Consider the following 72,089-nt stretch of genomic DNA (forward strand, 5'->3'; position numbering starts at 1 on the left):
ACCGACGAAAAAAAAAGCACCATAGGACTCGCGCACATTTGCGCTTCCCGAGCGGCATAGAATAAGTCCGCACCGAGAAAGAGGGGGGAGACCTCACAAGCACAAGATAGACTCGCTAGACCTTAAGTAATAAAAACATCCCGGAAAAAATTGTAAAAACAAATAGTGTAAAAGGTTAGTGAGTAATTGTCGGAAAATAAGCTGCCAGACGACGAAACAAGTTATTGTTAGTATTAAGTATGTAAATGAGGGGAGTGATTGCATTCAGAATTGTGACGTCACCTCACACTATAAATCCCGAGTCTCAAGTGAAGACGGAGAGGTGAATTCTGGATAGCAACGAGCTTGGTGAGCTTCGTAGCAGTAAACGAGAGAGGTGTCCGATAGGATCTCGAATAGTTCCAAGGTGATTTTGAAGTGATTCGAATTGTGGATCGACAGTCAGAGAAAGTCTTGAGAGTTTGAGGAAATAGGTTCCGAGTATATTGAGGTGACGATTAGGATCTCTAGTTTATAAGAATTATTGTTATAAGTTAAACTTTTGGTTTTGTCGGATTCCCAAGGTGAATAGAGTTAAGTTAGACATAGATTTGAATTGAGTATTGTCGAGTTGATTTTGTTGCATTTCATTGAATAAATTATTGTTTGGTTTTTACTAAATATTGTATATAGTTATTACTAGACGAATAATTAAATCTTTACTTTTGTTGTTGACAAATCTTGTCATTATTTAATTCGGTGCACGCTTAAAGTCCAGGCCTGGCACGCTAACGCGAATCCGAGTAAAGTACCCGGTAGGTTAACGGTTGTTTCCAGCACACGATAGAGTCGATAATAGTCGAACATTAAAATAGTACTTTACAGTTGTAGACATTGTTTCTTATCAAAGCATGCTGTTGTATGCTTCCAATTTGTTTATTCATGCTTTAATTAATCTGGAGATAAACATATTATCGTCGTGCTCTGTATTAAGAGATTGAAAAATGTACAAAAACATTAATGAACACATTATTGCACAAAATCAATTTTTAAAATGATTCATGTGCATATTACATGTATTTTCTAGATGTGAACTGTATACATATTCAAAAAACCTACACGTTTTCAGATTACAAGAAATTTGTTCTTAGGTGCACTGTCCTCGCATTAGTCTGTGGGAAAGAGAATGCATCAGACACACACATTACTGGAAACAAAATGTGTGCTAATTCTAACGAACCAATGTTCATTCAGCATAATACAATGTAGACTATAGTTTCTCAAATTAACATGGTATAGGAGTTTTAGGTCATAACTATTCTCGAGATGGCAGATCATCATCATCAGACAATTCTAAATTATTGGCTATTTTTCAGAATGCCAGATTAATAAAATTCTACCATATAATAATTCTGCTGTTCTACACAAAAGAAATCATTTAAGATTTTCAATTTTTCGTTTCCTAAATGATTACTTTCTGCAGTCCTAGAGGTACGTGTTCTGAAGAATTCAGTATCTATAAACTGGGAAGAAGCAAAGATCATCAGACCTTTGAGAAGAAGATACGAGCCATTCGCAAGCCAAATCAATTAACTCCACATTTCGAATTTTTTAAAATTTTAGTGTCACAGCTCTCGATATACTCGTAACTTTTTATATTAATAAGTTTACCTAATAATAAGGATTAATACCACTTAATGACAAAATTTTATTGGCCACCGAAAAAATTATTTATTTCAGAAGTCAATCTTAACTAACTACACACTGTAACATAAATCCACTGGCACACACTGCAGTATTGTGATTGCAGTGTGTACTGACCAGTGCCTTGTAGATAATGGTAAATTATTTAATGTTATCTCATCCAATGAGCGGCCCAATTTTGATGCAACTGACAACTCTGTCAAGTGACAAGAAATTATTGAATGTTTCATATTAAGAGTGGGATATTTTGTTGACAAATTTGGTTTACAGCAAAATATAGTGCCAGAAAGTTAGAATACTGAAATGCATAGTTCTTGAGAAAGATGATCATCTTTTGCCAGAACAATTTGAGTACTTCTTGCTAAATTTAAAATATCATGGTGATTTGACCAGTGAAAGGTTAATCCATAAATCATATAACATCTTTAAATTATCCTTTAGCTGTTTCATTTGAAAGGACTTCATTTCATTAATACCGTATTTACTCGCATATAAGAAAAGGTTTTTATTCATTTATCACAGCTTCAAATTCCTAGGTTGTCCTATATGCGCAAGCAAAAGATTCTTTGCGTTTTTGCAAATAATTTTTGTGAACTGCGTGTACTCGCATTTTCTACCGAATGCTTACCTTCTGTATTTAAAAACATAAGTATTTTATCTGGGTCATTTGAATCGTTCTTATATATTGTCAGGAGTAGAGATGAATAGCAATAGAAATAGCAAAGCTTTTGAATTGAATTCCAGATTAAAATTTCAAAATCACGTGGGAACTCAATATAAGTTTTAATCCATTCCCATGTGAAAATAGATGATTATTCGGAATTCGGAGAAACTCATAAGTGTAATTGACAGAGGGAATTTGATTCGACTGTTAAGAATTGGCAAAAAAGGTTCCCGATTGTCCGGCTTTACACGAACAAATTGTTGTTGATTTTACAAGATTTTTCCTTAAAGTTTAAAATGCCAGTAATTTTTGCAGGACAACATGTGCATTTACGTTTATTTGATATTTTACTTGTGATTAAATGAAAAAGAAAATTAGATTTATTAATACAATTCTAATTTTATATTTTAATCTTTAAAGTCACACCTCGTCCTATATGCGAGGTCGTCTTATATGCAAGTAAATACGATATTTTTATAACATTGTGAGAGTCAAATTAGAATTCTTCAAATATTTAAATTCGTAGAGATATATCACACTGTTATTCAGAACATCATGTCAAAGTGTCATCGTGATGATGACACTTTGATGTTTAATAAGCAACTATTATTACCAGTATGCATTTCAGTCACAAAGATCCTCTTCAGCCATACATGAATATAATAGTAACTACAAATATAAACATTTAATTGAAATTTAATAACCTAAACAATTCATAAACTTAATCACCAAAATAAAACACTCCTTACAATTGCAACAGATCTATACATTAAATAGCATAATTTTTATAGTTATTGTGTTATAAGGTATGGTTATAAGTTCTCTTTGATTATAGTTAACACATGTAGAGTCAAATGGATCAATTAATACAAATGACAGAATTGCATTGCTTTGTATGACCTTTCTGGATTTGCTATTTTGAAGAACTATCAGTTAAGAATTGTTGAAGAATCCCAAATTATCAGTTTAAAAGACAACTTAAAGTAAATAAAAAATTATATATCAATTATTAATTCCATTTTTTTTATTCTTAGAAATAAAGGTAATAAATAGGAAACTTAATAAAGCAAAAGCTATATCATCACTTGTATATCAATAAGGAAAAATTATTTCTATTACTCTCAAAGATGTGGTATTAACTACATTCATTAATATTCAATTTTTCTTGAACGTATTGGCATTTTTATCTGATTTGTATGTAATAAGTCATTTGAATAAAATTGCAAAATATTCATAAGAGAATTTAACAAAAAAAAGAGAGAGAAAATATTAAAAATTTATATATATTATTTGAAAATATTATTTAAAATCAATTTAACTTACTTGTTAATGATTTTTTAATGCTCATTGTAACAATTAAAAATAATAATGCATTTCTAACTATGATTGTAGATTAAAATAATGTACTAATTTTTATTATTTTCACAAAACTTATTTTACAATGATTTAATATATAATAAGAATATTATAGCATTTTTGTTTTGTATTTTTTTTTTTAAATTAACACTCAAAAATTATCATGTAAATGAAATTTTTAAGTACAAAATTTTGTGGTTTTTAAAAAAAATCATTATGAAATTTGAATAATTTATAACAAAAAGTAATGTGATATAAAATTTTAAATCTGAAAAATTTTGTAAAATTCATTTACATTGAAAATTTAAATATTAAAAATCAACAAATAACCATCTAAAATTCCTTTACTTATTTTATTAGTTCAATATCAAACATCCATCACTTATTTTTTTTTTTTTTTTACACTAAGATGCTGCCTGAAATTTTTTGATGCCCATAAATTAATATTTATATACATATATATATTTTACTTTTGAGTATCTTGAACTTACATTGATTCAAATTTACATAGCGTAAAATATATATATGTATACATTATTAGTTTTAATAACACATCTAATTGATACTTTTCTGTCTGTTTTGGAAAAGAATTTTAATACTGAAATTTTTATAAAAATATTGACAATTATAATCAATATAATCCTACACAGTTTTTTAAAATGATGATATCTTCTATGAAACAGTGCAATGTTGACATTACTGAGCACAACGGAAATTAAAGATGCAGCATATGTTAGAAGGAATTTGAAACCACTTGAATTAAGTCTACGTGTGGTTATCATCCCAGTACGAAAATTTACAGGCTTATCTAATTTTTTAAGCTGAAATGTTGTAGTAACATACAAAATGAATACTTGTACCTGATAGAACTGCATGACTAGGACAATGATACATTTATCATCATCAAAATGATGCTTGATTGCAAAGAATTATGAAATATTTAAGAGTTCACTTTTACATAAATTATGCTCCTTCATAAATTTTTTCTTCGAATGAAATTATTTGATATTGACACAAAAAATAAAATTTTAGGCATGATAGTCCATTCAGATGTGAGCTTTTTCTTTTTCTTTCTTTTTTTATCTGCTTGTGAATTACCTGTGATGGGCGATAAATCAGCAGCATACATGTAGTCTTGGTCGATGGGAAAATAGCACATTATTTCATAGAGGCAGTTATCTAAAAATACACATATTAAAAAAATTAGTATATCTGTATCGAGTAAAAAACAATGAAATAAATATAAATTTAAATATGTTTTGAAGTCAAATGAATGCCAGATTAAATTGGACTATATTACCATTACTATTAATAGTATGGTAATATAACAATATAAAATCTTTATCAATCATTTTTACACTATTTGACTGTATAATTCAATAAGACTTTACATTATCTCTATCAATCAAGCTATAATAAAAACACTTAATTTTTTGTATGTTTAATTCTGTTGTTCTTGTTTGGAAATGTTTATATATATATATATATATATATATATATAGTCCATTCATCTGAGCCACTGGAGAAAAATTTCTGGTCTAAAGACAAGCAAGATATTTTGTCCTGCTTGTCTCATTAATAAACCAAATAGCTTCTTACTTTCAGTAAGAATCAGGTTTGTTTTCTGTTTGTTAGCTTAGATTTGTGATTCATATAAACACTTGTGCTGACTATTATGTTGTTTTTGTGACTGCACTGAGAAAACACTTTGTACATAAAATTATAAACATGCATTATTATGTTCTTATAAATTTAACCACCAAGTTTTGAAAGAAAATTTAAGTAATACTTGTATTTCTTAAGTACTCGTATGTTTTTAGTAATACTTGTATTTCTTTAAAGAAATACAACTTCTAAAGTGATTATGCTGTGAATATTTGTTAGATCACAATTTATCAGATATAATTTATTGGTAAATTATTAAATTGTAAAACAAGGACAAAAATATATATATATGTTTAGCAGTTTGCACACTTCTATTTGTCTCATGATTAATGAATACCAAATATCTAAAAGACAGAGTTCTTTAGGCTTTGTAGATTTGAGGATGGCCATAATTATGTATTAATGAGGACAGTAAAAAATTATTTAACTGAACTTAAAAAATACATTAAACAACAGCTAAAACACTGTTCATAATATTCCAAACATGATTAATTTTAAATAATTAATATTTTAATATATTTACTCATGCAAGTAAAAATTGCATTATATATGAATTGTAATCTGAATAAAATATTAAAATGATTAGTATATAAATTTTACATTTCAGTAAATTTACATAATTATATTGTTTAAAAATTGTATTATTAATTATTTTTCTACAAAAAAAAGGACATTAAACATACACTGTAATGAAAATAAAATTTTTCCTTAATATTAAATAAAAATATATATTTTAATTTAAAGTTATGAAAAAAGTTTATAATTACAGTTAGTTATTATGAATTTCAAAATTCAGTTAATTTAAATGACTTACTTTATAAAGACAAATTCTATGTATTTGTGACACAAGATAATGTTAAAATATATTTAACTTCACAATCTGTTATTATAAAGATAATAGTCAAACACAAATACTTACGTTATGATCTGTATTAGGATTTTTATTCATGTTTATGTTCACTCATCTGAAAATAAATCAATGCAATTATTTAATACTATTATAAAATTTAAAAAGTCATTTCTAATATAAATTAAAAATAATGAATTTTCAATATTAAATTGAATGGAATGTTAGATAATTTTACTATTTCTTTCAGTGATAAAAATCTATACATTAACTAGTTGTAAACAATTTAAGTATTTGAAGAAAAATGTCAAAATAATTATTGAATAAGATCTTTTATTAATTTGATATAAATATTATCTGTACCAGAAAACAATCCATTTTGATAAATTTTACCAGCAATTTTAAGTTATTTTCTTTATTAACAGCCAAAACCATATTTTTAAGTAAATACTTTAAGTAAGAATAGAGTGATGCTTAATGGAAGGACAACAGTAAAAAAAAAAACTGCTTTTACAATCCCATACTTATATAGCAAAACAACAGTCAAGAAATTCAAATATGCAAGAACCTTCACTTCAGATTTTCACATTTCATTACCTGGTGCAATTGTATTTATCTATGATATTTCTATTGCAACAATGAAAATTAATTTGCTGAACATAAATTCAAATACACACGTGACACCACTGCAGAATCTTTTAAAGGTTAGTAAGAAAGGGATCACGATTAACTTTAAAGATTCTGTCACATGCTTAGAGAGCATTATTCGATGTTTTATAGTTTTGTTTATCACCAATTTACTATATTTATATTTTTACTCACAATATTTGTATATATTGCTGTATTAATTTAATTATTTTATTTTGTATTTAATATTTTTCTTGTTATTTATTTATTCCTATTTTCTTTATTTTATTTAATATGTTTATGCTCCTGTGCCCGTGACACTATGTAAATTTGTAATTTTTGAATGTTTTTAATTTCAAATGTACTTCTTTTTCTATTTATTGTATTTCATTCTAGAACCTAAGATGGCTATTGTACATGGTTGAAAATGTTCATTCTGTTAATAAACATTCTATGTTTACTGGATTTAAGGTTTTTTGGTATTAATTTTAGTAAAAACATCCAGTTTTTGGAGTTTTTGGAGTTTTTCATTTGATATGGTATCGCATGATGCAATCTTGATAGTGCTATTAGAGCAGCAACAATGCAAAAACGGCAATCAGAAGTAATCCACACACTGTTAACAATAACCATTAAAACAAATAATTTCAACTTTGTGCTTGTATTTTGAATCTGTAAGGAAACATCAACGTCAATCTTGAATCATAAACACACATTATAATCAAAATCTTTTCAAGAAGACTGAATCAATGCAATAAATGGAATCAATAAGATGTAATTATCATTTATTAATAATGTATTTTACTTGGTTGTCTAAATCAGAAAAAATGAAATATTTAAACAATTACATAATAATATTAAAATCAAGATAAAAACAGAAATTAAAACAAAACCAAACTTCATCTACGATAATAGACAAATGAATGGAAATAGATAAATGAAAATCTTATCCTATATTCTGCTGTTGATTAATTAGTTTCCTTCTAAATTTAAACATTTAAAAAACTGAAAATATAGAAATAATAAAGCAATATAAATTCATATGAAAGAACATAAATAAGTTATTGCAAGAGGAAGAAATGATGTAAGGTGCTAACAAAAAGTTAACAGTCAGACAAAATGAAATGAACTACAGATGACTTGTCCAGAAATATGATTAAATCTGAAATATATATTTTGTATATATTTCAGATTTACAGAGTTTGCCATTTTCAGATTTTCTAACTTGCCTACAATAATAGCTTCAAAGTTTTAATTGCATTTATTTCTATTCTATTCATTTATTTTTTTAATAATTAATGAAAATTTTGTTAATTTTATATTTTAATTTTAATTTTATAAAATCTATGGGGTGGTCATTGTTTTAATTTAGAGTAAAAAATTTTAATATACCAGTTTGATTCTCAAAGATAACCAAATTACAGAGAAAAATCTTCATTTCGAATCAGTTCACTATTTATTAGTTTAGAAACATATTTAGTTAACAAAAATGAAAAATTAAATTTACAAGTGTTGTTCAAAGTGATTGCTTTCACTAGATATACAAGCTTTACACCCATAGATAATAGAAATATACACAACATTGTTCAACATAATTTGTTTTCTTGTTTTTAGTGCTAAACTAAACTTAAAACTGTGAATGATTTGACAAAGATTTTTTTTCATCAATTATTTTTGAGAATTGGATAGAGGGTGTATTAACATTTTTTACTGTAAACTGAATCATTGATCATGTCATTAAGTTTTATCTACCACTTTTGAATCATTCTGCATATCAGAATTTCTTTCAAATATTTTTTAAATATAAAATTACGTAATTTTTAGCATTATTATATTGTACTGTATTTTGAAAATTTGTATTTTTTTTCCTTAATACATCCTAAAATAAAAAATTAAATCATAAAAAAAAATACCAACATTAAAACTGATAATGCAAAAGCACCACATCTTGAAGTTAAATTTCAAGTAAAATAAAATATAATACTTTAAGCACAAAAAATAGAAAATATTTGATTGTTATATTTTTTAACATGATAATATAGGCAAACATCTGAACATCTATTATTTAAATTAGTATCTTCAATGGATTAAGTATCATACCTTTTCCTTCAGATTCTTTTCTCCGCCTTTCTTCATATTGTTTCTCATCTCTAGGTCGAGCACCTCCAAAGATACTCACTCTATCAGATGTCTCTGCTACATCATTAACTGGAGCAGAAACAGTTCTGGGTAAAAGTTTCAGTCTTGGCCTGTGTCCACCATCATCTGCTGATGTGTGTAAGAATAAAATTTACATCAAAGAATTTCCAATTAATTTAAAAAATTTCTTCTTTCACAAATTGAAATCAAACTGTTTTTAGTAATATGCTTTTATTTAAACATGAATTTCTTATTTTGCAAATTAAAAAATAAATTATTAAATAATTAAGATTATATCCTAAAATTATAAATTACATAATTTTAATCATAACATATCATTGTTCTTGTTCCAGTAAATTTTTTAAAAATATATTTTTATTATTATTTGAATATTAAATTTATTTATAATATTAGTTGCAAATTTTACAAATTTGTTTAAAATAAAATGTCATGAATTCTTTGAAGTATCATTTTGCAACTTTTGTTTCAAACAATTTTTCTAATAATAATAATAATTCCTGAATACAGACACACACACTAATACACTTCTTTAATTTTTGTTTTGGTTACTATGCTTGACTTTGGTCCGGCACAGTACACAGCCACCAGTGTTAACCGAGTATATCTCACATAACCCAACACAATAATAATAATAATAAAACACACAACTGAGATCCTAATCATTAGAGTAAAAAAAAGTTTACACTGTGCATAGTGACACTTTTCCATCAACAATGACAATACAACACTCACACAAAGAATATATTCTCACAAGAAGATCCAACTAATTGTCACCTGCTTGACCCATTCAGGCAGTTGAATGAACATGCACTGGTCATCCAAGTGATTAGATAGACCAAAATTAAAACTTCAGTATTTCAAAGTCCTGAAGGTAGTTTGGTGATCTTTACAAATGTATTAGGACAGCGAGTTTGTGGACTGGAGTACACAAGCAAAGTTTGGGAGTCACTAGCAAGATTTACAAACCAAGAACAAACAGTAATTCCCAGAGATAGACAACAAAGGAGGAGAAATCAACAACTCATTTACCTGCTGACAACTTTAAGCAATTATAATAGTGTGTAAATCTCTCTCTCTCTCTCTGTCTTCATGACATGGTAAAAAAAAAGCATGTATAAAACAATACAAAACTTTTAATAAATACAGTTTTTCTTGCTAACCAGTTGAACGTTGTCTCTTCCATCCAGGATCTATATGTCACTGCAACACTTTTCGAAGAAGGCATACAAAAACAAAACATTAACATGAGGCTCACTATTCTAGCCAAAGGTTGTCACGAGACAAACCAACATAAAAGACACAGTGGCATGAAACCTTACAGATGTTAAAATCTACAAATTTAAAATTATAATAGTTTCACATGGGATTGATATATGTGGATTTGTTGTCACAGATGGCAAATGATTACTTTGGATGCACAGGGACAGTTCTAACTATTAATGCACACAATGGATACTTTTTATTAACAAAACCAACATCATAACAAAAGGTGGCTTTTTCAAACACCCTCCTATAGTTGCTTTAGTTGTGTAGTGTCAAAAGTTTTAGTTTCACTTTTACACAATTCACATACTGTACACACACAACTTTTTCAGCTTTCTCCTCTATAACTTCTAAATTTCTCAATTCAAATATTACATAAATAATGTTTTTTTTTTTAATTGTAGGCTGTTCAAAAAGTACTGATAATTCATTTATCACCATCAATTTGGTGAAAATGATGGAAAAACAAACAACGTTGCTTTATCTGACAATCAGTTACAAGACACTTCAGTATACCTATATAAATCAAACCACAATTAATCTGACAGTTAATTTGATTTGGTAAAGCATTTCAGTGATTTCAGGATAATGCTTATCTTCAAGAAAAAGAAGGAAAGAGCTTATCTTTCAAATTTTGTTCTTGAAAATGAGCTTTAGTCTGAAAGCACTTGAAAGTATTTGATCTTAGATGTAACTATGTTCTCTAAACAAAACAACTTTAATTTTATTAATTTGAAATTGTTTTGAAATAAAATTTTGTAAGTAAAAAACTTTACTACAAATTACATAGTATAATTCAATATATAATATGAATATTTTGAAAATCATTCAAAATTCAAAATTGATTACCTATTTGATAATGCATATGATGCTGGCACTTGAGTATGTATTTGTGTATACGTTCATATATAGTATATATAATTTTCAGTCTTAAAATCTAATGACAAATTTTTAAATCAAATTGTCAGATTCATATATGAGAAACCCTGATGTTAACACATACCTGGTGCAATATCTTTGAACTCCTCCACTGCATAAGGTTTTCTTGCAGGTGGCCCTGACCTGCCTGAAAAAGCACCTCCTCGTTGCCCTCTGTCAAAATCTCTTTCTGGAAAGCTTCCTCTTTCGCGTTCACTAAATCCACCACGAAATCCTCCTCCTCCTCCTCCACCTCCTCCACGACGTGTTTCACCAAAACGTTTATTGCCAAATCCTAATATATAATAAAGTAATAAGATTTTTTTTTTTGAAATTATTACAAAAACAAATGATTTAATTATATTTAATAATGTTTCTGAAAATGTTTTACCAATTTGAGATAAGAACTTGAATTCTCACAACTTAGTCAATGCTTTATCAATTAAATAAAAATTCTGAATTTATGTTTGAAATGTAAATAAATGTCATAACAGTGTCATTATTATAACCAATATTAGAACAGGATCAATTATTATAACCATTTAGATAAATTAAGTTTGCCTGTTTTCAAAGTATAATTTGCTACAGTATTGTTATCTCTTAACCCTTTCCTGGCCAGGGTACCGATCTATCGTTACCCTATTCGTTTAGCAAAACGGCCAGGGTACCGATTGATCGTTACCCTGTTAACAATCGATTTTTATAAAATTTATCGACAACAGATGTCAGCACTTGACGGCATCGTCTTGTTTATCGTTCATTCTACATATTTTTGTCCAGGTGGTGTTTTGTCGACTTAAAAAATTTTAATTATCGGTTATTTTTTCTTAATTTTTCATTTTCTGATAATTTTTTATTTTATTTTTAGCATATTCATGCAATAATATTGCTATAATAAGTTGATTTATGCTATAATAAGTTTATTCAGATATAATATGTTAATATATCGTAAATATTTAAGTTATGACCTTCAGTTCTGATATTTTATATATTTTTTTTAATTTTTAATTTTTAATTTTTTTTAAATCTAAAATATTAGCAAATGTTACATCTATTGCTATTGGTAATCGTATGTTTATTACAAAAATATATAGTCTTGTTTGATATGAAATGAATAAAGTATATTAGTTAATTATGTTAGATGAAAGCAGAATAAAGTTCAGATTTCAAACAAATGTTTGATATAATGTGCGATAATTTCACAACGAATAAACGTACGTGCATAAATGTAATATCAAACTGTACAGAACAATATTCTACGTCATTCTGGCTCAGTGACAATAAGAATAAAGTAACCAGACAATGTTAATTTTGACAAAAAGTAACAAATTTTCAAGTTTGAATGTCAATTATCATATATTATTTTTTTTTCTCATAAATTTTTCAAACAAACTTTATTGAAAAATGTCGTATTTAAAACTAACTATATTGATAAATATATGTGATTTTTTTCATATGAATCAAATAATAATTTAATTTTTGGTGAATTTTTAAAATAATATTGCCTGATTTACCTATTTTGACCTTGGCCGTTTTACAAAATAAGGGGGCGTGGCAGACGGCAGGGAAAGGGTTAACTTCCATTTTTTATTATGACCCAAACCACTTGTAACTTTGTGGTCAATAGGTGTCTTAGTGCACATGCCTTCTTCTGCATGGATAATAAATATGATCCTGAAGTACTGTTTTAAATTACATAAAACAAGTATTGCAATTATTCTTCTTTAAAATTATCATGAAATGATAAAAATGTTTATCTTAACTGTCAAATTTGTTAATTAATTTCTAATCAACTAAAAAATAGCATAGCAATAAAAATTGGGTAGTCACACTTTGTCCTTCAAGAATTTCCAGAGAAATTCTTGAAGGACAAAGTGTATTTAGCTTCTTACAACTATCACTGATAAAAATAGATTTTATCTCAACAAATGTAAGTCATAGTTACATGCTGAAATTTGTCATTTCAAGAAGTTCCTAGCCATTTCTTGAAGCACTAGCACATTCTGTAATAAACATTTGTTTCAGAATATTTTCTGGTCACTTCTAAAATGTGTAATGCATTATTTTTCAGTTCTTTTATATAGAGAATATATATATATATATATATATTTTATTTCGAACATAAATTTCAGAAATATCTCATATTCTCATAACCAAAATATCCATAATCAACCAGATATTAATGAATCAAACTTTGTGCAAATATTTCAATTTCAATTTGTGCAAATAGATAATCTTTCAATCAGAAGAATGCTTAATTCTGTTTGTTTTTTAAAATATTTAATTGTTTTAGGTTACAAAATATAAATTTCATATACTATTCATCATTTTTATTAATGATTTAAAAACAAAATCAGCTTTTCTCATTAGACTGATTATCAAGAAAATTATTTTGTATATTGATGATGAAGGTTGAAGTAATAATTGCTATTGTATTTGTGGAAAGGAAAAACTGAATTTTATATACCCAAAGAAAGAATTTTCTGTTAACAGCTGTAATCTGTGACAACATAAACAGTTTTTTTTTTTAAAGTTTTGTCAATAGAAAAAAAATTCTATTAATTACAATGAAAATATTAAATATCATTTTAAAGTATGTTAAACTACAGAACTTTCTTAACTGAAAACTTTACAAATTTCAAATACCAAACTCCACATTATGCTAATTCCTGGTTCAAAATACAATCATATTAATTTATGAAATAATCTGCAGATATTTTTTACGATTTGGAATTTCTGAACATAGCATGCACATAGGAAGTATGCAATGCCATAACGTTGGAAATGCCATTTTTCTCTAAATACATTTTATTGAAGAATTGAATTCTAAAAGTAATGTTTTCTGCCACAAAAGAATATTGTGGCAATATTGCCACTGTAAGTGGCTGTATTTTGAAGATGAATTTATATTAAGATATAATGTTTAAAGTGCCAGAGTGCAAGTCACGTGACTTTTGGCACTTAAAATGTTATAGTTTATATTTACATCATTTTGATATTCCAGAGAATTTGTAACCTAGTGTGTTTTTTATTATTTTATTGTAAAATTGAAATGAATTCATTCATTAGAAAAAGCATTTTTTACCTCTCCTGAAAAGTTTCTTTTTTGGCATTTACAACATTATGGCATGCACACTTCATATACTTCAATAAAATTGCAGAAAAAAGAAAATTACAGTTTATTAACTATAAAAATTAAGACAATAATATTTAATTAATACTAGTCACATTTTATGATTAGATAAAGTGTAAATATAAGCAATACAAAAAATGTTTATGAATATTTGTAAGACAGACTAATCTGCAATGAAATAAAATTTGTTCTGAATTGAAATGTAAGCATTTTGTCTCAGATATTTTTTAATTTGCAAATATTTTTTAAAAATAATATTCTATTATTGTTTATTACAAGTTCAGTTGAAAGCAATTAACTTTTTTTGTGAAAGTTTAGTAGTATATAAAAAGGAAAGAACTATAAAATCTAAACTACAGTATATATATATATATATAAAATCAAAAACATATTGTAGGTAGACAGTAATTACTTAAAAATTTTTAAAAATAAATTTAAAAAATTATTACTCAAATTGCACTAAATTATCGTATATTTCCGCAGATAAGATGATAGTTGAATCATAAAAGAAGGCTCCTAAAATCTGGGGTCATCTTATAGGACAGATACAGAAAAAGTAGATTGAAATTTATATACAAGATGTGTCTGAAAAGTTCAGTGAATGGTCTCATAAAATAAAGGAAACAAGAGATACAAACAAAATACTTTTACTGGCATTCAAAGTAATCGCCATTAGCGACAACACACATTTGACATCGGTTGTACAGCTGCTGGAAGCTGTGAGCAAACACTTCTTTCAGTATTGCACGAAGCACCGTTGTCATATGTTGTTGGATCTGTGCAATGTCAGAAAAGTGTAGGCTTTTCAGGTAGGGAACAAGAAGAAATCTGCAGGTGCCAAATCTGGAGAATGTGGAGAGTGTTGAAGAACTGTCACCTGGCGTGTAGCGAGGAAGTGCTGTAATGTTCATACGTTGCTCCATTTTGTAGTGACACTCCTTCTCACACTGACTGCGTTGCATTGTTTGCTGCACGCACTTCTGTTTAACTGTCGTGATTTCGACACTAGGGAGCACTAGTTGGCAAGTCTCTCACTACATCCGCGTGAGCGCAACATCCTATCCAGCACGGTTATTCAACTATGGGACCATTCACTGAATTTTTCAGATGCACCTTGTAAATTAAAACAATTATAAAAAAATGGACAAACCGTAATTATTTACTAGTAGAGAGTAGGGCATGTCCACAAAATAGAATAACCCATACAACGTTTTTGTGAATAGTCAAGGTCATTACCCGAATGCCCGAATCAGTGTGAACGTTTGCAACAATTGCAAGGCAGAAAATAAAATTTGTTCATTCGAAAAATTACAAATAGGACATAATCCCATATATGTTACACAGTATTATTATCCAGATGATGATCGCTGATCTAAACTAAATTCATAGGCCATTGATAGTTTAGGGGTCATCTTACAGCACAGATGTATGCTAAAACTAAAACTTTGAGGAAAATTTATATCTTGTCTTATCTGCAGAAATATATGGTATATCTAATTTTTACGTTTTCATTAGAAAATATTCTTGAAAATTGTTTTTATAAATTTGTAAATTATACATATAATTCTATAACTGAATAAAATATGAAAATGAGTACATATTGTATCTAAGTATTGTGTTGTAAGCTATAACATCTGTCTAATGAACTTGTTAACACTTTAAACAAATTATATTGGTCATTTTTTAAGAATATATCTGAAATATTTTGTACTTCAATGTTTTTAGATGTTGTATTCCATGTCTGAATGTAAATTCTCTTCATATAAATTCTCTTTTTCCATTCATAAAAAGAATTTGCTTCTGAAAACATAATTTTGAAACAACTTGAACATTTTACATAACTTTTAAAATATATTTATTTCATTTTGTTCCTTATAATAAATATATGATTATTCAATAGTTAATGCTATTAATCGCTGAAAGAAGCAATACAATACTATTTTAATTCCCACTGTTTACTTTCATAATTATTTCTAATAAATCTTATCATCATATTAAGCAAAATCATATAAATAAATTTAGAATAAGATAATATTACATTATTTATTTGTTTAAATACACTACAAAATTGAGCCTTTGAATAATGGTGAAAAATTATAACTGGTAAGATAATTGTTCTAATATTTTTGTAATTCTTAAAATGCAAATCTTAAAGAATCGTCAATTAACAATACTGATTTAAATAAAAATTCAAAGAAATTTTAAAAATAAAATGAATTCTAAGAGATAATGAAAATAACTGATACTAAGCTTTATGTAACAGTATTAATCAGCTAAAATTTGTTTATTTACAAATTTTAGCTAATTAATACTGTTTTAAATTTAACAGAATAAGTTTGGCGACAAATTTTTTAATATAGCTGAAAGTTTTATCTTACCACAAGGAAATTCATCATTCTGTGGATTTCAGGCTTCCACGATATTATAAATCTAGCTTACCTTCTCTTCCTCGATTTGAAAATCCTCCTTTTTCTCGCTTGCCTTCTGCAACATCTACGCGAAGACTCCTTTCACCAAATTGCTATTATTATAATAAAATATAAATTATTAAACATAAATTTGTAATACTTATAATTTAAATGAAGCAGTATTAAGATGTTTAAAAATATTTTAATTGTAAAGCCATAAATTACACCATTTTACAAGACTAAATGCCAGAATGCCAAATATTCCATACTCTTGTCTACAGAAATCAAAATGATATATGAATGTAATAGCTTTTAAATAATTGAAAGAAAGTTTTTAAATAAGAAAATTACATTTTGATGAGAACTAAAAAATGAATTCATTTCTAGAATTTTTTTCTAAAATAAAGTTTTATGATTTTAGAATGAAATTAGAGAAAATTTTAAAGTAAAGAAAAATGTGATGAGATTATTAATAAGAGCAGATTACATTCTTACATAAATTAGATAACGTTGCAATCAAATTTAAATATTGGTATGAGTATCATATTCAAGAAATCAATAAACTATCCTTAATACTTTTTTATGTAAGAGCATTTCACTCAACAATATATTTTGAATAAATAAGAAAAAAAAAAAAATGTTAAAGCATACAATTATTTGAAGAGCAATATTTTTATTTATATTCAAACAATTTATGTCCAATAAATGAATGTCCAATTTATGATGAAATGTAACAAAAATTTGAATAAAAACACACAAAAATTATTAATTTTTTTTTAATTATAAAAAATAGTCATGTAGTTTCAATTTGTAATTATAAAAGGTTTAGCTCCATTTTCCAACAACACATGTAAATTAAATATAGAAAAATTAACATGTAGAAAATTTAATATCATTTTTTAACACAACACTTTGTATAATTTAATAAGACTACATATATAATATATATAAACTTTGGTATACAAGAAAAATTTTTAAAAACAAAAATATAATATAAAAAATTTCTTTTTCTAGTTAAAATACTCAGGCACAACCAACTTTGAGGACCAAAATACTATGATAGCTAAAAATTCACAAATGCCAATGAGAAATAGTTGATGTAATTCTACTGATGAGGCAAAATGCACATGGGAAAAGTTTTGAAGGTTAAATAAAACTGATTTATTTGTGAATTTTTAGCTGTTGTAATTTCTTGCTCCTCAAAGTTTGTTGTGTCCGAGTATTTTAACTCAAAATAAAATTTTTTTTTATTTTATATTTTTAAAACCTTTTCTTTTATTTTATATAAAAAATAACCAATTCCATTCAAATTGCTAATTGTTATATATATATATAAGTAAAACAATTGAAAAATTAATGAATTATTTATGTATTTAAAATTAGGTTAACTTAATCTTAACTAGGGACACAGCATGATTGTCATATCATGAGAGAACTGAAGTAGAGCATTGCACTTTTGTAATTAAAAATTTTTAAATTAGTATTTATACTAATTTAATACTAATTTTTACTAATATAATTAATACTAATTTATAACTAATATACTATAGTATATACTAGGAGCCCGGTTCGCCCCCTAGTGGGCGTTCATTACAAATTTCATGATAATTAAAAATCATTATTTAGTGTTATTAAACATTCTATAAATACTTTAAAATAGTTTAATTTGTTTATTTACCTTCGCTGGTAACATTCGCTAGGGCGCCCCTAGTGGGTGTTAATTTAAATAATAATTTATATTGTTAATTTAAATGCTTGAAATATGATACACGATAGGGGCGCCTCTAGTGCCCGTTTTTGGCATACCGTTACGCGGACGGACGGTCGGACAGGCACACGTTCAATGGGTTATATATATAGATATTAAAATATTAGCTTAACTATTTCACTTATCGTTTTATCGTAGCGGTTCAAATCTATCCGGTTTTTCGTTATTCGCCCCCTAGTGAACATTACAGGCATTCCGTGACAGTAATAAATTCCTATTACAAATATACTGAATTATTTATATTGTTATATTGACCAAATAATGATGTATTGGCCAAATGAATAATAATAATTTATATTGTTAATTTAAATAATAATTAAAATTGTTAATTTAATTTGAATGTTTGAAATATGACACACGATAGGGGCGCCTCTAGTGTCGGTTATCAAACGGTTACGGGACGGACGGACACCTGTTGAATGGGTTATATATATAGATACTAAGATAATTTATACTAATATAAATTATCTTTAACTCCCTTTAACCTGAGCACTGACACTTGTTTGAATGTGTATATAAGAGTGTGCATGTATGCAAGTAAGTGAGTGAGCTTGCATTTGCTGGACTACAGAAGTGGTGATCCTTACACTTGTTGGGTACAGACAGGAAATATTTACATTGCTCAGCACTGACTGCTTTGTTCTTCTGTTTTGTTTGTGCACCAATTTTCCATTAGGCATGCACAATGCTATTTTTTTCCACACCCTAAATTCCATTAGGTGCACTTAATTGTATTAGTGAGCATGACCATTGTAATTTGCTAATCAGAAACTACACCAGTACAATAAGTCTCATTAACAAAGTCCAAGTAGACAGTATATACACAGAAACATACAAGAATGTAGAGGTAAAAAGAATAAACATTATTACTTTGACCCCATTGTATCTCAAAAATGAAGTCATGCACTCCCATTTTTATTATTACATTTTTGGATTTCTCATCACAATTAATGGAAAATCGCAAAGTTTAATCAAAATTGATTGATCAAATTTTGAAAACAAACACAATTCTGTAATAGAAGAAACTTCACTAAGACTGCCTCAAACATACAAGCTGCAATATGTATATGACCATGTAGGATCATCTCTCCATGTCAGCAAGTGCAAGATTTGACTGTCTACAACCACCAAGTGCAAAGATCACCTCTTCTGTAGTGATAAGTGGAAGGATTGCATTTTTCTTTCCTGCTCTGCCTCAATTCTATCACAATATTGCAAAATTTTCCCAGTTTTAAAATAAAGTAGCAAAATGGTCTGTATTGTTAAAATAGTCAAATTATAATGCTACTTTTATTTCAATTTTTTTTCTTTTCTTGTACCCAACTGAAAAGGGACAAATTTATTCATCCAAAATGTATATTGGAGTCAATAAAAATGAAATGATAAAAGTCATTTGTGGTCATTATGATAAGTTTGGATTTTGAGGCATATTAACCTGTCCCATGTTATTCCCGACATATCTCAGGTTGCGACCTGCTAACCTTGACCGGTGGACCAAAGATACCTTGTTTCTGCTCAGGAATGTTTTTTTAACATCAGATGTTGCTACTTGTACAGAATTCCAAAATTAATGGCTCATATCAAAAGAATCGTTGTTATCTAGTTTTCACACAGCAGTTTATTACAATAGTAGGAGATGTTCAGAAGAAATAACAAAGAAAAGTAGACCATTAGACTCTGTTTTAACATGGCAACAGCTGGGAGAAATAGCACTCTGAATAAATCAGAAATGATCAAGTATTTGTTTAATTTAGGTTCCAATGAGTCTGAATTATCAGACAGTAATGAATGATTTTCTACAAAGTGAGAATGTGAGTGATAGTAGTAGTGATATTGATCATGAAATACCAACTACAAGTGGAAATAGAGGCTGATCAAGCAATTGTACTCATGGAAACAGTAGTGCAAAACGTCTGCATTTTAGTAATGATGATGGTTGGATCTGTACATACTTTACAAGCCCTCAAGTGAACAGTTTCATAGGACAAGCAGTGTACAACAAATCCAGAAATTAGAGAATTTTTAGGCCTTGTTATGATTACAAGTATTGTCAGAAAACCTCTCCTATGTATGTATTTTACAAATAAAGATGTTTTTTCTACACCCATTTTTTTCGAGTGCAATGTTCAAGCAACCGATTTCTGCTTTTATTGTCATGTCTACATTATTTTCGCCACATATTCAAATATACTTATATCCCAGACAAAAATATGTATGTAGATGAAAATCTTATGTTATGGAAAGGTAGACTGGGATTTAGGCAGTATATACCTAGCAAGCGTGCTCATTTTGGGATAAAAAGCTTTGAAATTTGAGTCACAAACAGGATATGTTTGGGATTTTTTAGTTTACATGGGAGCTACAACAGAATATGGCAATTTTGAAGGTGGGCAAGGTGAGAAAGTTGTTCTTACATTATTAGAACTGTTGCTTGGTAAAAATTACAAGGTTTTTTTTAGAACCTGTTTTTCACCTCACCGACATTAGCAAAAACACTTCTAGATAAACAAATATATGTATGTGGAACTGTGAACAAAAATCAAATTGGAATGCCATGTAATTTTCCTGATTGTAAATTGAAGGAAAATGAATTTATGACGTGTCAGAAAGATGGTTTGTCTGTATTTTGTTGGCAAGATAAGAGGGATGTGTCGATTCTAAGTACAATGAGTAATAATGAATTCTCAGATTCTGGTAAATGTAACAGATCAGGAGAAATAATTATGAAACCGAATTGTATTTTAGACTATAATCATAATATGGGTGGAATTGACCTGTGTGATGGAGTGATACACGATTATCCATGCATGAGAAAAACTGAAATGGTATTAAAACAGTGTTTTTTCATATGCTGGATATTGCACTGTACAATGCATCAACAACTAACGAAAAAACAGATGTCATTTCTTGACTTTTGTATGGTTGTTATTAGAGAAGTCATGGAAAAGTTTCACACAAGCAGACATGTAACCCGCTGCAGTCAACCGTCACATGAAAATCCATTGAGTTTATCTGAACGGCAGTTTCCTAGCCATATACCATCAACAGGAAAAAAATCCATCCAATCAGAGTTTGTAAAGGCTATTCAGCAAACAAAAAGCGAGTAGAATCACATTACCAGTGTGAACAATGTTCCGTTCCACTATGCATTGTTCCTTGTTTTGAGATTTATCACACTAAAACTAACTTCTAAAATAAAATTTTTTGTTTTTACATTTCTTAATAGGCTATGTCTATTTTGTGTGTAAAATATAAAGTAATTTAGAAACAATACAATAGCCACAATTATTTTTTTTCCAGAACGTGTGATCATGTTAGGCTTAACATCGAAAAAAATTCAACGTGATGTGACATGCAATGGAGAAAATATTCAACATGCAACAGGTTAATGGCCAATAGAAAATTAACATAGTTTTCCAAACAAGAAGCAAATTATACTACTTTTATTTCATTTACTATAATATTTCAGATATAATCAGAAAGCTGATTTTATTTTAAACTAGCAAATGAGCCTAGCATTGCTCGGGGAAATGATTTGGATGATTTAGTAAATAGTGTACATTTGAAAATTAAGTTATTAACATCAAAAACAAAAAATTGCATCTAAAATAGTACAGTAGAAGCTGTTCTTCAGGTTAAGCTTTAATCCTTTCCCTCTCCCCATGAGGGAATTTCAAAAAATCTCTTCTTAGTGTGCATTTTTATGGCGTACCCTGTGTACCAAATTTCACCTCTTTAGGTTCAGTGGTTTGCTCTGGGCAATGATGAATCAGTCAGTCAGGACATGTATAGATTATACATATATACTCTATATATATAGATTATGAAAAGAATATAAAAACTGTGCAACTTGAACACTAACTACATAGTGTATTTACTCGGACACATGGCAAATTTCATCACTAATTTTCATTCAGTTGATACGTGTATTAAGTGTTTGTACACGTTTCGGGCTGTTGACGCCCCTCTTCAGCCAACAAAAATACAAGTATACGGTTACAAATTGAAATATATAAAAAATAAAAGGTTATGCTGTATAAAACATACCTTCAAATCAACAGATCTTTGTAAACATAAAATTGTTTTAAAACTTCTCTGTACATTAATCAATTTTTGTCATCTGATGGAGAATTATACATTAAGTATTACGTTTTTATCAATTTCGATGACAATTCCATAAGTCTTTTTTATATAATAATAATTTATAATACAACATACCTAGTTGATCTTTTTACATTGAAGCTAGAGGTTCTATTGAATTTGTAATATAAGAATTTGTTTGTACAATAGAACCTCTAGTTTCGATGTAAAAAGATCAACTAGGTATGTTGTATTATAAATTATTATTATATAAAAAAGACTTATGGAATTGTCATCGAAATTGATAAAAACGTAATACTTAATGTATAATTCTCCATCAGATGACAAAAATTGATTAATGTACAGAGAAGTTTTAAAACAATTTTATGTTTACAAAGATCTGTGATTTGAAGGTATGTTTTATACAGCATAACCTTTTATTTTTTATATATTTCAATTTGTAACCGTATACTTGTATTTTTGTTGGCTGAAGAGGGGCGTCAACAGCCCAAAACGTGTACAAACACTTAATACACGTATCAACTAAATAAAAATTAGTGATGAAATTTGCCATGTGTCCAAGTAAATACACTATATAGTTAGTGTTCAAGTTGCAGAATAAGTACCGGCACAGTTTCATAAATACTACAATATAAAAACTGATTAATAATAATAATTATTACCATATTTATTCTAATAAACAGAACAACTTCAAGATGAAAAAGTTATAGAGTACTGTATTTACTAGCATAACTATGGTACATCTAAATAATTTTCATAATTTATAAAATTAGAATTTCAGAAGTATAAGGTTTAACTATTGTGTGATCATAAAAGGCTTTAACATTTCTGCAGTTTTCAAGAATTTTACAAGTCATGAAAAGCTAACCTTTTATTTATTCACAAAAATAATTTTATGTATTATCCATTAATAAGGCACTGTTGAATTTCTATAATTATTCTGATAATTTTATCATCGTATTTTAACAAGAAAATTTATAATTAAGATTAATTAGACGGAGAAAAAATGATCAATCATTGCATCGAAATATTTATTCAATCATCATATATATATATATAAAATTTCAAAAGTATAAATATTGTCATATAACAATAAATACTTACAGCACCATCAAATTCAAGAGCTGATTTCAATGATTCTAAGTCTTCAAATTCAACATAGCAAAAACCTGAAAAATATTTTGAAACTTATAATAAACTTTTTGTTTTTGTACTCTCATTATTAAAAATTATTATAGAAAATAAATTAATTCTAAACTCACATAAAGATTATTTGTAAAATTAATGACTTCTGATTAATGAAATTTTCAAAATTTAACACAAACCTTTAAACCTGTCTGTTTCTTTGTCTCGTATCAACCGAATTTCTCTAATCTAAAGAGAAATAAACAATCATTTATTTATTAACTTGACTTTATTATATACTAGACCTTACATTATTACTGTTTAAAACAAATCTATTTCTCAAAAAGCTTCCATATATTCATAAACTTAACAGAATTTTATTATAAATCAAACTGTATTAATTCTTATGTTAGGTTTGATCAATTAAAAATATTAATTCATATATATTAAACAAATAATCACTCATATTGAAGTATTTTAAAGTGCAATATTTAATTATTCTTCAACATTTTTCAAAAATTACCAGAAATAAATCAATCAATACAATAAAAAATAAACTTTTTTAGAATTTTCCAAAGTTTATTCTAGAGGCTCTACAGATATGAAACTATTAAAGTTTTCAGCAAAAAATTAAATATATGAAATTCATCTTCATTATAGAATAATTGTGTAACTTTCTTACCATACTGATTTTATATAACAATGAAATAAAATAGAATAAAATTTGATGTACCCAATCTTTGACAACTAGCCATTGAGTAGAGTCAAAGAAACTTAAAGATAAATATACAGAATGACATATACACGATATGATGATTTAATTTTTTAATAAGACTATCGAAATTAATTAATGTAAAGATTTAAGAAAACTGTTTTCCTAATTTGAAATGAATGAAATAAGAAGAAATAATACATTTATACAAAAAAATATTTTGAAAGCACAATGTTAATCACATTCAGTAAGAATGCCATCAGTCCTCGCTGCTTTAATGCCTTTCAAAAGACTGATATTGGAATATATCCAATCATTGTTAAAGAAAGCAAATTCTTTACTGACAAAATACAAAGAAGAGAAATTAAAGATAAAGTTTAATTGACCTGGAGCAGGACTTGAATCCACAACTCTCACCTACCATGCAGATGCATTGCCAGTTATGCTACCTGGACCTCTGAACAACTTTTGATTCCTGAACTATCAATTAAGATATACTGTCATTCAGGTCACTCATAGTACTAAATGAGGACAACCTAAGGATCCAATGCCTTCCTCAATAGCACTCAGCCAGCTATTGCTTTTACCCAGCTTGGTGTGTACACATATGTACAGTACATACATAATACAAACACACACACAGTAGAATCTCATTTTAACAGAATGCAAAACAATGGACTTTTTTCCCAGGTCCTGCCAAGTCAATGTATTTTACCTCCTTTTAGCAGATCTATAACTCAAAACCAAATTTTTTGTAGCCTTATCTATCATAAATCAATTATTAACTAAACATTTTTTCAAATGTTTAGTTAATATTTGGGTGCTTCTGGGGATTTGTAGAATTTGATGATGCACTTGTTATTACCAGAAATAAATCAGATATTTGCACATATCCCAGATATAACAAATACAAACAAATTGTACAAAAAGAGTCAACAGGCTGATATAATTGAAGAGCCACATAGTGAATATTCTGACACTGATCCAAGTGTAGAGGTAAAATTTAGACAGCCCATTGAGTCTCCAAGTCATGAAAATCTGACAAATTTCAGCATAAACAAACAGGCTGTACATGACATTGCTAATATGTAGTAGTTGTAGACTTCAAATAGGCAGAAAACCAACCAAGATGGACAAATTATTTTTTTAGACAAATTGTGAAGTCAATTGAAGTGCTAATGAGCATATGTAATTTGCCTCTCTTCATGATTACAAATATATACAGTTTTCATCAGCTTTGTTGTACACATGTACAGCATAATACACAATCTTATAATACATGTTTCTACAGAATAAAGATCTCAAGAGACTGAATAATTTCAAGTACAGATATTTCTTATATATATAGAAGGTTAAAAAATGAAAACTATTTTGAATAACGCATATTTTCCTGGGTATGTGGGAAAGCCATTGTTCACGATGTAGTGGATTCTCAGACAACGAATGATTTTTGGTGGAGAAAGTGATACATTAAAATGAGATTCTACTGAACACACACACACAAGCAAACATCAACTCACAAACCCAATTTTTTTTATTTGGCATTTGTTTGGTTTTAACTATAAATCAGGCTTTTGAATTGATGTTTATATATAAAGTTTAATATCTTGTCTTCATTATTTCTACCACAAATTAAATTACAAAGGGTGCTTTTTAAATAAGGTCCATTTTTTGATAAGAAGAAAAATACTGTAAATATCGTTAAAATATATTTTTTTCCCATATTCTACATACTTTTACCTACTTTTCTACATAATTTCCATTTTTGTTCAAACATTTGTCATACCGCTCAAAAATTTTTAAAATTCCGACTTCAAAGAAATCTGCCGCCTGCCGCTGGAAGACATTAGGCCATGTTGCTTGTCTTGTATGACACGGCAGAGTTTTCTCAAGGTCACACAATAAGGTCAGCAATCAATTCTGATGCTTATGCATCAGAATTGATTGTTGTGCCTCTTGGCATAAAATCCACTAACAAAGTCCCTTTCCTGTCCCAAAAGACAGTTGCCATGATCTTTCATGCTGAAATTGAATAATAGATCGTATCTTACAGTCGGTGGGCGACTCAATTTTCTTAAACATTATAAACTTTTACAGTTCAGCACACAGACAGACTATACGGCTGCAAATGCCATCTAAACACACGCAAAGCATGCTGAAAGCAGATGCTCATGCACACTGCTGCAATTGCGGCTCATTCTCACTCTCATTCACAAATGGACCTTATTTAAAAAATAGCCCTCGTATAACAAACATTTAAAAAAAGATAAAGATGAGATACTGAAGTATAAAATAGCTAATAAAAAACATGTGGTATAATGATAAAGTAAATAAAAGGTTTTATAAATTTAATAAAACTAATAAAATGGAAATACAAATTAAAAGAAAGTAATTACATTGTAAACTTTTCTCAAGAAAACTAATATTGAAACATGAAAAATCAAGAATTCTTTCTCCTATATATAAATTTTTAGATAAAAAATCTAATTTTTAACATATAAAATATATAAAAGGAAGTGGTTTGAAAAGTGTGCAAAATAAAAAGAAAATTTAAGAAATAAATGAAAAAATCTCAAGTATATATTTATAAATTAACAAACTTTAATAGTCTAATTGGCTTACAAGATTTTTACTATGAAATAGTTCTCAATATTTACCCATTGTAAATACCCAAACTAAAGTTAATACACTAAAACAATTTTCACAAATAGTTTCCTTATTTAATCAGGTTTTTTTCAGATAGAAATCAAAGAATAAATTTAAACAGTAATCAATCAAATATTTGATTTTGTTTAACAAAAATTTTTAAACACATTATTTCTTTTATATCTAAAAGAAATATTAACTAATATTACAGCAATATTCATTTTTCTTCCTACTGTTCAAAACTAATAAAAATGACATAACTCCTACAATCATTTGAAATATTGTTCCTTTAAACATGTTTCTGATGTAAAAAAAATATTTTTTTGAGATTTAAATACCTAAAACATGTAAAACTTTAACATTTTTGAATTAATAAATTCATGAACAAAATAACTTTAGAATCTTTTATTTATTCGTTTGATTACAAACTTGGCAAAATTCAAGAATTTCTTATAATATTTCTTTAACATTTGTTTTTTTTTCTTGAACAATGCTGACTAAATAAACAATAAAGATAAATTTAAAACAGTTTTACAAGTATTAACATTTATTCTTTCAATTTATATATATATATATTACTAAATATTTATTAAAGATTCTTTTTATAACTTTGGGTACTGTATACATAAAACCTAGCCCAACTTAATTTATACAATATGGTGGCTTAACAACCCACCTTTAAACCAAATTACATGTCTTTTTTAACTTAAGTTTCTTAAATATAGTTTGCAGATTAATCCTACTTATATAAAATATTTATGAAAATAGAAACATAAGATCTTTTAAAAAAAGTAAAACTTTAAAAAAACTTAAGTTGTCTTCCCATTAAGTCCAATCACCAGGAATAAAAACAATCTTTCGTTACAGAGATGACCTTTTATTAGAGGATATGCCTCTGCAAAATTATGTAAAACAGTTAAAACATTCAGTGATGATAAGCCAATTAAAAAAAATATACACAGATAAAGTCCTAATTAAAGAATTTCAGGGGACCAAATTCTCCATAGTTTTAAATTAGGATGTTCTTTATTTAGGATTGTTAGAAATTTTACTAAATTTTAAGTTAGAACAAAAATAAACAGAATATTGCAGAAAATTTAAATTAAATAAACCTATACAAGACTTAAAAAACAAGAACAAAAGAAAATATTTTAAACATAATAAAGCATGCTACAATATATATAAAATTATATAAAGGAAAGCTGTGGAGCTTTAGATATATGATCTGAATGTTGTATACAGTATTATGAACTCTTGGCAAAAAGCTCAGTAATATTTGCTTGCCTGTCTTGTTTTTTCAGTAATTTAAATGCCACTAATTCCATTTCAAAAAATATTTTTATATGTTTATCTGCTGCTTCTGATGCTTGGATGAGCATCTCTAATGTATTAAGGGTGGCATTTACCTCAGACCTTTTCTGTAGCTTTATGGGCAGAACTTCCTCATTTTCCTCTTCAACTTGAGATAATGCAGCTCCATGTTCAGCCATTTTACTGTCACCTTCTGATGGTACAACACGACTGTCATCAATTTGAACAAAATCATCAAATGACATATCTTCCAAATGTAACATGTTGATTACTTCTGTCCAATCACCGATAAAGCCATTATTAATGCTTTCGTAATTTTCATTAAATCCACCTTGAACTGAAAAACCAGCTTTTTTGAAACAACTTTTAATAGTAGCTGGTTCAATGCTGTTCCAAACTGAACACAATTGCTGCATGGCTTGCAAAACATTCCATTTTACTAATGCCAGTTTATTTCCATCTTCCATTTGATGAATCATACTAAACAAGCTCTCGTCTATAACAGTTCTTCAGTAAGACGATCACACTTTAATCCATTGGCTGAAGCTTGGTGGTACAGTTTGGCGAAAGAAAGATCACTTTAATGTTTTTCAGTTTCAAATCATCCATTTTATGGGCCTTGCAACAGTCAATGAACAGCAGGATTCTTCTGTCCTTAGTCACAATTTTAGAATCAAGTGCTAATAGCCACTACCTGAAAAGTGAGGCAGTCATCCAGACTTAGCATTGTATGTAGACGGCAGATATTTTACATTTTTGAAGTATCTTGCTTGGCATATTTATCTATCACAAGTAGTGAAAGTTTTTCAGACCCGTCACTTATACAAAAAAGTACTGTTCAGTGTTTTTTGCTGTGCTTTCCACAATGGCAAGCTTCCTTTTTAAGTGCTAATGTTCTATCAGGGAGCATATTGAAAAATTAGTCCTGCCTCATCAGCATTGAAAATGTTTCTTGCTTCATAACCATGTGTTAATTCTGGCAGTTTCGAAGTCCAATCATTTTCTACTTTGAGGTCCACTCCATCTGCCTCCTCAGCTGTCTTTAGTGATGTCAAATTTCATCTCTTCTTAAACTGCTATATAACCATTCAATGCCTTGATTTCATTCATTCCTAGTTTTTCTGCTTCTTCTAGTGGTTATAAACTACACATTCATCTTCATGAAGAAAAATTAAACACAAGTGGAATAGAAACGTAATGGCTACAGCATTCTTAAAAAACTCAAAACAGTTTTTCTGTAATTTTGACACTTATTTAGCTTCAATAATGGATATTTTTAATGTATATTTCTATAGCATTAATGCTATAGAATTCTTTCATCCTTTTGTGAAATTATTTATTCTCATAAAAAGTAACTATATTTTCTTTCCACTAAATGATATTGAAAACAGAAATGCTGTAAAATTAAAATCTTTACAATTTATTAGAGGAATTTTGGCTTTAATTTTCAAAATTATACTATCTTTAGCCTGTAAATGAGAAACATTTATTTTCTACTATATAAATTATTAAGATAAAATTAGTAATACAAAATTTATTAAATTTTTAGTAATAAATACAACTAAATAATGATAATGTGGTTATTTCATAATTTAGGATTATAATTTTATTCCATCATTCATTAAATATTAGAAAATATTACAGTATATTCTGTTCAACTTCATATCTTTGTTAATGTTAATTAAATCAGCTAATTAAAACTGTTAACTGTTACTTTTCATATCACAATTGTGGAACTTTTCTATTTTAATTTGAGTTTACTGATTCTTTTTAACAATTTGTTATTAACATATTCAATCATTATCAATACATATATATTTAATTTTTGAAATACTGTATATGTATTTGATCAATATTAATTATAACTAACATCATAGTTTTAAATTTACTACTCATAAAAGATAATATAAAAAACTCTTTACTATGAAAAATGATTTTCTAATACAAAATATTGGGTTGTTTGGAAAGTAATTTTGTTTTTTATTACTAGAGGAATTAGATGTATTTTTACCAGCCAATTTTATTTTAAACTACATTTTCATTATATACTTTGACAGCTGACATTTTAAGGCTTATTTGTAAAAAATTTTGTTTGATTCTGTACAATTGTTTTTTTTTTTCAGTGTCCCATCAAATCTGGAAAATCAAAAGTGTTATTTTCAGCATATTTTGCTTTTTTATAACTAAAAAACCAAAATACTGTTCAAACAAAAAAAATTGTGGTACATGTTTGGAGAAGATGTGTTGAGAGAAAAACAGTGCCAAAACTGGTTTACAAAATTGCGTTCTGGCAATTTTAATATCGAAGATACACCACATTCTGGATGGCCATTTGAAGCCAATGAAAACAAAATAAAGGTACTGACTGAAGCAATCTGCCGTATGACAACACGTGAAATCACTAAGAGATTAAATCTGTTAAATTGAACCATTTATTATTACTTAAAACAAATTGGTTTCGTTTCAAAGCTCGATATATGGGTTCCACATGTTATTAACGAGAGATGCTCTCTATGGTGGGATTTCAAAGAAATTTTGTTTTGAGCTTTTACCAGACAATTTAACAATTGATTCGAAAGTGTACTGCCATCGAGTAAACAAACTGAGTAATATCATCAAACAGAAAAGGCCAGAATTGATCAACAGACAAAGTGTGTTTTACCATGATAATGCCAAATTTCACACAAGTTTGGTAACTCATCAGAAACTGTTATAGCTTAGATGGGATCACACCAACCATATTCTCCAGATCGGGGACACTCAGATTTTTTTCAACTGTAAGACATTTACTTGAAATGACAATGTCAAAAATCACTTGGATCAGTTTTTTGTAAATAATGATCAAAATTTTTATGAATGTGAAATCATGCTACTACCAGAAACAATGACACCAGATATTTGACCAAAATGGTCAATATATAATTTAATAAAATATTTATTTATTATAAGAATATTGCATTTATTTTTCTATGGAAAAAATGAAATTACTTTCCAAACAACCCAATAATTATATCTATAACCATACCAATATATAGTTTTCTGTAAAAAAAATCATACATGCTTTAATCAAATGAAGATTTTTGAGAATCACTTTTCATTTTTAGAATCTTTACATTATTAAAACCTTTCCTAATCATTTAAATTTAAAGCTTTAGGAAAAGATTCTTATAAATCTTAGGATTAATTTTTCTCCCCTTTAGCTATTTATAATAGTGTGAGGTTTGTCATTATGAGGGAGTCTGAGATCAGGACAGATGTAATGAGAGGAGGTCTCATGTGGTTGCAACTGACAGACTTGACAGCTACAATAAACTGTTTATTTGACATGAAAGGAGCTTACAAGATTTATGCAATCTTAGATGTTCAAAGTCAGCAATGACCTCTGTGTCTTCCTCTTTCCAAGATTGTCCCAAACAAAGGGTTAACAAGTGTGAATTCCTATCTTGATGGCTCTGGGGCAATATGGTTGACTTACAGTGATCGGAGTATGTCAATCTGAGGAGGGAGACAGAGACAAAGGTAGGCACAAGACACACACAACACTTAAATATTTGGGATAAGAAGCTGTTGCATCCTTGATATTTAGTGTTTTTATTATTTTTTTGTCCCTGATTACACATTCTGATTGGTTGCTTTTCCTTGTTCTCACTTTCATGGTCGCCCATTGTTACTTGTAACTGCTAGAGATTTAAACCCAGATCACGGAAGAGGTCAAAGTTAGAATTTAATTTGATCCCAACTGGTGATGGTTCATCTTAGGTCTTACATTCTTTTATTGTTTAAATGTTCAATTCATGTTTATCATACAAAAAAATTATTTCTATCTCTTTTCATTCATTCAAAAAGTATTGTAGCACGAATTTTAGTGAGGAGTTTGAACCTATCCAGAGCCTCACAATAGATTTAAACTGTAAATGACAGAATTCTGTTTAAAAGTTTTTAGCTTAAATTAGGACATTGTGCAACTTTGTCGTATCACAACATAATTGAGATGGAAAGAAAGAAGCGATTCCTGCACTTGTTAGGGACAGAAGAGGCTATCTTGTACTTGCCAGCCCACTTGCCAAATCATCATTGATTGCTTTGTTATTATGTTTTGTTCATTTTTTGCATCTATTTTCTATTAGGCATGCTCACTCACATCGCAGAGCATGAACACTTTCACTTTAATACCTCTGTATATCAAAAACAAAGTCATAGACACATGTTTTTTCCATTTAAATAGACCCTCATTACATTTTTGGATTCCTCATTGCAATTAATGAAAAATGATAAAGTTTAATCAAAATTGATCAAACAGATTTTGAAAATGAACACAATTCTTTAAGTCACATAGAAGAGACTTTGCTAATGCTCTGCCTCAATTAAGAACAGTTTATTAATTTAAAATTTCTTAAAATGAGAAACAATCACCAAACAATTAACTGATTAAAACATTTCAATTTCTTAAAATAATCTATGTTGATCTACTTTATATTTTCAAGTTATATCCATTTATTGCAAATCGTATTAACATTTTTTATTTTGATCAAGTATACATGTTTTAGTTTTTGTTATGTCCTAATTCATAGATTAAGTTTATAACAACAAAACTAGCAAATCTACTGTTATATATTTACCATTATTACATTTTCAAAAATCTTCTGCAATGATACAATTTTCTCCAATATCTTTCATTAAAAAATTATTATTTTGGCTCTTTTCTATTTTCCACAAAGAAAATTATATTGAACAGAAACTGTTATTGGAAATTTAAATATAAATTATCCATGATAAAAATGCAAGTAAATAAAGATAGATTTTTTATATTTACCATAAAATGAAGTGAATGCAAACACTTTTCTGTCTAAACAATTATGTAACTTCAATAATGTTAACGATGTCACCTCACATTAGTGGTCTTATCATCATTAACAACTTCAGTGTGATATATAAAATAATCAAATTCCTCATTTTTCTTTTTTTTTTCTTGATGTTTCTTTTCAACCATGAGTTGGGGTGAATAGAAGCAGTAACTTAAAAGTCATGTTTGTTTCTATTTTACAACTACAGAATTGAAAAATGATTTTTCTTTGCAAAAACTATTTATCATCTAGGCCTTATATTATATATATTAGAAAGAAAACAGAGCTTTTACAAAACATTTCTCAAGATTTTATTTAGGTAATCAGTTTTACTGATTACTTAATAAAACTGGAAAAGCTTTAAAGAATAATCAAGTCACTGAAGTCATCAGGAAAACTTATCATGTTTTTGAAGCATATTAAAGAGCTGGAAATGGGGCAGAGATTTCCTATCATAATCCCAAAATGTACAGTAAAATTCCTCACATCACCAAAAATCTCATCATCTGTGCCACATATTCACATATTTTTTTCAATTTGACAGACTTTGGCAAAATATAGTCTGCTGGAGTCCTTTTACTTTCCATATACCTTCACTAAAGAAAAGTCAACAAGTTTAAGAAAAGTGTCTTCACTAAAATAAATCAAGATCAATATGGAAACATAAATAGATCTATTTAGCTGTTTCAGAACTAGGTCTTAAGACTTCTTCAAATTTTAAACCACTGCTATTAAAAAAAGGTTACATGGGATGAATAGAAACAGCCACTTTTATTGCGTTTCTATTCACCCCCATGAATTCAAGTGAATGACATTACAAAAAAAGAATCAATAATTATATAAAAAAGCATTCAAAATATGAGTCATTTCAATGAAAATTTAATGAAATGATATTAGGACATCCTAACAAAATTTTAATAAAGCAAGTTTTTTAACATGACATCAAAAAAACATATCTCCAACCATCATAACATGCAAATAGACTTGGTATCTAGAGTAGTGTTGCCAGCCTATCAAAACAATGTCCATACTTTGAAAAATAATGTCCAAGAAGACAGAGAAATTTCTGATTTGTTGATTAGTTTCTTTGTCAGAAGTGTACAAAATTTTCTTGAAGTTTTGTTTCTATTCACCCTACTTTACAGTACAGAATTATCTATAAGAATTTCAATTTATTAATAATTATCCAGGAAAATTTATTAGAAAATGAAGTTCTTAAATATAGCATTGTAAAATAAGATAACACAAACTTTTAAATGCTAATTACAAATAAATAGGCTATATATTTTGTGAGTTTGTTAGCTTCTGCTCTGATAGCTTTTCCTATAATCTAAAATATTAATTTTGTAGCTGACATTAATCGTGATAGAGTTACATAATTAAATAACTCACATAAATCTAAGATTTTTTTATTTAAAATTTTATAATAAAAAATAGCTATTATGTTATTTGTATTTCTTCCTTCTAAACATTAGCTAAGCCGATATAAAATATTTCAATATGAATAATAAAAGGTAAAAAGAATACAGAGTTAATTACAAAAAGAAAAATAAAATTATATAAAATTGTAAAATTCATTCATGAAATCTAAATCGAATTTCCTAAAATGCTTTCAAAACAAAACGCTATGAAAACTTGAGTTTTGAAAATATTTTCACCATTACATTACTTCAATCTTACCATGAAATGGATAGTATATTCAAGAATTCATCATTGGTAACCAAAGAAATGGTAAGAATCAGTTTATTCGCCGTCTACCAGAGGGTGCAAACTGCAAAGAGATGCAGAATTTTAACATCAACAACAATGAGAATTTCATCTCCATACATACTTAATCTGCAGCTATAACAATAAGCTATATTTCTGAACAGTTCAGAAGGACTAGTATTTAATGTAAAAAAACAGACGTAATAACAATCAATACAAACAAAAGCACGTGTTCCTCATAAATCTTTTTATTATCTAGAAAGACTGGAGTATATTTATATTCCTTTTAGAAATCTCATCTAATAATACAGCTAATAACAGAAAACAAATCGAAAATAATCTACCAAGCATGACATTATTAAAACAAACTGCAATAATGAGACTAGCATTTAACCTTGTTTGAATTAAATATGTAATTTTAATGCTTGTTACTGAATGATATTTGAAGATTGCATATATAAAACTAATAATGAAACTATAACAAACAAGTATTACATGAAATTTATTACAAGCTAATTGAAAATTTCAGAAATCCTGGACAAAACAATCAAATTTGATAATCTCCATTTCATACAGTAACAAACATACATGGTATTTTTATATTATTATGTATTCTCATTTATAGCTTCTCAATTTTCATGCAGAGCAATTCATAATGAGAAATATTACATTTATATTTATATATTAGACATAGTTTCAAAAATGGCCAAATCCACTTTTTCTAGCTCTGGAACATGAGGACTGTGAATGTGGCTGATTTTGAAACTAACCTCCATTTTTCATCTCCTCTTTGTTTTGTGGCTATTTTAAAAATTTATAACAATCATCATTGATAAGAGCAGGAAAACATATAAGATAAAGTGCTTAAATAATTTTTTTAAAAGATGGATTTAGCCAATTTTTAAACTACAATCTTTATATATATATATTGTAAACAAACTTAAAAAAAAATAACCTTCTTTTAAAAGAACATCACAAATTTGGCAATAATTATTTAATTACAGAATCATTTTTTAAACTTTTTCTTTAGTTTACTTATTACAGGTAGACCTCCTACAACGTGGTACCTTACAACACGTTTTCGCTCCAACGCGGTTGGAAAAATGCAGAAATTTTCTTACAACGCGGTACTTTTACAACGCGGTTTAGGGTATTTAGAAACGAATTATCTTTCATATAACAGAAAAATTGCAACGGATCACATAAGTGCAGTGGAACTTGATGAAACAAGCACAGATCTTGAAATAAGGCCAGTCAAACATTCTCGAACAACTATAATAAGTGACGATGAGGACTGAATTTGTGAGCATAACATTAAGTTTCTTTTTTATTTTGACTTGAAATCATAATCTTTTTAGTTTTTATATGATGTTGAATTTTATTTAAGCTTTTTATGTACACAAATTTAAAAAATGATGAAAATGTTACACCATAAAAGGCAGTTTTTCTCTTTTTAGATCTGAATCCCAGTTTTTGTAGTAAATTCGTGTCTCCTATAACATGATTTCCCACAATGCGGTATTTTCAAGGAACGTATCTACCACATTGTAGGAGGCCTACCTGTATATTCTTTCATAACTATTTCTAAGAATTTATTACTACTATACAAAACTATTTGCTTTATTGAAAAAATATTTTTGGCTTTATTGAGCCATCATCAGTTTCAACAAACTGTTCTATTGCATTCATTATTGGGCTGCAATTTGAAAAAATTATAGAGGCTAGAAATTCTCACTGTCGTCCATCTGTCTGTCCTTCCTTAATCTTGAGAACAGTTGTTAGATAGATGAAAGTCAAGACCAGATATGGAAAGCTTAGGGGCAAGAGCCCCTGATTAACTATACAGGAACTTCTACTTTGGGTCAGAGGTAACGTTATTTTAATTAAAAAATTTTCTCCTGAATGGAATTAGATACATGACCATCATGACTTCATTGTTAACAGGAAAAGTATGATGCACAGAGGCAAGACATTACTAAACTTAAGTGCATTGTGACAAAAAATTGCAGCCAGGCATTATGATGATGTCATAATAAATAATTGCTCGTAGAACATTCATTTTGAAATAACATATTTACAAGAAATACTCCATTACTTTTCACAGTACATTGGAAATGTGTTTCTTTTGTTTGAGCAGTTTAGCAATGATATAAATTATTTCATCGGTTCTTTTTAAAAAGCTTTCTGTAATGGTTGAAACTGATAATAGCTCAACAGAAGCTGAAAATGTTTTTTTCAATAAAGTAGAGAGTTTTGGTTTCTTTAAATTAACAATTTCAAGCATATCTTCAACATTTAAAAAAATCTGATCTCGTCCCTATTTAAGTTTATATTCTTAAAGATATAGAATATTAACCATTTTAAATATAATAAAGAGTAATATTATCTATGAGAAAATTACAAATGTAAAATATGTATAGTTACAATAAAAGTTAGAATTTTTCAAAAACTTCTATGCGAAAACATTTAAAAAAAAAATTAATCCAATCATCAAAATTATCATTCAAAGATGGTACATATTTTATTTACAAATGATTAATTACATATAGATGAAAATGAGACAAGGATCAGTTAAGAAGTGCTGATGAACAAAACAACAATGGAAGTCATGAAGACCTAATGATAATGAAAAAATATAACTGTAACAAGATGATGATAACCTGAATTATATGATAGAATTATCAGATATATATCTAAATTATATTTAGTTTAAATATTACTTGCCATTAAAGAAAAATATTAAAAATTACTTATTTTCAACTATTAAAAACCTTCAAAACCAAACTGATGCTGTTAATAATGCTTTCTCTGCTTTCTAATGAGCAAAAATCCTATTATATTTCTATAAATCAATTACAAGTACATAAATCTGAATGTTTCTAATTCAATTCTATTATTTCTCACTCCACTTAAATTTTAAAAGAACAGTTTTTCAAACTAAACTTGTCAATTATTTAAAAGAAATTTATCCTGTTATTAATCTAAACTATAAAGCGACTTAAGAAAGAAGAAAAAACAGTTTTTACTCTCAGGATTTATTTATGAATAATACATAATTTGTTACAATAGTATAAATATATAAAATTTGTCCCTTAATAAATATCCTGAACTTATTTGAAATATTAATAAACTGAAAGAAAATTTAAGCAGAAATTAACCTATTTGTTATACTTGATTGTGTAATCAAAATTACAGAAATGGTAATTGAAAAATGATAAATGGTACCATTTAAATTACAATTATTTGTAATTTTCTGCACTTTGTTTTTATCTTTAGACTAGTTCATTAACACTTGCTCTCAAATTAAGGGTGTGAACAATAATTGTGAGTTCAGAAAGAGTTAATATATTCTAAAAAATTTTGCTTGTATAAGTTTATTAAGAGTATTACACATTGATATGTCAAATTCATAACATTGTGTAACTAACAATGCATATCTAAAATCTCAAAATGTATTAAAATTTAAATAAGATAATTAATATATATTATGTATTATATTATATTAGAGGCTCAGTTTTATTTCCTTTGATGGTCTATGCCTGGCATTTCTCAACATTCTCCTCTATAATACATTTTATATTAATAATTAATCCTTATGTAAGCAACCAATATGAGTTTTAAAATTTTTTCTTAAATATTTTTATAAATAAAAATGTAAAAAAGTGTCATGTAATTTTAAAAATAATCTGCAACTGTCAATTAAAAAAGTAAGTTGCTGTACTAATTGAAGAAACATTAAAGTAAAAAAGAGATAAAGTGTAGCTATTAAATAACAAGATAGGGCACATTTTGGGTTGTGTACTCATAGCAGTGAAATGTGCTTGTACTGTGAATGACCTTGAAGGTTCTAGAAATAGTTGAAATAAGTATTGTTTGCTTTCACTTGTTATTCTGTAAACAGTCATAAAAGAAGTAAGTGTGCAAATCACTTTGCCAAAATGTCTAATGTTAAACAGGAACAGTGTATTATCCCCGATTTCTTGTGAAATCAAAGATATTGCCAACTAATTGTTTAAAACTACTGCAGGACATGTAGTGATAATTTGATGTCATTTCCATGTTTAAATGACAAATGCTTTGCTAAAGGTTGAGAAAATGTTGACGACGACAAATGACCAGGTCACACTGTCGTGGCAGCAGAAAAAAGTCAGTTACAGCACTTTTGCATTATTTACATCTCTATTATACAAGTAGCTTTCAGTTGCTTACATAAAATAAAATATTAAAAGTAATAATTTTTTAATTATTCACAGAAAATTTTTATATTAAAGTTATCACATTGTGTAGAAAAGAATTTCTCCAACTAACTAAATACTCTGAATTTGTATGAAATGCTTATACATAGGCATTACTAAGCAACAGACATATCTATAAACTTCTGTGATGATAATGAAATATTTGCTTACTCCAAAGTGTTTCTTATTTTTCATTCTTGTATTCATATCTCAAAATAGCAAGTGCTATCATATAGACGTTAATCATACTAATTTATCAGAATTATATTTTATTCCAGTTTTTTCTTAACAGGTTTAGACAACTCCCTTGTAATTCCATTGAAAATATAGTAAAATAGCAAAGCTTTTCCCCCTCTAAATTATTTAAAAAATAGATCAGTTAATCAATTAAAAACATGCTGGTAGCTGATCAAATAAAAAACAAAAAAATTAATCTCAACAGTCTTCAAAGAAAATATTTTTATAATATATCGCATATAGATAAATTGCTATTTTATATAATACAATACTGATTTATTATGATTTAGATTATAACAGATTTATTCAGCTTATTATTTAATTACTTTCAGTATACATGTTTGGTATTTGCAATTGAAACGATGTGACTTACCAAACAACTATTTATGATGAATTTGTATATTCACAAATTGCTTTTACAATATTTCCATTACAGTACACTACTTGTAAAAAACATACTTTCTGTTATTTCCATTTTTGCATTTTTTGACATAACTAAACAAAGTACAGTAACCAATACTACAAAAGTGAAGTCACCACATTACAGCCTTCTGCCAAATTGTAAGTGACAAAGTCCATGTGACAATTATCTAAATAAAATATATATGTTATGGGCAAAGTGATTAATATGGGCATTATGAATAATGACCAACAAAATCGGGCATTGTAATAAATTTCAATAATTTATCAAATTGACTGGTCATTATGAATACTGCTATCATCTAGTCGGGCAAAGTGGTGATAATACGTTGAGGAGTGATCATCCAAAATACGCTAGCCAATCAGTACTTGTATCTGAGTTACACGTGCATATTGCATTTAGTACCAAATTTGGCAACAGTTGCGACTGTTTGTGCTCTCGAAGGTTCCTTCCGGAGGGGAGCCGCCGGCAGGCCGCAGATTGTTTAACGTCACTAGTTATTTATTCACGGTAGTTCTTGAACACACATATCAATATCTAGTGACATTAAACAATCAGCAGCCTGCTGGCAGCTCTCCTCTGGGAGGAATCTGTCGAGAGCATAAACAGTTGCGACCACCATCATAATGGTGCACATAGGTAAAATTTTAGCATTTAATTAATATAGTTAATAGTACTTAGTTTTAAAAGATTACAAGTACTTTTTAAAATACTTTGAAATAATTCACAAAAAATAAATATTTCTAAATGAAATAAGTGGAGTATTTTTAATCAAATTAATTAATGTCACACAATTTAAAATTCGGTACTAAACACGATACACACTCAATGCGATACAATCAGCAACTCAGATTGGCTAGTGTATGTCGAATGATCACTCCTCAACGTATTATTATCACTTTGCCCGACTAGGTGATAGCAGTACTCATAATGACCAGTCAATTTGATAAATTAATCAATATTTATCACACTGAGTGTCCTTTTTGGTCATTATTCATAAATCACTTTGTCCATAACATATACAGTAAATACATAATTCCATCCAATAATAATTATAATAATCTAATATGATAATAGAATATAAAAAAGGCAAAGCAGATAGTCAGTGACAAGTTTGAGGACTATAGACAGAAGATACTGAGAACAAACTGTATGAGATCACTGCAGAATACACAAATGAAAAATGGATATGATGATTACAGGAAATTTGCATGACAGTCAAAAGGATGGTGATGAACAGAAAAAAAAAAAAAATGCTAAAGCTACCAATGACAGCTTACAATCTTTCAAAAATATACAGCACTACTGATACTTTGTGTAAGGAGTTTCAAGAATCAAACCCTATTCCTCAGTCAAATCTCAAGTTTAAGTGACCTTTGAAAGCCTCCCATATGCTGAAGTCAAAGAACACAAATAAAAAGTTGTAACTGTAAGACTAATGTCTTTAATATAATTAAACATATGAATAAAATAAACATTAGAGATTATTATTTGCTTGTTGAATCACATCTGCAAAGGTTTAAATATTCCCAAGACAGCAACATGCTTCAGTTTAGCTACATTGGCTAAACTCTCAGGAGCCTAACTCTTGTTTTCTCTCATACCTTCCTATTTGGTGTTTGTGAGATTTCCAAGAAGTGTAGCTCTCATGAATATTGAGAGTTATCTGTAAGTAAATTTATTAGTATTATTATTGTATTCCTTTGATTTATAGATCATGGACATTAAATCAATTTAATGCCAGGTCTTGTTTTAACACACATGGACTATAAATTGAAAACAAAGTACTGTCAGTAATCAATTTTCCAAGTGTTAAAAAATTTAACTTATACATTACTGGAAAGGACTTTAATCTCTGCACCAATTTTACAATTGCTGATCTCCTTCTTTCTATTGGTTTTCAATGTTTCTCACATTGTGGATCCCTAAAACCCCCACACAATGGAGGACCATGAAACTCCTAGAGGTCAGCAAACCATCAGTGGATAAATGTAGTGCTAGACCTCAGATGTTTTTGACCTTGTTTATGTTTTGGTTCAATCAGCATAAATAACTGTTGTTTTTCTATTTTAAAATTGTAAATAGCATAATTTAATAGTATTTTTTTTTTAATCTATCTAATCACAAAATTTCTATTTTGTTAACTATATTTTATAAACTTTTATAGCCACGTTATTATAAAGTTACCAACAGTTTCTGCTCATTTCCACAAATTTGAAAACTCAAGAAAATTAAATTCATTTTGCACACTCCACATTCTGATCATCATCACACATTCTGAAGTAACACCTCTGTAGTGGGTGTTCAGTAAAAAAGTACTCAACTGCTCCACAATCATTGAGTCTGCTGAATGCAGAAAATTTTGTATATTTCTATATATAATAAGTACAGAACCGAAACATCTCATTTGGGAAAGTAATTCTCAACTTCAGTATTTCCAAAGTTTTGCTCACAAATCCCTTTAACATCAAAATATTTATTATGGATCTGTCAATCCTTCCTTACACTTTTGTAATTTTTCTCTAATAAGAATGATCAAAGAAACCATTGAGAATATTTAGTTGTTTCAACAATGTGGGAACAACTGCTGTGTGATAAGTAAGGTCCAGATTTTTGGGTGCAGTTTTAGAATGGATTGGGTGCTAGTTTAGGTGCTTTTTTCTCCGTTTTGGTGCCAGTTTGGGTGCTTTTAAATGTTGTATTATTAAGATAAAAACCAATAAGATGTACTATATTTACAAACTACATAATTGTTTATTGCAATTTAGTCATAAAGATAAGCATTATAATTTATAACAGTAACCATTTCAATGTTCTTAAAAGTGAAGTTTTCTCATTTGGAGGATAGAATGTCTTTATATAAGAAAAAAGATTTTTTTATGTCAACCAAGACTAAGGGGACATGTTTCAGTTTTACTCAGAATTCTAGTTCAGTGCAATTCAGAATATTTTTCAAATCAGGATTTTTTGATAAACTAGATTTGAATTTGTCCAGGGCAAAACCATCCAGTACATCAAGTGTCTGACTTACAACATTCCACTGATCCTGCATTTCAGTTCCACGTCTTTCCAGCTCATTGATTTTATCCACCAATAACTTGTACCAATGCACAGAGTAGAGCTCTATGGTCACTACTGGATCAGCAACCATAAAAATCACCAGGAGGAAGTTCTGTTGATGGCCGTAAAATCGCCAGGAGGAAGTTCGTTGATAAATGCATTCATTTTCTTGAAGTTCTCGCAGTAGAATACCACACTGTTTATCCAAGACCCTCAATGGATGACCAGATATTAGAGTTCATTGAGTTCGTATTTTCAAGTTGGTACATTTTGAACAACATTGGTTGTACATAGCACCTGGTCAGTGGTGCAACAAAAATGTTCAGCACGTACCGTTTTGTGGAATCTGTTGTTTCTTCCAGTATGAACACTACAGGATTGTCTCCAACAACGTCCAGGTGCCCCTATAAATATATGCTCGAAATTCCTCCTTTTTTGTTTGCCTTCTCTATGCTTTTCCAAACTTATGTGTTGCCTGATTTTCATTTCTTGGTGTTTCACATTAACTGAAATCACAAATAATTGCAAATGGAACAGTAAAGAACTTTTCCATCTGTGCATATGCCTTCATCTTTAAACTTATTTCCTAAATGTTCAGTTTAAATGTGGCCAATTTTGCCATTTTCTAATGTCGCCAACACCGAACAAAAGAAATTGGAACTGTTGTGCTCACAAGTCAGGGTAAGGTGACCTCAATACAGAATTTTCTAGATTGTTCTTTTCTTAGAAAAGAAAACACGTGTTGAAGATTTTCAGTGAATCTGTTTACATTCTTAAAACAACCCTAAGGCTTAGTTGTTTAGTCCAGAAAATTCCACTTTACCCCCTTTTCTCTCAGCAAAAAAAGAAAGTTAATTATCATATTTTTTTCCTCAACATACGTGGTCTGCTTTAATGAATTTGTTTTCCCTCAAGTGAATGAATAAAAACCACCAAAAAAAGAGATAATTGTCAACATATTCTTTGAAAATGTAAAAAAGGGGGGAAGCTGGGTGCAAAATATATAGTTTGGGTGCTAGTCACTGTTTTGGGGGCAGGTTTGCGGTGCATTTGAGTGCTAAACAATTTGGCAATGAGTGGGCCTACTGCACTAAAACCAACTTTGTCTTTTTACACTGTGCCCCTTTCATAAATCTAGTGGGTGCGGCACCCAAAAATCCGGACCTTAGTGATAAGTTAAACCAATTTCTAGTCTCTCCATTTCTTGAAAGAACTTAATCAGAAATAAAAACCGAACCTGATTTAATGCACATAGACAATACACAAAACTTATTTCCACTAGACAAACAGACAAAAACAATGATGTTTAGATTTATCACTCATGGCCTGTAATACAGTATTATGAATCAGTATTGTTAAAATTTATAAATACCCAATAATAATAATAATAATGGATATTTGAAAGCTTAAGTAATTTATTTTTAGTTTATACTAATATACATCTTTATATCCAACTGAAACTCAATATAGTATCCTCCTAAAACAGCAAATATCTTGTAAGATTCCAATGAATACTTGCAAATGAATCTTTCCCTTAAATATTAAATAGAGAACTCCTTTAGCCTCTTTAAATTACTAAATTTGTAATTTTGTATTGCCAACATTTTTATTAGTAATAACATGACTTTTAAACTTTCAACTTAGACTTGGGTTTAGACTCATTACTATACATAATTCTTATTACTTGAAGTACTTCAGTTTAGCACCAACTAAATTTAGTGACAATTTCAGAGGTGAACAAATGATAATATTAAACTGAGGTTCAACTGTACATTTTTAAGAAATATTTCTATAAGCAAGCCCCTTCTAAAAGTAAACTCACAAGTTTGTTCTCAGATATTATGTTTATTTTCAGTGCCACAAATCTTCATATTTTTCTGATTTACAAACCCCCAACAGCACTGGTTGGAGTTGGAAAATCTGAGAACCAGTCAAATCAGAAAACAATAAATATAAAAATGAAGAGAATAAGAAAAATATTAAGGTATTTGAGTGCAACAATGAAGAAACTGATGATTATTATGATAATAAATGATATAATTTTTATTAATAAAGAAATTTTCAAAAGCAAGCCCAGACTTATTTTTATCAGTAATATTTTACACTGAAGTCAATCTTATCTTTCTATGATCAAGCTTAGAATTTATTTACAGAAGTATCCAGTAATATACTATCTTTTCAAAGTGTTCTGTATTTGTCAATACCAAAACTTTAAAAATAAACAAATTTACATTGAAATTTTTAATAAAAGATTTAATGTCATCTTTGTATTAATTTTACTTATATATTTCTTTAAAAATGTTTGCTTAAATATACTATTAATTATGAATAACTCTGCATGTTCAGAATATTTTAATATAATGTAATTGAAATATAATAATAAATATTTCTTTATTATAATTTAAATTAATGCTACTATTTAAGATAAAAATATAAAATGTACTCACTTTCAAATTTTTAAATATAAGATCCAAATCACCTTGAACACATGTCTGAGGTAAATTTCCCACATAAACTTTAAACGGTGGTTGTTGTGGTAAAGGACGCTGTGGTCTTCCTCTATAATTATTTCTATTAAAAAATAAAATAATTTTATTTTAAAACGTATATATTGTCACAATTAAGTAATAAATTGCATTTATTTAAATATTACATAAATTAAAAGCATTTATTTAAAATGATTAAATTCAGCATTTAGAAGCATATTAAATAAATTAAAAATCACTCTTTCATGTTTGTTGTAAAAGCTGATCAAATTTATAATTAACTCTGTTTTAGAATCATCTATCAATAAGCAGATTCACTGCTGATACATTTGTAATATGTCAAATGCATTAAAAAGGGGAAATTATTTTGAAACATTTGATAATGAAATTTGATGAAAAATTATTCAAATATATTAATTCATTTACATTACATTTACAAAGATCATTCAATACAAATTTATTGTGAATAAAATATTCTGTACAAAATGTGGATATGGCATACTGTAGTCTTAGGCATATAGGCTAATGAAGCCATTCAACTTACAAGAGACAACTGGATGGCTGAGACAGATAATCTCCTTCTAGAGTAATAAAATTTTACTATCCTGACTTAGAAAACATTTTCCTCTCCAGTTAAAAACAAACCTGAAGTCAACCTGAGATAATTTAGAGCAAAGTGAAATTTGTTATGTTTGTTTTATTACTTTATCAAATCATCAAAGTACAAAAAATAAACATAAAATATGCATTTTTGTCAATCCATAAGTATTTTAAATCACTACAAAGAAGACAAAATATGGAAATAAAAGATATAAAAACAATAATTTATACAAATTAATAATTATCAAAAATTATTATTTTTGATACAATGCCATTAATTTTCACAATTCAGAATAAATAATAATGTCTTAGACATCACATGACAAAGGCAGTTGACTTCAAATGATTTATGCAGAGTTAAGGTATCAATTAGGGTTTCTCGTTTCCCAGTCTTTTGCTTGTCCTGGGATTTCGGGAAAAAAGTGAACCATTTCCTGGGATAGAATTAATTATTTTCAAGATATACAAAATATATAGAAATCAAATGATATAATTATTTTTCATTTTTTATAGTAATTTAAGAGAAGACAGATGTTATCTGTTTTTTCACCTGTAGCCTGGAAGATTTCTAGTTTGTTTGAGATTGTAGTACTTCTTTTGTTCTCTAGTATTCTTCATCTGTCTACCTCAGCTGCTTTAATAGACACATCAAGCTTATAGCCCAATAATTTGGCAGTTTGTTTGTCTTTAATAATCAGGTTTATGAAGAAAAACTTCATACTTGCAGACTATGTACTCGTTTGTATCCTTGCCCAATTTTGTCCAACCTGGTATTATGCAGTTATTGAAGTTACTAAGCATGGTTAAAAATTAAGACAGCATAAGCATAATTATTCCAGATATTACAGCTTCTGGCAAGTAAAGAATTTTCAGCGTTCTGCCACAAATAAGCTACATATTGATTATTGACCATTTGTGATATGCCATAACGAACAAAAATTTAAAAAACTAATAAGTAGGTTTAAAATTAATAAATACAAATGTATTCTGACAGTTTATGAGTTAATTATACAGTCAAACCTGTTTTTATGCGCTCTTTTTATGTGCGATTTTTATTTGTGCGATTTTTTTAATGCGAATTTTTAATTTGTGCGGTATAGTTGGCGACTAGTCTCGTGCGATTCGTCATGTCTCACGTTGACTTATTATAGCTAAATAAACTTATTATAGCATAAATGCACTTATTATAGTAATATTATTGCATGAATATGCGAAAAATGAAATAATTTACTTTTTAAGTCAACAAAACACCACCTGGACAAAAATATGTAAAACAGACGATAGACCAGACGATGCAGTCAAGTGCTGACATCTGTTGTCAATAAATTCTATTTCGTACGGTTTTGAGTTATTTTCTATGTGAGACTTTTTTTATGCGGTCCCTGTTGACCGCATAAAAAAATTATTTTTTAATTGTGTTGCGAAAACTATTATTTACAGCCATTCGTGAAGTTTCGTGAGATTTTTTTTAATGCGTTTTTTTTAATGCGGTCCCTATCCCCCGCATAAAAACAGGTTTGACTGTACTTTCTATTTGCAAAATTTCCTCAACCTTACCACAAAATAAGAAAAAAGTGAATTTTTAAGAAATTTGTGGTATTTCCCAGGTTAAAAATACAACCAGAATCCCAGGATCCCGTTTGTGAAACCCTAGTATCAATCTACCACTCTACTGGACCCAGGATCAAATTCTGGCAAACAACTAAGAATTTTTCATGGATAATCAGTCCTAGATATCTGAGGCCCTATCCCCCACCACAATGCCACCACCATTGTGGATCTAGCCAAATTAACAATGTTTATGATTAAACTGGCCTTCTAGTGTCCATATGGCAGAAAAAGAAAAACTTTAATCAAGTAACTAATTGTAATATCTTTCAATATATAATATATTGTATATATTATGTGTCAAAGAAGAGACATATAAGGGATTTATGTAGGACACCAAATATCCATTAAAAATCTTCAGTTATTTACCTTAGTAAGAACACTATTATACATGAGATCACTGATAAACACATTTAAGCTAAAATTTAATTTAATGATTGTCAAAGAAAATATAAAATTCAAACAAATACAATTAAATTTTATATATACCTGAACTGTTAAAAAACAGTATGTCCACTATTAAATGTATAGCATGTTCACCATATTCCAATCTAATTAGTATTTATTAATAGTAAAAAATATCTAACTTAAACATAGCTTTTACAAAGTGTGATGCTAAAAACAGAATAATTGCTTATTGATGTCTTTTATTTTTACTTGAATTCATATAATATACTTTAACAGATTACTATATTACCAAATTTTATAATATCATGCTTCCACTTGACCATGTTCTTTCCATTTACCAAATTTTTTCTTACACTCCTAGTTCATTGCATTGTCCTTTTACTAGATTATCCATCATACAAGTATTATTTTACTTTAGAATAATCTGAACAGAATGAAATTAAAGAATTTTTACATACAAATTTTATTACAGTACTTTTAAAAAATTATATTAAAAACTTATGTATATCAGCTAGTGTTCATTTTACTTTCCAATTCAGTTATTTATGTTAATATTCTATCTATTTTTTTACTGGGTATTTTTTTTTTGTTAGTTAGTTGTAGGGAACAGCTGTTCTAACATTTACTGCTTTTCTGTATTTAGAAAATTAAATAAAAATAGATAAAATTGAACACATTTACTACTATTACATGTAAACAGTGAAAAGGTTGCAATCTAATATAATTATGTAATCATATTATATAACCAAAAAGAAATGTTTGCTGTAAATATATGATGTATAATTTGTGATAAAAATTTTAACCCGACATACAAAAAATTTGCAATAATGGTAAAAATATTCAACACCATTAGAAAATATAGTTTTCAGGACAGTGTACAGTACCATCAAGATTTATAGAATGTCGATTCAGGCTAAAATAAAGTTTAACATATAAAAAATATTAAAATTAGACAATCAGTTTGTTTTTAGTCAATTGAGCATATAGATCAATCATAGATACTCTGAAACAAAGCATATCTTTCTTTTAACAGAAAATAATCTATCTGTAATAGAAATTATAAATAATTTATTTTCTGCTTTTGTTTAATATCTGAAGTTTTTAACATGGATTATAAAAACAATGTCTAAATCTTATCATAATTAAAACAAACCTTTAAAACAGTTTTATCAAGAGTTTTGAAATTCAGTCAATAATAGTTAACTTTGTAAAGTACCTCATCATTGACAAATTAATTTTATTATTAATGCATATTGTGAACTTCATTTTAACCAAATTTATTATATTTATGTATTTTAATATAAAGATTCATGATATCTGAAATTTTACTGATATAATCTTCAACAAATATGATAATGAAACTAAAACATACCTATTTGATAATATATTATATAAGATTTAGTTATTAGTTACAAAATATTTACAACAAATTTACAAGAACATTAGACTTTAGCAAGTACAATAAATATGAATTTTTACAAACTTTGTTTTTATTTGTATAATAGTTTAAAAATTTCTCTATTCAGATCATTTTCATTTAAAAATTAAATAAAAAAAGACAATTTTTTAAAAGTAAAACCCACATTGCACATCAATATTTGTCAACAGCATATCTGATGATTCTAGAAAGCAATCAGATGTTTGAACACACTATAATGAAAACTTAAGTCAAAAATACAATATAACAAAAAGTTTTGTAGGCCTAAACTGAAAATAAGAAAAATCCTAAAACTCTCAGATTCATTAGGAACATAACTCTTCTTAAAGACTCTAAGAATTTAAGACAGGTTTATTTTGCTTTTCAAATTTTTATTTGAATTTCTTTATGAGACACCAAACACCAACAATGCTTCAAATATTCATTTTGAAGTTCATTTTTGAACTTCAAAATGAATTTTAAAAATAATTTTTAGCATTTAATCACAAATAATTTTTAAAATTATATAACAAAAACACTAACTTTTGTTTTAAAATACAGTATAATTTATCAGTAATCAAAATATCAAATAATAATAATATGACACAATAAAAACTTTTTGTAATATTTTCATCAACTCAATTTACAGTAGAAATCATGTTAATTTCAAAACCATAGTTTAAAGAATTACAGTTGAAAAGAGATTCCTATACACACATTCAATTTCTTATCTATTATAATTATTATAATATGATATATAATGAAATAGCAAGATTTTCTGTCAAAGGATTATCAGCATTCTATATGTATTACACATAATTTCCAGTCATTGCAATAAAAACCTGTGCACAAGATGGTGTTTAAAAAAATATTATACTTTATGTATATCTATTTTTTCAATTATACAAGCAATAAGGTGACTTTTCTTTTTTGCTACATTTATTATACCATCAATAAAGAGGAGGACAAGCTTTGGAAAAACTTTTTATTTCTTTCTCTACTCAAAGAAATAAAAAGTTTTTCTAAAGCTTGTCCTCCTTTTATTGATGGTATAATAAGTCTGGCAAAAAAGAAAAGCCACCTTAGTGCTCGTATAATTGAACAAGACTAGACAAGAAGCATATCACATAATATCTATTTTTTACTATATATATATATATATATATATATGTATATATGTCACCATGAAAGACTGAAATTAGAGAATGTCGACACATACGAAATACATCTGTGAAAGACTGAATATTTAGTTATTATTATTATACATTTGAACAATCACTGGTGTATGTCAACAAGCACAGATAAGCTTTGACGGAGATCGAAACAACAAACTGAGAAGCCACAGCCAGAGAGAAGCAACAAAATCACCAAATCTTTTGTTCTCTCTCACCAAATCCTCTGCTGCGATTGAGATCCCGTGGCATCTATTTGTTATACTCTCGAACACTGCTGTTTGTCAGTCTTATGCAAGGTTTGCTGGTGCGTGCAATGTTAGGTTAGGTTAGGTAATAAATGTCCCTTAGAGAAGCAGCTGCAATTAATTTGAGAAGTGGAGAGCAAGGCTATACACGCTGAAATTACAAAAAGAAGTGTTCCACGACTAAATGCAGCTGGAAAAGCAAGGGAGTCTTTGCAATTCAAAGTGTTATAACAGTTTAAGTTGTTGCAATAAATAAGATTGTATGACATTAATCATATAATTTATGTGTAAGTTTATTATTGGTATTATTTTTCTTTTCTGATTAAGAATATACTGTTTGTCTTAGGTTCAACAGTTTATTTACATGTGCTGTTACTTAAGCTTTCTCCTATTTTGACATATATCATATATTAAAAAGTTGCATTTTTGACTTAACATAAGAAAAATATTTTTATTCAACATCAGTGCTTGCTGAATGTCAACATTTGCCAGTGCAAGTGAGAAATAATGATATTTAGAGCAAATATTTCCTACATACACGAAATAACTGCGAATGCTGACATTCACCGGAGAATCTCAACATTTGCCAGATATCTGTCTTTCACAGTAACATGTATATATTAACACAATGCTGTGTACTAAAGAAGAACTGAACAAGAACAACTCAGCAATATTGTGAAGAAGATAAGTCACTATGTCACTTCTTAATTTGTCAATTTCTAACCATAAAACATCTCACTCTGCACAGAAGTATCATTTATATACTCTCTTCTTACATTCTATAGAGTCTAAGCGCAAGTTACTCGCGCGCCGCCCTGGTGGCAAATATTTACATAACATATAGGAGTTCGCTAAAGAATGCATATGCGTTATATCTGAGACATTTCGAAAACAGTACCTAGTTCAGTAAATCGCTTATTGTTTCTTAATTTGTATTTAAGTTTTAATATTAAAAATGGGTAAATCAAATGTAAATTGTTGTGTTTGGCACGTTCTAATACACTAGCAAACACGCAACGCCGAAAGTTTCATTTTATTGTTTTCTGGCAGGTCTACACCTTAAACAGAAGCGCCAAATTTCGATAAATTTTGCTAAAAGACAAAAGGAAGAAATACAAAATTTATTGTTAATTTTAAAAAAATTGACACGAATAATTTTATAAAAATATCCTTGTAAATTTAGTAAAAACGGATCACAGTGGCTACCCTCTAAATCAGCACGGATATGCAGTATGCATTTTATAGATGGAGAAAAAAGTGAAGATCCAAGATGTCCAAATTATAATCCAACAATCTATCCTGAAAAAAGAAGCAATGAAGAAATTGTCGACACGAACAGTCAATGAAGAGATATAAACACCTAATGAACAGAAGGAATATTTTATTTGAAGAAGCAGGAAGACACCTTTGATGTAGCAATTGAAAACAATTTTTTAGACCCTAAACAAAAACCAAAACGTGATTTTGGAACTCAAACAGAGGTTACAAACGAATGGTTTCAAGACTTAAAAATTTTTTATTTGCATGACTAGTAACAATGTTTCTGAAACTCAAGTTTCCCATATTAAAATGATTTCAAAAGAATGTGGAGAAAATCATAGCTCATGTCATTTTAGTGGTGTAGCAAATTTTCATGATGATCAATCTTTAAAAGATCTAATATCAGTAGGATTCGATTTTTTCAATTTACTTTTAGACATGCTTCCAAACAGTCCTGTTAGAATTTATGAATTGTCTTGGGAAAATAAGTTACTAATTTTTCTAATGAAGTTAAAGTTGAGTTTGTGCTATTTGGCATTAGGTGCATTGTTTGGAATTCATAGAACCACCATTAAAAGATAGTTTTTACAAATTTTAGAAATTATTTTTGTTGCAACACAAGATTAGATTATTTGGCTAACAAAATTATCTATTAAGGCTACATTACCTCAATCTTTTAAGGAAATTATCCTGAAACAAGAGTAATCATCGATTGTACAGAAATTAAAACTGAGAAGCCATCATCAGTTCAACATCAAATTCAGTTTTATTCCTACTATAAATCTGCTTGTACTGTAAAATATTTGATTGGAATTGCCATATCAGGACATAACTTTTCTTTCTAGTCACTAGTGGGTATGGAGGAAGAAGTACAGATTCGTTTATAACAAATGATTGTGATATTCTACAAAAACTGGAGGAGGGAGATATTGTTATAGCTGATAGAGGGTTTCCTCAAATTAAATTGGGCATCAAAAATAAAAATTCTATTTTAATTATGCCTTCTTTTTCAAAACTAAATCAAAATCAGTTTAGTGCTAATGAAATGGACGAAACATACAAAATTGCTCGTGTAAGAATTCACGTTGAGAGAACCATTGGTAGAATTAAAATTTTTGAAATATTAAACTGTAGATTACCCATTTCACTTCTTCCATATGTAGTTAAAATAATGTTTGTTTGTGCAGTATTAGTAAATCTGCAGCCACCAATTACAAATGAGTGAAATTTTTTTATTGTGAAAACACTGAAACTTAATACTATTTACAATTGCAGGTAAATAACAATTAAAGTAGAACATTTGCATCTTCTCTAATAGTGAATAAATGAACGTCTCATTCTTTTCCACTTTAAGTATTACATTTTGTACAGTACATCATTATAGGTAAATAAATAAGAAAATTGAATATTTGTTACATATAAAGCTAATTGGATTTGTGTATAATATATGCTATTTTCTTTTAAATAAAGTTTAGAACTTTTAAACTCTAAATATTTTACAAATATCTCATTTGTCTCGAAATCAACAATTTTTTTAAAAATCTTTACACGTGTAAGGGCGTTTAATTTTGAGTAAGCTAAACTAAAACTAAAAGCTAAATTAAAAAACAATAAGCGATTTACTGAACTAGGTACGGTTTTCGAAATGTCTCAGATATAACGCATATGCACTCTTTAGCGAACTCCTGTGTGTTATGTAAATATTTGCCACCAGGGCGGCGCGCGAGTAACTTGCGCTCGGACTCTATAGTCTTTCCTAGCATAAGAATAGTGCAGACATTCATTAGCTACATACACAAAGAAAAACAGTTATACCACATTCATTACAAAGTAAAACATATATTAGAAAATTATAAGATATATTTAAACTGTTACAATGTATTTAATTTCACACAGTTTTGTAAGAAATTTGAGATTATAAATAAAAATAAAAAATAATAATAATAATAATAATCACTCAATGTCATAAGATATGATATTTGAATTTTCAGATTTTTCAAAAATACTATCTTTATATTTCAAAGAATTTTCATTGCTTAGCTACAGTACAAAATAATACACATCCTACTTATTTTGGGTAATATTGTAGAAATTTCCATATATTCTACAAATTTAATTATCTTTGAAATTTCTAACCTTCCATGACTTTCTACTTATTCTCTTTTGTAACAAAACATTCTAAACCTTCATGAAACTTCTCAATTTGTTCATTCTTACATTTTCTCAAAATTTCTAACTAGTATAATCTCTAAATTGTTAACAGACTTTAATTAATTTAATGCATTTTTTGGTACTTTTTACTTTGATTTTTAATTCTTTCCAAATGGAGGTTAAATCCTTTGTGTGCGTAAACTTGTGCTGAAAGGAACGAAGTTCAGAAATGACCCTTTGAGAGATATTCTGCTCCAAAAGTTATTCATTCTCTTTCAGTTGAACTAAATACAAGTCCTCACATAATACTTGCTATGTATTGCAGTGCCCTCTATAGGCAACCAGAGTATGTACGTATATGTAGGCCTATTGTAAGCACACCTGCACAATCATTCATTCTTGTTCTTACTCTAGCCCAATAAAGCTGTTACTCTGTGTTCTTGAATCTGTTTCCATCCTTTTATGTCTAATTCCGACAACCATACATACAAATTCTGGCAACGAGGATGGGATATGAACCCACGCAGGCAAAACCCAATGGAGTAGATTCATTATAATGTCATTGAGGAAAGACACAAATTCATTTGTAATCATTTATATTTATTGTTGTTGAATTTTCTTTATAAACAGTAAAATGAATCTATGAGATGGAAAATACAGTTGAGCATTGATTATCCAAATACTGATTAACCGGAACATCAGTTAACCGAAAGCGTTCCAGTCGGCAAATTCAAATTTCCACTAGTGCTGTGGCACTGCAGCACTCTCCCCCTCCCTCCTAACCTAAACTGTAGGCTTACTTTAATGTACTACTTTACGTAAGATATATTTGTAAGACATGTGATACAAAATATACACTACAGTTTTGTATTTAATATATTCTTTTGTAAATGATCAGTTATCTGAACAACTCATCCTGAATTGTTTTGAATAATCGATGCTTTACTGTACACCAATTGGATTAATATTAGCCAAATTATATCTTGTTTTCTCATTTAGCCATGGTAAAATTGATTTCATTATACATCATTTTGCTTAATGTTGCAGTTTCCACAAACTTATCCATAATGTTAAGGCAAGGACTTGCCTTAACATTACGCCAAAGTAAAAAAAAAGGAATGCTAATTTTATATATAATTGCTTTTGCTATTCACTAAAAGAAAATTTAACTATGCTAAAATGTGTTGTAACGCATTAGTCATTTGCCCTAAAAATACATTAGTAAATAATCTAGTATTGTGTAAACTTATTATATATAGTTAATTAACTTAAAAAAGTATTAGATTTGAAATAGTATTTTACTCTTTCTATTTTCCTAGCTTGTTTTTGTTTTTTGTCAATTTTTTGAGTAGTTCTGTACTAGAGAAGACAAATTTTAGAGAAACATTTGTGAAGGATAAAGCTTTGCACTCTATTCAGCACTTTCATTTGTATAGTTATGACTTGTAATCTTTGAAGAATGCTGATGAACTCTAATGGAAGTGAAAGTCTGGTCAAATAGTTCATATTAATCAAGAAGCCCTTCGTAAAACTTAAGGTTGCTTATAAATTTTATATTAAATAAAATACTTTAATAAATATAATGAAGTATAATTTAGTAGTTAAATATATTTACTTGATTATATTTTATTTTGAGTTGCTTAGTAATAAAAAAACTGTTTAAATAAATAAACAAAATACAGTAAAACCTCACCAATTCAGACTAATTGGGAAAAACCTATTCTAAACTAGTGAGGGTCTTATTAAAATGGATAGTGTATGGTCCTAAAAGTACATTTTATTTAAAGTCAAATTTTATTGTGCACTTTAAATGAACAAATATGGTGATTTGATGAACTTTTACAATGCAATAGTAGTAGTAACAACAACAACAGAAGCAGCAGCATCATGATCATTCTTGCCACTGCCAACATTTATTAATTTGAACTTAAAAAAGAAAAGCTAGTTTTTGTTTGTGATTTCTTCTATAACTTTATTAATCACATATTAACACACTTTTCTAAGAGTAAGGTAATAATTGAAGCCCTCAGGGACATATAGTGCTAACCCTCAAAATCACATTTCTAATTAAATGAATTAAATTAGATAGAGTTAGATAACCTAATTAATAGGATTTAACAATTTGGAAGGCTTATCACACCAAGGCTGACAGAAATAAAGACCAGATCTTTTACAAAAAAGTTAGTCTTTAATAATCACATTTCAAATTCAGATAAGGATTCATTTCGGGTACAAGGACCCATCATCAGCTTACAAACACATGGCACAAACATAATAATTATAACACCAATAGTTAACCAATACAAAGGAATATCTAATATATACAGTGCACTGTATTTACAATTTTTAATGTAACCCATATACTAAAGAACTAAAACTATCGAGCATAAAATTTTTCAATACAATGACAATGTGATATATCGTATTATTTGGGACCAGTAAATGTCTTATTTTCTCCCACATTTTCCGAATTCTGGTAGACGGTTCCACTATTAATAATAAATATTGTTAAGTATATGAAAAACCAAAAAGGGCGGAAAACTAACAATGAACTTACTATTATTAAAATGATTGGTTTCCAGACTTTAAACAAAAATGATCAAGATATGGAAATACAAAATATAATAAGAATGTTTAGCTTAAATAATTACCCTAGAGCATTATTGTTAAAGTGGTTAGAATCAAGTAAAAGAGAAAATGTCACATTAAGTAGACAACCGAAAGTTGTTAAGACTTTGTATCTAAAAATGGAATATGTTTTCGGTGTTTTTGAAAAATTAAAAAATGAATTTAAAAAATTAGATATTATTTTAGTACCAAACCATACAAGAACCATAGCAAAAATGATTAACAGTAAATATGAAAATAATGAACACAATGATTTAGAAAAAGATAATGTAGTTTATTCATTAGATTGCAGTTGTTCACAAAAAAAAAATACATTGGTGAAACTGGAAGAAAATTAAAGAGCATATATATGCCATTAAAAACGATTTGATATCATCAGCGGCACAACATTGCAATACCAAAGGTTGCTGAAATTTTAAAAGATAGTATCAAGAGTATTTTGACAGAAAACAATCAATTAAAAAGAAGACTACAGGAACACCTAGAAATTCTGAAAATACAGGAATACATAGAATTAACAACAACGTGGGACTGAAGCTACATGAGGAATGGATTGACATCTTTTTATATAACCTTGAAACAGATGCTGAACAGATGTGGGAGTATAGTCACATCACATTGTAAAATGAATTGTAACAAGGCAGTTGACTTCACAGTCTTATGGATCAGGTGTATTGCTTTTGTTTAAAGTCTGGAAACCAATTATTTTAATAATAGTAAGTTCATTGTTAGTTTTCCGCCCTTTTTGGTTTTTAATATACTTAACAATATTTATTATTAATAGTGGAACCGTCTACCAGAATTCGGAAAATGTGGGAGAAAATAAGACATTTACTGGTCCCAAATAATATGATATATCACATTGTCATTGTATTGAAAAATTTTATGCTCGATAGTTTTAGTTCTTTAGTATATGGGTTACATTAAAAATTGTAAATACAGTGCACTGTATATATTAGATATTCCTTTGTATTGGTTAACTATTGGTGTTATAATTATTATGTTTGTGCCATGTGTTTGTAAGCTGATGATGGGTCCTTGTACCCGAAATGAATCCTTATCTGAATTTGAAATGTGATTATTAAAGACTAACTTTTTTGTAAAAGATCTGGTCCTTATTTCTGCCGACCTCGGTGTGATAAGCCCTCCAAATTGTTAAATCCTATTTATTAGGTTATCTAACTCTGTCTAATTTGAAGTAATTGAATTTGAACATTTGAAAAAAAGTCCTAATACGAGAAAATCCCAAAACGACGAGACGACAGCCCACCTACAGGCAATGTTCGGAGAACAAAAATATTAACATACAACTATTCGTACGATTTTAGTTTATTAGTTTAGTTTAGATTATTTTCAATTGTTAAAGTCTAGATTCGAAGTGACAAATTTAAAAAATACACAATGCAAAATAGTTGTAGGAATTATCACAAATTCCAAATTAACAAAAGTTTTAACATAGTTCTAAGTTTAAACATTATTAAATACTGATAAAACTAAATATTTCAAAACTAACATAACCATTTTAAAAACTAAAAACAAATTTTCTTTTATGTAAGATAATGTATTAATAATAAGCATCAGTAACTTTATTTAATTTCTATTTCCATATTTAATATTGTTTAATTGAATGCAAACTAAATTTTTAAATTTAATATATACATTTTAATATATTTTAGACGATTGAAAAATGACGAAAACCAATAGTAGTAGAATATAAACTAATGAATTCAGTTAAAATTAATATATTCATACAACACGTGCTTCATAATTTATTAAGTAAATTCTCCTCCAAAAACTATTCCTAACATAAAAAAAATACCAAAAAAAATTCTCATAACACGTTACCCACATCAATAAAATTAATAATAATAATGAAATTATAATTTAAAAATATAATTTATTTGATAGAAGAAGAACGAATTTCCATGTGTTATTTAGGAAGACGAACGAATCTTTTATGTTATTTTTAATTTAAAAATGAACTTATTTCGAATATACGTTCAGGTTAAGCTATAAAAGGCATAAAATATTCATTCGACATTTAAAAAATTATTTAAGAAAATTCTTTTTATATTTTAACCTTGTTATATTCGTAGTTAAACTCTTAGAAAACTTTTTATTGGAATTAAACATTAAACACACAATTAAGCCTACTATAAAGTCGCATTTAAAAAAACAGTTCGATTTCATTAATTAATAGACTCCGTTCTAAAGTAATTACATCGTTATAAATACAGTTTATTGCTATTTAGTTAAATGAAACAATCCGCGTGTAAAACTACTTTTCAAGAGTAGTTCTGCGCCGCCACGGTTCTTACCTCGAAGAATATTCTTCCAAGTATCTGTCCGCCATGTTATAATGTAAACGATGCCCTCTTGTGTTTAGTTAAGAAATTTTCTTCGTTTTAAATAATAAATTTAATTATGTATATTTTTTTTATTCGATTATATATTTTTTTAATACACGGACATTAGTTATTAATTAAGTTACTGACTTATCGAAGCATAAATTTTCTGTAGATTTTAAACAAAGAACATGGATCCATTTGTGATTCGTATATCATTTTGAATAAATTGTTAAATATGTAATTAATAACCGAATAAATATTCATTTATTTTAATTCGTGAATTCGGAATTTTAACGTTATACATCCGCGAATATATATAAATAATATTCAAAGCGCAATATATAAAATAAAGTGTCAATAATGGTGTTTTTTTCAACATCGACGTATGAGATTAGTTAATGAACAAAAAATCATTCAGATTAGAATATAAACGTAATAAAGCGTTAAATTAATGCTTTAATGCTGTTTTGTTTTAATTTGAATGCTTTTTAATTAATTCATAAGTATTTACATGCCCACCAGTGGCCAAGCGGTTCTATTCCCTTAACACTGGAAGTTCGATCGTGGATTCGCGCCTAGCCCGACGAGCTAGCCACGTGGAGCTTTTCGGGTTTTCTCCACGTCTGTAACGCCTGAATAGGGGCCAATTACCCTCAAAAGACCTCCCGGAAGGCATTATTCCCCGCGTAATGACCATCATAAACGCGTACAACTACTATTACATGACAATTACGGGGCGATATAGCCTAGAATCTCATGCCCAACTAGCCAAGACAAGACAAGCATTAACATTAAAACAACACTGATCTGTTTCCGATACTCTTTTTTTAAATTAATGTTTATTGTTATAATTACCGTTAAGTATTAATTACTTCGACTTTCAGCTAATTAAGTAACGTACTGTACATTGCATTTGCTTCATAATTCCGAAATGAATGTTTCGAAGGATTAGATTGAATCGATAGGATAACAACGTAAGAAAGCGCAATACGGGTCATCTGCTAAGGGATTTTTCTTTTTCACTTTTGACCCTTTCTGTCATGTGAGAACTAAAAGTAGTTTTCCATGCCATCACGAGTTCTGCCAGACTCACAAAGAGACGTGACATATCTGGGACAGAAAAATTTATATGGTTGATCGACCGAATTCCCAAAGCGGTAGGCTGACGTCTTGACCACCTGTGCAATCCTGCTATCTGACAAATGAAGTGCATCCAAGGAAGCCTTTTTATTTAAAAAAAAGTGGCCATATTTAAATGCTAGACGTGAAAAAAACTCCAGCGATAAGCCCGTTATTCAGGCGCGAATTACCATCAGTATTCAGTGGTACTCGGCCATCGATTGATTAAAGATAAGCCATTAATTCTACATTTCTAAATTATAAATGTGTAATAAATTATTACATTATACAATGAATGATATCTGTTTTAGTTTCTTATAACCGAACATATTATGAAAACATCATCCTTTTATGAAATTTGAAAAATATCTAAGCGCTTTTTCACGTTATTTTACAAATAATGCTTTAAAAAATGTCTGGGTAATTTTTAAAAGTTGGAAAATTATTTTAGAAAAGCATAAAGTATATTCTTCTTACAATCTATCAAAGTTCATTTGACTTTCATCAACTTTCAATATAAATTATCTATAGAGAACGTCAAGGACGTTTTTAAAACGTTGTCAGATATATCTATTTTTGATTATATTTCCGTTTGTCAAGCTAATATCCACGTAAACATACACTTTCCGTACTTTCTCTTCTAACATTTCTTTATTATACAACATATTACTTAAACTTGCTGGTTCTATCGGCGTAAATATTGATATTTTTTACTCTTATTGCCGCTTTGTTTGTCACAAACATTCCTCTCACTCCTCTATTTCATTCAACCAATTGAGGAAACTCGTAAACCAGTAATTTTTTAAATTAATTTAGTTGTAAAAATAGAAATTAGAATTAGATATAATTTATCACTCTTTGAAGAAAAACTAAATACTGACCAATATGTAACGTTTACCGGTAAGGTGAGGAAGACCACCATTAAACCGTACTAAACTGGGAAACAGGAAAGATCAATCAACTTTAACTAACTCCAACAGACTTCAATTTGCATGTGGATAAAGACTCACAGGAATCATCCTCAGCTGTTATTGATCCTCATACGGACGTAGTATCACAGAGTCCACAGAAATCCCCAGGTTAATCAAACGTATTTTTTCCTACCTCATTAAATAATCCAGACAACTCACCAGATACTTCAATGACAGTTTTATGGAACAGAATCTCAGATTTAATAAATACCTACAACGATAGACTATAATAAAATGACTTCTATAGAAGTAGATTTGGATCTAATCCATGAAAGTATTCGTGAAACTAAAGAACAGTATCAAAAAATGGAAAAACAAATTAATAATCTGAAACAACAAATTGATGACTTATAAACGGAAAAAAGCCGCTTTAGTCAACGGACTCCATCATAATAATATAATATTTTACAATTATCCCATGCTTTTCTGTGAGAATGGACCAAAGCAGATCATTTTCTATCTATCTATATAAATAAAATATAACGTTTGTTTGTTCCTACCGATTCCTTTGAAATTTTGACACAACGTTCGAATACGCACGTTTTTTTATATAATATACATGTCGAAATTCCCCCCACTGGGGGAGATGGACAGGATTAAGGCTTACCGTGAAGAACTTGGCTTCTATTATACTATTTTAGATGCGGTTTTTTGTGTTTTAATAGGTTACGTCAACAGAATATATACTAAAAAGGGATTTTTCGATATTCCCCAGCAGGGAGAGGGACAGGATTAAGGCCTACTGTGAAGAACTCGGCTTCTATTTATACTATTTTACATGCGGTTTTGATTGCGTTTTAATAAGATTCGTCAAGAGAATGTACATACACTAAGAAGGGATTTTTTAAAATTTTCCCCATGGGGGAAGTGTTATACATTTATAATAGATACATTTTGAGCCACAACAACGCGTGGCCGGGTCAGCTAGTATATTATAAATGTCAAATAGAAAATATAGTATATAGTGGTTTTAACAAATTTATATATTCCCCCTTATTAGTTACTGAAATAGTATTTCTATTTTATTCTTTTGATCCTCAATTCAAAATTTCTCTCCATCAATCCAATTTAACACCATTCACTTTGATATGCTATCAATTAGGCTAACATTATAACAAATAACACGCATTACGAAATATTTTCCTATGCATAACAATTATATAAGGGAACCAATTGACTCGTTTATCCCGGACAATCTTCAGACAAAATGTTCATTTATTCGTACTCCGGTAAAATCTGTCCGGATGTCATAAACAAAATTTTAATTGTTATGAGGAAAAGTATGTTATTCGGGAATATATCATTTTAAACAATTTCCTCTTTAATATCTGAATGATGTTTGGTTTGGGAATGTTTCAGTTACTTTTTCTTTTTTACTCTTTTTGTTCCGAGGACTTCAAGTTCTAACAAAAGTAAAGATCAAGTACCACTCTTTTTTACCAGTAACTGCTAATTATACTTTTATATTTTATCTATTCCTGAATAGCAAATTCACACAGTCTTTTAAAAATTAAAGCGACATAAAAAAAACTTTGGAGGCTACATCTTGCGAATGGTCCTTTGATTATTTTAATCTTTTGTGCATGGACTTGAACTCTTATAAAGTCCCAACTTCCTCATTTAGAACTACATTTGTACCCAAGAGTCTAATGAATTGTCTCATCATGTATCGCATAGAATATACTCTGAAATTTATGTCGCTTTAATTAAACTATAAAATTCTGCAGAATATGTATCCCTCGAACATCTCAAATTATCATACTTATCAACTACGATTATTTTAACAAAGTATTGGTTTGACTTCACAAGTACAACTTTTCCTGCTATAACTTAAGCAATAATAATGTACAGTACTATACGCATTTTTATACCTTATATATATTTTATTTTGTTTAGTACTGCGTACATCTATTTTCTTACATTGTTTCTCTGAATGTCTCTAGTTCTTTCAAGCCTAGCTCCTCTGCTGTTCATACCAATAGTCTTGATAGCAATAAAATTAAATTTTTATATTAAGTTAACTCAATGTTAATTGGCGAATAAACTATAAAATTAATGATTTTTTTCTTAAATGATATAATTCTAAATTCAATGAAATAAATGAGATTCCGATTCCACCTTACACAGAAAATGTATTAAAGATTAAATTTCATATTCATTCAAATTATATTCTGTTTCTAATTAATATATAATATATAATAATAGAAGTTTTTTTACTCTTTCCACCCTATGAACACTAAGAGGTTCTCTGTAAGCAAGCCCATTATGGGTTCAGCCAAGCCCTCAATGGAACCGCCGGGTGGTGAGGGATGGAGCCCGACATATCCGGACGAACCAAACCCCGAAAAATTCCTAGGGATTTTCGACCCGTCCGGATTCGATTCCAGGTGCCCAGAGCAGTAGGCCACCACCTTGACCGCTCCACCATCCGATCGTCAAATTGATATTAGGGTGTAAATACAATGGTGCCTCGTACATCAAATTTAATTCAATCAAAGAGGCCGTTCGAACCCAGAATCAATTTTTCCCATTAGAAATAACGAAAAGCGAATTAATCCATTCCCACACCTTTAACAATACTCATTTCGACAAAATTAAAACGGCAAATACACATAATTTAAAGTAAAATAGTACATTAAATGCTCCAAGTAATCAATTAAAACACCAAAACAACGAACGATTATTTATTGTGACATCGTCACAATGCCGGGCTGCAGTTTTTAATCATATTTTAAATAATTTTTTAATTTATAATATATGATCTCTACCTCAAATTAGTAGTGCCCTGCTCCTATACATCATACTTTTCCGTCAGTAATAAAGTCGTGCCGGTCATCTATCTAATTCCTTTCAGGATAAAATTTTTAAATTGAAATAACGTGATTTCCGGTCTGCACGGAAATTCGTATATAGTTAATTGGTTACCATATTTGGTCCCTAAACCCCTAAGGTTTCCATATCTGGTCTCGGCTTTCATCTATCTAATTCCGTTCTCGAGATTAATTAAGAAAGGACAGGAGAGCTGACGGATGGCAATGAGAATTTATAGATCTACAATTTTTTTTCAAATTGCAGTCCAATTAAGTAACTCGCCAATAAATTCTGTGATAATACGTGAAAAATATATAGGATAATGCAATTTAGTCTAAAGACACAGAATGATTACCACTAACTCTATTCACGACCTGGTGCAATATACATTTAACATCAATTTGTCTTATTAACCTAATACGCACCAGAGTTTCTGCATCTTCAGAATTACGATGCTCATGTAAACTTTCTGTATTCAAATAACATTGTTTTATATATTTAATCACACATAGCACGTTTGATTTAGTGTAATCTGGTGAGAAAAGTCAATTGTGTAGTTTTACTTTCAGACTATAAAGCTGCATGTTGCCTATAACGCCGTTGTTTCTTGCGAAGCAATTATCAAATTAATTTTGTCTCTTCGATTCACGTATACTGCTCTAACTTTATTTAGTCCGATGAATTCACTTTGAGGATTATTTACGAAACAATAAATATGTGAGGATTCGAGGTTGAAGAAACTTTATAATAGGCTAATCGTTACTTAATGAATTTTGTCTAGCTGATTACAAAACAAAATTCATTTAGGGCGCTTTTACACCATCCGGGTGTACTCCCGACGGATTTATCCCGAGCCTCAATGAGTAGCAGGGCATTGCGAGGCATGAAACATCCCACACCACAACTGTCTGTGTGCTGTGAAAAACGTCATCTCTTGCAACTGGAGTAGTTGTGCGTATTTACCCGAACGGTCAAGTACCCAAATCGTGTAAAAACAGCCTTAGGCCTAACTTCCTTTGCGGAATATCTTCCGCTCGCTACAGCAATTGTCCCAGGAGATAGAGCGATGGGCCAGCGCTTTTCCCTTTAACCAAACAAGGAAAAATAAACGAAACTATGTGATCGGCCCGAGAAAACGAATCGACCCCTTGACCGCGATGGATTAATCACTGAACGAGAATCACACAGGAGAACAAATAAGCATAAAAGGTTGAAAAAGTGTGGGATTTGAGGACTCTAGCGATAGCAGTCGAACTATCTTCGACTCCTCGCTATCTAACTTCGAACTACTGCCACTTTCCCATCGTCTACCGTAGAATCAACATTCAAGGACAAGATCAAACCATTGACATTCAAGGTCAACCGCTGTCAACGAACTCAGGTGAGATCGGGGTGACGATCTCTGTTCCAACTTCCTTCTGTAAAATCGTTATTCTTCTGTGCTCCGGACTAAATAAATATAATTTTTATTGTAAATGAGAGTTTTGTCACTCTCCATCACAAATTAACGCGACGCGATGTCGATAAATTTTGCATGTTGAGGTTCGCCCAGATCAATCGCTCCGGCCGCTAAAAGACGAAACTTTACAACTATTATCTCTGATAGTTTCTGTAGAATATTTAAATTAATTGAGTGAAATTCCTATTGTAATCGTAGTCACGCTCTTGTTTCAAATTTGAAAGGTTTCTTAGTTTTAACAGATCAGAAAACATCGAATGTAATGTTTTTGCCATCTGAAAATAAAATTATGATTTACTGATAATACTTGCAGAAAAGAATTCGATTGTATAGCCTAATTAGATAAATAATGAAACCTTAAAAGGGATTTTTTTTGTCTATGATTAAAATTCCTCCTATTGAAAGACTCAACGAGACTTTTCCGAATCTTTTCATGAAATTCGAAATCTGAAAGAACAAACAAAACGTTAGGTTCATTATAACGAGAGATAAACATTAAATTTGCATACTTTTAATTTTCGTTTCAGTTCAATTGCACATCCGGCAAATTGTCTGATATCCTGAAAAGTGTTCAGCATCTGGAAAGAACAGAAAAATCAAAAATGAAAGGAGAAAAACAATCCGAACGCAAAGGATAAAATATACTTACATTGAATGCCAAGGAACAGAGCAAACATCCAAGTATTATGCAAATAAAAGTGAGTGTTACGAGAGGTTTTAAGTATGAACGTCGTAAATCCGCATTCGTTTCTACAAATAAATACACGTAACACCAAAAGCTTGTTGCCTAGAGAATACCAAAATTGTTGCACAAAAGTTCATGGTTCAAATGGTTGTAAACCAACGATTAAGACTATTCTCCAGCATGGATTAAGGAAACAGCTCGTACATATTTAAAATAATACATATGAATTCGAGCTCATTTCTCATCAACATCCACGTTCAAGAGAGAGATTTTTTTAATGTCTTAATAGTTCTTATTAAATATATTGTTTGTGACGATTACATAGACATATTTATATTTATACATAAGAAATTTATTATAGTAAATATTTTTTTAAGTGTTATGTGAAGCTCTAGAATCCAGAATCCTAGTAATCCAGTCTTTTACTTGAAATAAACAACTAGCAGGTAGGCCCGGCGTTGCTCGGGCAAAAGTAACGATAGCGAAGATTAAGATTATTACATTATAGTCACAAAAAAAGTAATTTCATCAACGAACTAAGTTTTTCTAAAAGAAGGTCGAATTTGAAAATCGAATGTTCTAATATTGTTCGATTTTCACGACGTGTTCCGATTATATCCTTCGATTTTCATCGAATATCATAAAGAAGAAAGGTCGAGAAAAACCGAACTAATCTGTTTAAATTTGAAAATCGAATATGTTCCAACATATTACTCTTTTTCTTTTTCTTTTTTCTTTTTTTTTTTCAAGCGCCCGTAAATCTTGCACGTCGCTTTCTCTCGTTCTCCATTGTTACTTAACACTTTGGTACTAAAATCTGGTACCCTAACTGTGTACCAAATTTCAACTTTCAACTCCTAACCGTTTTAGCGAATATTAAGATTATTACGTTATAGTCAACCTTATCCGTTTTCACAGAATGCAAGAATTGGGTCCTCCCTGTTTCCAGACTAATTACAGAATTTTTAGATAGGTCTAAAAATATGTTCGATTTCCCGCAAAAACGGAAAAAACTGCATCTGCGTCTTGCACGTCGCTTTCTCTTAACGCTTCCATTGTTACGTAACACTTCCATCGTTGATTGAAGTGTTAAGACTTAATCTCGTCCCTCCCCCCGTGGGGAGGAATTTCGAAAAATCCCTTCTTAGTGTGCGTTCTCGTGACGTACCCTAACTGTGTACCAAATTTCAACTTTCAACTCCTAACCGTTTGAACACGTCTCGATAATGTATACAGAAGCTTTAATCCCGTCCCTCCCCCCGTTAGAATGTTTCTTCGAAAACTACAACTACATGGAAACAATTTATTTTTATAAAACAAGATCGGTAAATCATTCGTCTTTGCTTTTTAATAAAATACGGTTACACCACTGTATATTAATTTCATGTAGTTGTAGTTTTCGAAGAAACATTGATCGATAACTTCAATTACGCTGACGTTTTATTAGAGTTTCACATGACACTTAGTAATTTATTATGGTAAAAATTTTAACCGTCACAAACAACAAATTTACGTAAGCCATATTTTTTTTAAAAAAAATATTAAGACATTAAAAATCTCTCTCTTAAACGTGGAGGTTGTCGGAAAATGAGTTCGAATTCATCTGAAGTGTGTATGAGCTGTTTCCTTAGTCCATACTGGAGAACAGTCTTAATCGTTGGTTTACAGCCATTTGAACCGTGTAACTGCGAATATCGAGACGAGATACAGAAAAATACAAAACTGACAAAAATATATATTCGGTTTATAGAAGTGCTATTATGGAAGGTTGCAATTATTTCCATATGGCAATCGATTCCGGGTTGGGACGATTATGCGATTTGCATTGGATGGCATGACAATTACGATGACGATTCCAAGTCAGTCAAAAGAATACCCGTACTGTTGAGAATGGTAATTGCAGTAATATTTTTGATTTATTCCGTTGCATTTACATTCTTCAAAAAGACTAAATTCAATTTAAAACCTACATTAAGAAATCCATACTTTCTCAAGAAAATATTTGACGAAAATAATGCCATAATTAGAAATTCTACTCTGCTCGTCTCTTTGATTATAACTGGATATGTCGTTTCAACTAGAATCCAATATGCCGTACGTCCTGAAATAAAAATGAAGCAGAAAATTGTTGAAGAAAGTCTTTATTGTAAAGTCGTTCAAAGTTTACACGTCTGGTTTGTCATTGGAGGTATTTGTTATGGCATACTGCAGGGAATGTTAATGTTTTATATCTGTAATAAGGAATTTGAACAACTTTCTCGCGAACTTTTTGCTATCAAGAAAAACGATTCGCATTTACCAAGGAAACTGAATGAATTTATGTTCCATCACGAAGAACTTTGGAATTTTGTGCAGCAATTCAACACGAAATTCAAAATTCTCCTCGGTACTGTCTACTTTGGCATTCTTTGGTCAACAAGCTTTTGGTGTTACGTGTATTTATTTTTAGAAACGAATACAAATTTACGACGTTTATACTTAACACCTCTCGTAATACTCACTTTTATTTGCATAATACTTGGATGTTTGCTCTGTTCCTTGGCATTCAATGTAAGTATATTTTATCCTTTGCGTTCGGATTGTTTTTCTCCTTTCATTTTTGATTTTTCTGTTCTTTCCAGATGCAGAACACTTTTCAGGATATCAGACAATTTGCCGGATGTGCAATTGAACTGAAACGAAAATTAAAAGTATGCAAATTTAATGTTTATCTCTCGTTATAATGAACCTAACTTTTTGTTTGTTCTTTCAGATTTTGAATTTCATGAAAAGATTCGGAAAAGTCTCGTTGAGTCTTTCAATGGGAGGAATTTTGATCGTAGACAAAAAAATCCCTTTTAAGGTTTCATTATTTATCTAATTAAGCTATACAATCGAATTCTTTTCTGCAAGTATTATCAGTAAATCATAATTTTATTTTCAGATGGCAAAAACATTACATTCGGTGTTTTCTGGTCTGTTAAAACTAAGAACCCTTTCAAATCCGAAACAAGAGTGTGACTACGATTACGATAGGAATTTCACTCAATTCATTTAAATATTCTACAGAAACTATCAGAGATAATAGTTGTAAAGTTTCGTCTTTTAGCGGCCGGAGCGATTGATCTGGGCGAACCTCAACATGCAAAATTTATCGACATCGCGTCGCGTTAATTTGTGATGGAGAGAGTGACAAAACTCTCATTTACAATAAAAACTATTTATTTAGTTTGAAAGTACAGAAGAATAACGATTTTACAAAAGGAAGTTTGAACATACACGAGAGAGCGAGAGCGAGCGAGCGAGCGTTACCCCGATCTCACCTGAGTTTGTTGAAAGCGGTTGACCTTGAATGTCAGTGGTTCGGTCATGTCCTTGAATGTTGGTTTTACGGTACACGATGGAAAATTGGACGTTATTAGCGGTAGTTCGAAGTTAGATAGCGAAGAGTCGAAGGTAGTTCGACTGCTATCTCTAGAGTTCTCAATACCCACACTTTTTCAATCTTTTATGTTTATTTGTTCTCCTCTGTGATTCTCGTTCAGTGATTAATCCATCGCGGTCAAGGGGTCGATTCATTTTCTCGGGCCGATCACATAGTTTCGTTGTTTTTTCCTTGTTTGGTTTAGTGGCGTAGCGAACATAACTGGCGCTCCCAACCCCTCCAGAAACACATAGTTTGTCTTAGAGACCATTTGGGCGCCCCTCTGCAAATGGCGCCCGGTGCATGATAGACCCCCTTGCACCCCCCTCGCTACGCCACTGGTTTGGTTAAAGAGAAAAGCGTTGGCCCATCGCTCTATCTCCTGGGACAATTGCTGTAGGAGCGGAAGATATTCCGCAAAGGAAGTTAGGCCTAAGGCAGTTTTTACACGATTTGGGTGCTTGACCGTTCGGCTAAATACGCGCAACTACTCCAGTTGCAAGACATGACGTTTTTCACCGCACACGGACAGTTGTGGTATGGGATGTTTCATGCCTCGCAATGCCCTGCTATTCATCTGGCCGACATTCAGGCTCGGGATTAATAATTCGTCCGGGCGTACCCCCTGATGGTGTAAAAGCGCCCTAAATGAGTTTTGTTTTGGAATTAACTAAACCAAACCCGTTGAGAAAATAAATAATTCATTTATTGGATCTTTTTTTTTTAAAAAAAACGTTTTTATATAAGTAGTTTTGTATCCTATCCTATCTTGTAACTCAAATTTCATCCACTTGTAATAAAGATAGAAGGGAAGTGCCCATCTCCGGAACCTCGTATATATATAATCAAATATACAATTTAATCATGATATGTGTTTGTGTAAATGCACTATAATGATATATTTGGTAGGATGGTATGACTCCATCTCCGCTATCACTTACCTCAATAAAAAAAAAATGTTTATTACAGCTACTATAGAAATTTTATCAAAAAAAAAAAAAAAAAAGATTATTAAAAGCGTTTTTAAACATTTTAAAACGTATTAAAATATTTTATAATTATTTTAAATGCAATAATAATTTAAAATATTCTTTTTCAATTGTGTTATTGTTTAATTATATACTTATATATGTTTCACACTGTACTATTCATTTAATAAATCTATGTTGTAAACAAAACAATTTATGTTATTTTATTCAATTTCCTTGTTGTTCAGCATTTTCGTTTTCCGGTTTTTCCGGTGTCGTTTAACTCGAATAATTAAGTTCATATTGTCCTGTTTTGGATGTATAAATACAGTATTTATTTTAACAAGAGAATTAGATTTTAATTTGGAAGAGAAATTTACAAGTAAATTTAAAGTCTATACAGTAAATAATGTCGTGTATTTTTTTTTTTTTACTTTAACATAAAGTTGTTCTTTGAATTTCGATATATGATAGGGATTCCTATCTATAACGATATTAACGTATGCATGGTTAATCTTTTTACAGTTATCATCTGTAACACCGAAGCTGTTGGTAGATTCCTTGGGAAAATGGCATTCAGGTATGAATTTTATCTAATTCTTTAAAAAAAAAAAATTATAAATTTTCTTTTACAAATTATACATTTTAAATATAAAAATTGGAAAACATCCAGTTTCTTATAACTTATAATTTTACTTGCGTTAAATTAAAAAGAAACAATAGCATTTAAAAAGAGAAAAATATTTTATTAGGTTCTTAAAAATCATTAATTTTATCGAATATTCTTAGCATTGCGAGTCAAATCTCTATGGTTTACAGCAAAAACAAATGTAAAAGATTCATCTCTGTTTATTGGAATAAATTAATTATTTGCACCGTTTAAATTGCCCCGTGTTCATTCCTAATATGATATTGATTGTGAAAATTATAATAAATTTATCTTGAATTTGATATTAAAAATTAGAAATAAATGAATGGTGTAATTTATTACCACTTTTTAAAAATTAATTAGATACAAACTGATTTCTTGCGTTTATTTTGTTAAAACGTAACATAAACGTTGAGAGTTAATCGTTAGTTATTTTATACATATATTACACAGGGTGACTCAGGTCTCTAAATGTAGGCGAAGAGCTCACTGTATTATTATACAATCTCCTATAAGTCATACAATATGCCATTTACTTGAATGGATTTATGAATACGTTCCTCCCACTCGTGGAAAATGCATATTAATCCATCTGATATTATGTGTATATATACATATTTTCGGAGTTTTGTTTTATATTTAGACTTTTGAATCACTCTGTTTATTGCTTGATAATTTAATAAGAAGTATTTTTATATAAATATAATATGTTTATCATTTTTCAGATTGGCTGTTAGTTGTGCAGTAATTTTTATCGCATGGAATTTTAAATATATAGACTGCAATGAATATTCACCACTTCCTTTC

The 72,089-nt window shown here is 28.9% G+C and overlaps 2 protein-coding genes and 1 long non-coding RNA gene across 4 annotated transcripts in view; 2 read left to right on the top strand and 1 right to left on the bottom strand.

Moving 5' to 3' along the window:
- Positions 1-4,042: 4,042 nt before the first annotated feature.
- On the bottom strand, positions 4,043-59,287 carry LOC136986725 (eukaryotic translation initiation factor 4H-like). 2 transcript variants are annotated; one of them, XM_067284314.1, is made up of 9 exons: positions 59,188-59,287; positions 45,339-45,462; positions 23,919-23,967; positions 23,698-23,762; positions 16,756-16,837; positions 11,269-11,478; positions 8,943-9,107; positions 6,288-6,333; positions 4,043-4,882 (listed from the first exon to the last, which is right to left on the bottom strand). In XM_067284314.1, the coding sequence occupies exons 1-8, from the start codon at positions 59,220-59,222 to the stop codon at positions 6,326-6,328; spliced, it is 738 nt and encodes a 245-aa protein (XP_067140415.1). In that variant the 5' UTR covers positions 59,223-59,287; the 3' UTR covers positions 4,043-4,882; positions 6,288-6,325. The 2 variants fall into 2 exon arrangements, with proteins under 2 accessions (XP_067140415.1, XP_067140414.1); XM_067284313.1 differs by having other exon boundaries at positions 8,943-9,110.
- LOC136986697 (uncharacterized) lies at positions 57,482-57,974 on the top strand. The gene is made up of 2 exons (XR_010882517.1): positions 57,482-57,585; positions 57,654-57,974. It is a non-coding gene; the product is annotated as an uncharacterized lncRNA (long non-coding RNA).
- An 11,679-nt stretch (positions 59,288-70,966) lies between the features above and the next one.
- The window catches only part of LOC136986747 (UPF0462 protein C4orf33 homolog), a 13,577-nt gene continuing 12,454 nt past the window's right edge, over positions 70,967-72,089 (top strand). The window contains exons 1-3 of the mRNA XM_067284355.1: positions 70,967-71,015; positions 71,159-71,213; positions 72,008-72,089. The exon at positions 72,008-72,089 is cut by the window's right edge and continues 2 nt beyond it. Coding sequence (XP_067140456.1) covers positions 71,203-71,213; positions 72,008-72,089 — 93 coding nt within the window. The 5' untranslated portion in view covers positions 70,967-71,015; positions 71,159-71,202. The remainder of the gene's footprint in view (positions 71,016-71,158; positions 71,214-72,007) is intronic.

Source organism: Centruroides vittatus, unplaced genomic scaffold (genome assembly GCF_030686945.1).
Source record: "Centruroides vittatus isolate TY-2023 unplaced genomic scaffold, ASM3068694v2 scaffold_1167, whole genome shotgun sequence".
In the NCBI taxonomy this organism is placed as follows: domain Eukaryota; kingdom Metazoa; phylum Arthropoda; class Arachnida; order Scorpiones; family Buthidae; genus Centruroides; species Centruroides vittatus.

What these genes read in the sequence shown, in the direction of transcription:
- LOC136986725 (XM_067284313.1), bottom strand. Translation starts at nt 59,222, where the DNA reads ATGGCGGACAGATACTTGGAAGAATATTCTTCGAG. An exon ending in TTGGAAGAATATTCTTCGAG is followed by an intron (nt 45,463 to 59,187) that starts GTAAGAACCGTG and finishes ATTTTTTAATAG; the next exon opens with AAATAATTATAGAGGAAGAC. An exon ending in TTATATTTAAAAATTTGAAA is followed by an intron (nt 23,968 to 45,338) that starts GTGAGTACATTT and finishes ATTTCTCTTTAG; the next exon opens with ATTAGAGAAATTCGGTTGAT.